The sequence below is a fragment of the Phocoena phocoena genome, chromosome 7, assembly GCF_963924675.1.
Source record: "Phocoena phocoena chromosome 7, mPhoPho1.1, whole genome shotgun sequence".
NCBI lineage: Eukaryota > Metazoa > Chordata > Mammalia > Artiodactyla > Phocoenidae > Phocoena > Phocoena phocoena.
The window spans coordinates 78,900,316-78,972,404 of NC_089225.1; the positions used below are offsets into that span (position 1 = coordinate 78,900,316).

The window sequence follows — 72,089 nt, forward strand, 5'->3', positions numbered from 1 at the left end:
CTGGATTGGAAAAAGTTGGTAAATGATAACACCCAGTGTCACTGCGGGTATGAAGAAACACACATGCTTCAGATGGGAGTGTAACTTGGAACTGACTTTTAGAGTATAATTTGGAGGTTTCTATTAAAATATATACAAAGGGTATACACATACATCTATCTACTCTTTGATTTAAGAATTCTATTCCTAGTTATCCATTTTACAGAAATACAACTAAATTCACCTCAATGATGTTCACTGCAATATTATAGATAGAAATAACCTATTATCAGAAAGAAATAATTAAAGTCCTATGAAACACCAGTACTATGGAATCCTCTACAAAAGTTAAAAATGAGATAATCTATAGATAATGACAGAAATATCTTTAAGATATTGTAAAGTTATAAAGGAAGGTGCAGAATAATAAATACATTATGAGCCTATTTAAAAAAAACCGATATGATAAGTACATAGAACACATAGATATACATAAATGCTTAGAGTAGGGTTAAGAAAGATACTCAGCAAACTGTTAAGACTGGTTATCTTGGGGAGGGGAGTTACACTGGAAGAAGATGGTGATTAAAGGGGAACTCATTATATATTTAAAAGTTTAACAATGATAACAACAAAAATATATTGAAGTAATACATAAATTTTTTAAAGAAAAAAATATATTTTATGTGAATCCTGTGACTGAGAAACATTGTTTGATGTGTGGAATGAGGTGCCCCAGCAAAACCCAGGACACTGTCTCTCACTTTTTTTGTTTTATTTTCAGCTTTATTAAAATATAATTGACATGAAATATTGTATAAATTAAAGGTATACAATGTGTTGAGTTGATACACATATATATTACAAAATTATTACCACCATAGCATTAACTAACACCTGTATCACATCATCATTTCCTTTTTCTAGTGAGAATATTTAAGATCTACTCTCTTAGCAACTTTCAAGTATAAAATACAGCATAATCACTCTGCTGTACATTAGAGCCCCTGAACGTATTCATCTTATAACTGGAAGTTTGTACTCTTTGACCACTATCACCCCTTTACCCCCACCCCCTAGACTCTGGTAACCACCATTCTAGTCTGTTTCTTTGAGTTTGGCATTCTTATATTCCACATTAAGTGATATCATATAGCATCTGTCTTTCTTTGTTTGACTTATTTCAATCAACATAATGCTTTCAAGACCCCCCACATGTTGTCACAAACAACATGATGTCCTTCTTTCTCATGGCTGTATAATATATAATATTATATATAATATTATGATTAATATTATAACATGTATATAACATAATATATATTATATATCTGTGTGTATATGTGTATGTATATATATATATATATATATATATACACACACACACACACACACACACACACACTAAATCTTCTTTACTCGTTCATCCATTGACAGATACTTAGGTTGTTTCCCTACCTTAGGTGCAAATATTATCTCTCATTTCATAGGTTCCCTTTTATTTTGTTGATTATTTTCTTTATCGTGCAGAAGCTTTTTAATTTTGATGTAGTCACATTTGTTTAGTTTTGCTTTTGTTGCTTTTGCTTTTTGGCGTCAAATAAAAAAAAATTGTCAAGACCGATGTCAAGGAGCTTAGCCCCTATGATTTCTTCTTGGAGTTTTATAGTTTTAGGTCTTATGTTCAAGTTTGAAATAAGGGAGCATGATGCCTCCAGCTTTGTTCTTCTTTCTCAAGATGGCTTTGGCTATATGGGGTCTTTTGTGATCCCAACAAATTTTAGGATTGTTTTTTCTATTTCCGTGAAAAATGCCATTGAGATTTTGATAGGGATTATATTGAAACTGTTGACTGCTTTACGTAGTATGGACAGTTTAACAATACTAATTCATGCAATCCATCAGCATGGAATATATTTCCATTTATTTTTGTCTTTTTTTTAATCCATTCAGCCACTCTATGTCTTTTGATTGGAGAACAGTTCAATTAATTTAATGTAATTATTGATAGGTATGGTCTTATTGCCATTTTGTTCATTGCTTTCTGGTTGTTTTTATAATTCCTTTGTTCCTTTCTTCCTCTTGTTCCCTTTTTTGTGACTTGATAATCTTCTGTAGTGGTATGCTTAGATTTCTTTACCTTTTTTTTTTTAATAGATCTTTATTGGAGTATAATTGCTTCACTATACCATGTTAGTTTCTGTTGCACCACAAAGTGAATCAGCCATATGTATACACGTCCCCATATCCCCTCCCTCTTAAGCCTCCCTCTCATTCCCTATCCCACCCCTCTAGTTCATCACAAAGCACCAAGCCAATCTCCCTGTGCTATGCTGCTGCTTCCCACCAGCCAACTATTTTATATTCCGTAGTGTGTATACGTCAATGCTACTCTCACTTTGCCCCAGCTTCGCCCTCCCACCCCATGTCATCAAGTCCATTCTCTATGTCTACCTCTTTATTCTTGCCCTGCAAATAGGTTCATCAGTACCATTTTTTCTTTTTTTTTTAGATTCCATATATATGCATTAGCATATGGTATTTGTTTTTCTCTTTCTGACTTACTTCACTCTGTATGACAGTCTCTAGGTCCATCCACCTCACTACAAATAACTCAACTCCATTTCTTTTTATGGCTGAGTAATATTCCATTGTATATATGTGCCACATCTTCATCCATTCATCTGTTGATGGACATCTAGGTTGGTTCCCTGTCCTGGCTATTTATACCCTGAGAAAACCATAATTCAAAAAGAGATTCTTTATCGTTTGTGTAGCTACTATAGGTTTTTGCGTTGTGGTTACCACGGGGCTTACAGAAAACATATTCCATTTATAACAGTTAATTTTAAGCTGATAACAACTTAACTTCTAACGTATACAGAAGCTCTACATTTATACATTCCCTCCCCCACATTTTATATTTTTTATGTTACAACTTCTTTTTACATTGGTATCTGCTAACAAATTATTATAATTACTGTTGTTTGTAATACTTTTGTATTTTAACCTTCATGCTACAATTATAAGTGATTTATCCAACACCATTACATCAGAGTATTCTGAATTTAATTATGCATTTACCTTTACCAGTGAGTTTTATACTTTAATATATTTTCTTATTACCAATTAGCATCTTTTTTGTTTCAGCTTGAAGAATTCCTTTTAGCATTTCTTGTAATGCCAATCTAGAGGTGGTAACTCTTTTAGCTTTTCCTTATCTGGAAAACTCTTTATCTCTCCTTTAATTCTGAATGACAACTTTGTCAGGTAGAGTACTATTGGTTGGCAGGTTTTTTGGGTTTTGTTTTGTTTTGTTTTGTTTTTGCAGCACTTTGAATATATCATGCCACTCACTTCTGGCCTGCAAATTTCTGCCGAAAAGTCTGCTGATAGTGTTATGGAGGTTGCCTTGCTAAGTAAACATGTTATCTTTCTCTTGCTGATTTTAAGATTCTCTCCTTGTCTTTAAACTTTAACCACTGAATTATAATGTGTCTCATTGTTGGTCTCTTTGGATTTGTCTTCATTGGAAGTCTCCTGGGTTCCTGGTTCTGGGTTTTTTCATTTTTTTCCCCAGGTTAGGGAAGTTTTCAGGCATTATTTCATTGAATGAGCTTTCTGTTCCTGTCTCTCTCTCTCCTTCTGGGACTTCCATAATAGGTATATTGGTCTGCTTGATAATGTCCTATAAATCCCTTAAGCTAGCTTCACTATTTTTCATTTTTTTCTTTTTGTTCCTTTGAATTCCACTGACCAGCTACTGTAGCCATTAAGATCTGCTTTTTTGTTTGATAGAGTCCTGTGAGGCTCATGAATGCAAGCCCTATTGGCTATTAGTGCCACATGATTTGGGGATCCAGCCCTCGGTTAGCAGTGCACAAACATACTAGATATGTGTACAAGCTTTTTCCATGGAGATATTGGTGAGTTGGAGCAGGCTAGAGGGAGAAGAGTGGGGACGCATCTACAAGCTTCCCTGTTCTCTGGGGAGGATCTCAGAGATCCTAGAGACCCCCTAGATGCATGCCAAATTAGAATCCTTACCCTCAGGCAGTAGCTTTTAAAATATGCAAATAAACCCTTTTCAGTGGAAGACTGAGAAATAGGCATTTTTTTGCCTGCTCACTCTGTGTTGAGGCCTGAGGGGATGGCTAGTTGAGAACTACTTCTTTGTTTGCTACAGTACTATGGGACTTGTGAATGCAAGCCCTCTTGGATATCAGAACCAGCAATCTGTGGACCTGTCCCTTAGGCAGCAACAACTAATGCTGGGGCACAGGCATATGGACAAGCTCCTACGAAGGAGATACTGGTGATTTAGTGTGGGTTAAAGGGAAAAGGAAGAGGAGGTATCTGCTAGCTTCCTCAGCCTTTAGGGAGGATGGCAGTCAGCCACTGGATGTGTGCTAAATTGGAAATTTAACCCTCAAACAGAAGCTTTTAATGTATGCAAACAAACCATATTCAGGGAGACTGAGAGTTGGGCATTTTTTGCCTGTTCCGTCTGCTCTCAACCTTGGGGGGATAGCCATGGTGAGTCCTCTAAATCCCATTAAGAGTTGTTTCTTTTCTATATGAACACAGGGCTTGTTGGCTTTCAAAGGTGTTTGGAAGTCCCACCCCTCAGGTGGGAGTCTTACAAGTGGTGCCCCAGGTGTGAGGTCCAAACCTTTCACTCCTCAGGGAAAAGTTGGAAGTTAAGAGTTACCTCCTGATTGTATAGCACTGTGCTGGGGGTGGAGTGTTTCCTACCCTTTTGACATGGGTATTTTCTTGTTTGACAGATATATAGCAGTTACTTAGCTAGTTTCTGCATTTCTTTCAAAGAGAATTGCCCTGACTGTCTCTTATACTGTATTCCAGCTAAAGAGAATAACAGGCCTATGCCCTATGAATATAGAGAGATTATTCCATATACCCCAAACCATTTCCAATTTAAAATTACAATGTTGTGACCAAACAATCTCACTTGGGACCCATGTGATTCTTTTTTAAGCTCTCCTCATGGATTTAAAATAAAAGCACAATATGTTTTAGAGATATTTCGTTATTTCTATTAATTCAGCTTTCCCAAGAGAAATACACTGACTTTGGCTTTCTATTGCCCCTTCTGTAAAGGCTGCTCTCAGGGAATTACCATCTTTCCTCTGGAAAGAACTGAATTTTAAAAGTTGCTTTCAATCTTAATCATTAACATGCCTTTCAATCCAGCTAATGCTGATTCAGAATTGATAGTGAGCACTAGGATGGTTTCTGGATTAAAGAAATCCACCTCAAGAAACAGAAAAAATCTCAAACAACCTAAGCTTACACCTAAAGCAATAAGAGAAAGAAGAACAAAAAAACCCCAAAGATAGCAGAAGGAAAGAAATCATAAAGATCAGATCAGAAATAAATGAAAAAGAAATGAACGAAACAACAGCAAAGATCAATAAAACTAAAAGCTTGTTCTTTGAGCAGATAAATTGATAAACCATTAGCCAGATACATCAGGAAAAAAAGGAGAAGACTCAAATCAACCAAATTAGAAATGAAAAAGGAGAAGTAACAACTGGCATGGCAGAAATACAAAGGATCATGAGAGATTACTACAAGCAACTATATGCCAATAAAATGGACAACCTGGAAGAAATGGACAAATTCTTAGAAAAGCACAACCTTCCGAGACTGAACCAGGAAGAAATTGAAAATATAAACAGACCAGGCACATGCACTGAAATTGAAACTGTGATTAAAAATCTTCCAACAAACAAAAGCCCAGGACCATATGGCTTCACAGGCAAATTCTATCAAACATTTAAAGAAGAGCTAACACATATCTTTCTCAAAGTCTTCCAAAATATACCAGAGGGAGGAACACTCCCAAACTCATTCTACGAGTCCACCATCATCCTGATACCAAAACCAGGCAAAGATGTCACAAAAAAAGAAAACTACAGGCCGATATCTCTGATGAACATCGATACAAAAATCCTCAACAAAATACTAGCAAACAGAATCCAACAGCACATTAAAAGGGTCACACACCATGATCAAGTGGGGTTTATCCCAGGGATGCAAGGATTTTTCAATATATGCAAATCAATCAATGTGATACACCATAATAACAAACTGAAGGATAAAAACCATATGATAATCTCAATTGATACAGAAAGAGCTTTCAACTAAATTCAACACCTATTTATGATAAAAAAACAATCCAGAAAGTAGGCACAAAGGGAACCTACCTCAACATGATAAATTACATATATGACAAACACACAGCCAACATCATTCTCAATGGTGAAAAACTGAAACCATCTCCACTAAGATCAGGAACAAGACAAGGATGCCCACTCTCACCACTATTATTCAACATAGTTTTGGAAGTTTTAGCCACAGCAATAAGAGAAGAAAAAGAAATAAAAGGAATCCAAATTGGAAAAGAAGAAGTAAAGCTGTCACTGTTTACAGATAACATGATACTATACATAGAGAATCCTAAAGATGCTACCAGAAAACTACTAGAGCTAATCAATAAATTTGTCAAAGTAGCAGGATACAAAATTAATGCACAGAAAACTCTTGCATTACTATACACTAATGATGAAAAATCTGAAAGAGAAATTAAGAAGACACTCCGATTTACCACTGCAACAAGAAGTATAAAATACCTAGGAATAAACCTACCTAAGGAGACAAAAGACCTGCATGCAGAAAACTATAAGACACCGCTGAAAGAAATCAAAGATGATACAAACATATGGAGAGATATACCATGTTCTTATTTCGGAAGAATCAATATTGTGAAAATGACTATACTACCCAAAGCAATCTACAAGTTCAATGCAATCCCTAACAAACTACAACTGGCATTTTTCACAGAACTAGAACAAAAAATTTCACAATTTGTATAGAAACACAAAAGACCCCGAATAAACAAAGCAATATTGAGAAAGAAAAACGGAGCTGGAGGAATCAGGCTCCCTCACTTCGGACTATAGTACAAAGCTACAGTAATCAAGACAGTATGGTACTGGCATAAAAACAGAAAGATAGATCAATGGAACAGGATGGAAACCCCAGAGATAAACCCACGCACCTATGGTCATCTTATCTTAGACAAAGGAGGAAAGAGTATACAATGGAGAAAAGACAGACTCTTCAATAAGTGGTGCTGGGAAAACTGGACAGCTACATGTAAAAGAATGAAATTAGAACACTCCCTAACACCATACACAAAAATAAACTCAAAATGGATTAAAGACCTAAATGTAAGGCCAGACACTATAAAGCTCTTAGAGGAAAACGTAGGCAGAACACTCTGTGACATAAATCACAGCAAGTTCCTTTTTGACCCACCTCCTAGAGTAATGTAAATAAAAACAAAAATAAACAAATGGGACCTAACGAAACTTAAAAGCTTTTGCACAGTAAAGGAAACCATAAACAAGATGAAAAGACAACCCCCTCAGAATGGGAGAAAATATTTGCAAATGAAGCAACTGAGAAAGGATTAATCTTCAAAATATACAAGCAGGTCATGCAGCTCAGTATCAAAAAAACGAACAATCCAATCCAAAATTGGGCAGAAGGCCTAAATAGACATTTCTCCAAAGAAGATATACAGCTTGCCAACAAACACATGAAAGTGCTCAACATCACTAATTATTAGAGAAATGCAAATCAAAACCACAATGAGGTATCACCTCACACTGGTCAAAATGGCCATCATCAAAAAAATCTACAAACAATAAATGCTGGAGAGGGTGTGGAGAAAAGGGAACCTCTTGCACTGTTGTTGGGAATGTAAATTGATACAGCCACTATGGAGAACAGTATGGAGGTTCCTTAAAAAACTAAAAATAGAACTACCATACGACCCAGCAATCCCACTACTGGGCACATACCCTGAGAAAACCATAATTCAAAAAGAGTCATGTACCACAATGTTCATAGCAGCACTATTTACAATAGCCAGGACACGGAAGCAATCTAAGTGTCCATCGACAGGTGAATGGATAAAGAAGATGTGGCACATATATACCATGGAATATTACTCAGTGATAAAAAGAAACGAAATTGAGTTATTTGTAGTGAAGTAGACGGCCCTAGAGTCTGTCATACGGAGTGAATTAAGTCAGAGAGAAAAATAAATACCATATGCTAACACATATATATGGAATCTAAAAAAAAATGGTTCTTTTGAATCTAGGGGCAGGACAGGAATAAAGAGGCTGATGTAGAGAATGGATTTGAGGACATGGGGAGGGGTAGGGTAAGCTGGGATGAAGTGAGAGAATAGCATTGACATATATACACTACAAAATGTAAAATAGATAGCTAGTGGGAAGCAGCTGCGTAGCACAGGGAGATCAGCTCGGTGCTTTGGGACCACCTAGAGGGATGGGATAGGGAGGGTGGGAGGGAGATGCAAGAGGGAGCGGATATGGGGATATATGTATACATATAGCTGATTCATTTTGTTATACAGCAGAAACTAACACAACATTGTAAAGCAATTATACTCCAATAAAAATGTTAATAAAAAAGAAATCCCAAATCACCCAGAAAACAGAGCAACAAAAGTATAAACGTCCCTTTAAATCTCTACCGTTGATTATATAAGGAGGAAAGGAAAGGGATGAGCTCTCAAGTCCATAATTGCTCTTTTAGACAATAAAAGATTTTCCTGACATTAGTACCATGTGCTGAAGATTGCATCTTCTTTTTTTCCCCCATAACTGGAAATCAGTAGTTACACAGAGGCATTGGAATCTACGTCTATTTATAGAAACCACCTTTTCATGGCTATTTTTTAAAACACAAAAATAAAAGTTTGCTGCTTTCACAGTTTTGATCAGTGGGCTCCAGACTTCCTTGTCTCTATTGCCTTTGCTATATGCAGAAATTCACTTTGCCCATTTAGAAAAAAAAAAAGTTTAAATTTTCTGGTGCAAGAATGCATATTTCCACAATATCAGTGCTCTCACTGAAACTGAAGGTAGTCATCAGTTAGATCCATTAAACTACAGCTTGCTTAATAAATAATAAACTATAACCTGCCTTCACTGATCAAGCTTGCTTTAATTGTTTTTACAAAAACTTGCATGTCTTCCAAGCATCATGTAGTCTAAAAAATAAAATGTTTGGCCAAATTGTTTGTCAGGAACTTGGAGTCTGCCATTATCCAGCTCGAGCTCAAGCTGGTTAAGACTGGTTGGGATCACAGACCAACAGAGCATGTGCAAGTGTCCGATCTGACCTTTTGATATCAGAGGACCAAAAACTCCACCCTCAGAACTTGCTAATGCCACCGTTCTCTGAACATGCGTCCCATGCAAAAGCCTGTAGCTTAGTTTTGCCCAAGCAGAATGACCATTACCTCACCTTTTTCTTACCTCCAGTTAACGTTCCACATGCTCCCCACACCTCAGACCACCCTGCTTCTTTATCCCATAAATATTCTGAGCCCCCTGAGTTCAAGGAGGTGGATTTGAGATTTTTTCTCCCATCTCTTCACTTGCCTGCTTCAAGAATAAACCCTTTCGCTGCTGCAATCCTTGGTGTTTCAACTTTTGGCTTGCTTCGCATAGGGCAAACAAACCTAGTTCAGTACATCACCATTTCTCCAGGTTAAGAATGGCTTTTCTACCACAGATAAACCTCATTAATGCATACACTGATTACTCAGAATTTTTAGTAACTCAGATACATTATGTACTCCTCTGTTAGAAATAAAAGTAAATTACATTCAAATGGATTAAGAACCAATGAGAATAGGTAAAGAACAATAGCTGAATATTATGTCTTTGAATTTTAAAACTCCTTTTTCCATTGACCAAAACCCATTTCTCAAATTGTAAAGAGAAATATATGGCTTCCACATCAACAATTAAAGTGCTAAATAGATGTAACTCATATTTCCTATAATACACCAGTAAGGAAATTAGAGGAATGAGGGCAATATAGAGAGTCCCATAGAATCAAGGAATATAATTATCTTTCCTCTGAGCCCATAAGTGAAATCCCTGTAACCCATCAGCCCCCAAATTCCTCCTTTTCTTATCTCTAGAATTTCAAAGGCAGTTAAGATCAGAGTCTGGAATAGGATACAGTATTAGAGTACTCAAGTCTTGCTTCTTCTTTAGGCAATTTACACAGCCTACCTAAGACTTAAGTACCTTATCTGCCAAATAACAATTACTTTGAGGATTAAAAGGAATAATGTACATGAAGCCTAAACACAGCATCTGGTATATAAATTCTCTTAGCTACTCCACTCTTTTCTCCCTTCCCTCACTCCAGTTCTCCTTTCTCTGTGTTCCTATCAGTTGTTGTTGCATTGCTATCACTCCTCCTGGCTGTGGCTGTGGTACCAGGGGCTTCCTGAGGATTCACATGTAGTAAAATGGTGGCATCAGAGTTCTTACCTGCTGCTACTATTTTACTACCAAGTGGATCCTGAATATAAAGGCAATGCAAGAAGATTTAGGCTTAGGAGGAGAGACCAAATGTTGGATTCCTGAGAGTCTCAGAAAATCTCCATGTATTTCACTGGTGCCAGCTTGGGTCCATGCCTATGTTTCTAATCAGTTGCTGTGGTCAGGGGACTGAAATTATTAATTGGCTCAGATCTAAATCCCACATTCCACACCTAGAGAAATTGGGAATGCTCTACCAAACCATATGGACCAAGTAAGGGAAGGAGTAGATCCCCAAATGACTGTTGCCAGAGTAGGGTGAATGGATGCAGAGGAGATAAATCCTCATATCTTATATCTCCCCATACTCACTTCTCTTTAGTGGCTATGTAATGCTCTTACTCAAAGTCTTCTAAAGATTCCACAATACAAGTATTTACATATATAATCCAAAGTGTCTGCTGCCTGGGTACTCTCAAGCCTTTTAGCTTTGGGGGAACTCATTGCTTTCAAAATTAAATAAAAAGGATTAAGTCCCCATCCCATGTCCTGGGGGAAGTCCAGAACTCTCCCAAAATATCTCACATATTCTGATGGGGAGATGGCATCTCCTCATCATCTCTCATTGGGGCAATACTCATTCCTTACTTTCTCACTTTCTGCAGCTACTATCTTCTTTCCATACCACTTGAGCTCTTGTCTTTTACTCCTCAAACTAGAATGTGGTTTGTAAATGTTATCAAAATTTTAGGTAGAATAAGAAAGGGTCTCGGAAATGTGTAGATCAAGGAATAATTCAAAACTGAATTTGAGAATTATTCTTAGAAGTTCCTTGGCCACATGCCAAAGTTGGATATTTCCCTCTATTCCACATTTTAATACTCACAAAACTCTATCTCCCCAACCCATCAAGAAAATTTTTAAATATTCCTTCCCACTATATGCAGAGAAGTTTATCTCCACATCCCCATTCAGTGGAGTGTGTCTTTAATTCATCTGATAATATAAACCTGATGTAGAATAATGGCAACTTTTTCAATATTTAATTTCCTTATGATGAATTTAATTCCTTAGGTCTAATACTCTACTAAAGCAGGAAACAAAGATATATTAAAACACATTTTATTGGCTCTTTGCAACTTCAAATTTTAAAATTAGAAGAACAATACAAAACACCTGCTACACAGTCCCATGATTCTGCAGCCCCAGAAGTTGTTAGTGGGTTTCTCCCACTGCTTTTATACATAAATTGTGTCTGCCAGTAAAGATTAATTCTCCATCTCAAGGCTTCACCAACTTAAAGAGTTAGAGTATATCCTTTGCCAATTCTGTCCCCATTAATCTCATAGCTGTTGTTCCATTCCTCTTCTTCTGAGCCACAAAATATTATCATATCCATGAAAGTTAGTATATTCTCTAAGAGGACACCTACTCCAGTGTCCTGCTTCCACACAGGAAGCTGTTAAATGTAATGCAATATTACTGTTCACATATATCGTAACTAAGATTCAGACATATAGTTGGCTTATAGTAAGTTGCAGGAGAAAGACAAGAACTTTATCTCCTGATTCCTGGCACTGTGCTTTGACTCAGTAGACTCAGTAGATTATAGCAAGCATGCCAATAGATGTGAGTTACGTCTTGGTGTTACTGCTTCCCTCCTACATCTTGGTGTTACTGCTTCCCTCCCAGGTTTTGGCAGTCCTTCATTAATCACAGATGTGTTTCTATCTAGTACTTTCCCTGCACTGTACTTTCTGAAAGTCACAGTGTTTTTTTTTTCTTTTGTTTCTGCACCCTGAGGCTGTGCTAAGGCTGCCATCATGGGTCCTAAAATAAATTTCAAGCCACCCTCCAGATGTCTTTCCGAAAAACTCTAAGCCAGTAAGAAAAGATAGTCAATGACTGATCCACAGTAAACTTCACTGGCTATTTACCAGAAAATCCATATGTTGCTGATCAATATATTGCTTCATATTTGAGGTTCTTTCAAGAGTCCAGCAAATGCATTTTCTTTTCTCTTTACACTGATATTGGGTTTGTGTGTCACAGTTTGTGTGTAACGGTTCTTGTATTCAACTGATTGCTATCCTTCTTATACTTTAAAAAAAAACAAAAAAAAAACCTAGAGGTTCTGGGCTGTACTAGGTGCTAAGCAGTAGCTTACATAGAAAAAAGCATGACTTACTACATGACTAGAAGCCCCTCCTATGGAGACAGCACAGTGGCTAAGCCAACTGACTTTCTAGTAGAGCTGCCTAAGTTCAAACCCCATTTCTACCACCTAGTAACTGTACAGCCCTGGCAACTCAATTTTCTCATCTTTCAGATTTGGGTTCACAGTACCTACCTCAAAAGAGTGTAGAATTAAATGAGTTAATATATGACTTAAATGAGCTAATATATGAAAAAAGACTTAGGAGAGTGCCTTGGATACATAAGTCATCTTTGAGTGCTTACCACCATTAATTCTTATTAACTGGATTGAAACAGCAACATAGGCTCAATACTACTTTTTAAAGTCTGAAATCATTTTCATTATAAAACACAAAACTTTGCCTCTTTTCTAGGGAAAAATATTCCCTCTCTATTTTTTTCAACCTTAATTCATTCATTTCACAAGTATATATTGAGCACCCAAGTACCGTGTATTAGAGGATGTACCAGGGGTATTGTACTGAACAAGAGAGCTAAGCTCCCATGAAGCATTAGTTCTACAGGAGAAAATATAAATACATACACAAATAAAATGACCAAAATAATATCTGAAGTAATAGATCTGTGTGGAAAATAAAATGGGGTGATTCAATAGGTGGGTGTAGGGGGCAGCGTCATGGTGAGGGAGCTGAGATCTGAATAAGAAGATTGCTCTGTGAAGACTAGGTTGAACACCCTGCAGCAGAGGGAAGAGCTAGTATCAAGGAGCGGAAAGGCGGCCAGTGTGGCTGGAGAGGAAAAAATGGGAGATGATGTCACAGATGCGGCAAACAGCCAGATTATTTAGAACTTTATAGACACTAGTCGAGTTTACACTTTACCCTAAATGAGATGAGAAGCCATTGGAAGGTTAGCATGAGGAAGGATGTGATCTAATTTATAATTCTAAATGGTCACCTTGGCACCTGGGCAGAAAACAGATCATAGAAGAAAGAAAGAGGAAGGTAGAGCTGCTGAGAGTCTGCTATAGTCAGGTGAGAGATGATTCTAACAGTGGGAATGGGCAGATTCTGGATGTATTTTAGAGTTAGAGCTGCCAGGCTTGGAATGGATGTGAAAGTGGGGATGAGAGACAGATGGAGATAAAGAATGACTCTGGGTTTTGACTTGAGAAACTATATGGGTGCTGATTTTTATTTTATTTTTATTTTTTTAACATCTTTATTGGAGTATAATTGCTTTACAATGGTATGTTAGTTTCTGCTGTTCTATATAACAAAATGAATCAGCTATACACATACATACATCCCTGCATCTCCTCCCGCTTGCGTCTCCCTCCCATCCTCTCTATCCCACTCCTCTAGGCGGACACAAAGCACTGAGCTGATCTCCCTGTGCTATGCGGCTGCTTCTGATGCTGATTTATTGAATTCAGAAGACTAAGGTATAAATATGGGGGAGAAAATCAAGTGTTCTTTTATGATATTTTATTTTGACCACATGTACTGAACAAGTGACATTTATATCTCTGTAGCTTGAAAATATACTTTAAAATTCTGTTTTTAGTATTCTGAAACTTAAACATTGACAAAACTAATTCTAACTGACCAAAGAGACAAATTCACCTTTCCTTTACTATCTAAATTATGTGTTCCATCTGTACATCTATAACACTAAAATTTAAAGAATGTCTGCAATCCATTTTCCCGAAGAGCTTTCTGTTGATTTTTAGGAAGCATGAACTCAAGAGAACTAAAAACCATACCTGCTTAACTTTCATGGTACCAAGCCCACAGCATGACTTAAAACAACATGGAATAAATGAATTTAATTGTGCTGATGACAATAGCAGACAAAACATGTACTACACAGGAGCTAATAAAGTCTAGAACAGCTTATGAGCTGTTTTATACCATTTCTTAAACATTAAATAGTTTCCATTTCAAATGAGTCTTTTTTCTTCTATTTTAGATCTTCAAAAAGAGTACAATCAGTTCTGCTATTGTCTGAAAAACGGGAATTTGTTCCAATGCATTTGATATAGTAGACGATGCAAATTTAATGTTTGCTAATGCACCATTTCATCCATGAACATTAGATGAATGCAGAAAATGCACCCAATTGACCCAAACCACATAGGAATACACAAAACACTCATACTCGAACATCTGCCAGCCACCTCAGTTGACCAGCCTGGGTTATGAGACACACCCATCCACATCTGCTATTAGAACTTCCCATCTGATTTCAGATAACACTCATTCTACCACTTCACAGTAACTCACAGGCTGCAACCTTTCTGATGCCCACAGGAAAACATCAGGTTTGGTTCAAGGTAAAGTGCCATATTTATTGAAGTATTTATATATTTCCTAACCACTTAATATGCATAAAACGGTGCTACCACTTTATTCGGTTTCTAATTTTTTTATGTGTCACTGACATAGTTTCTGAGTGTAGTACTGCTAAACGCTTTCTTCCATAAGCCCTGGAACACATATAGCAGAATTGGCTATATTGAAATATATATTTGAAATGTAAGTTCAGTCTTTCTGGGTTAAGTTCCTAAAACTAAGAAAACATCTAAGATCATCAGGATGATTAGAGAAATCTAATTATAGTTTCTCTGAATCATAAAGTGTGTTTAGTAACAATGCTTACAATGGAAAAGCTTTTGCAAGCTTAAGAAGCTCACAACCGTCTGACTGGATACTACATATCAGGTATTATTTCATTCACAAAAGTATGTTCATTTCTATATTATTTGAGTATTTAATTTTTGTACTATCTTTTTATCTTTTTTTTTACATGTCATACTTACTTATAAAAGAGTGAAGAAGTAACTAAAGAGTTCGTTTTAAAAGAGTCCATTTTGTGAAGTGTGTGTGTGTGTGTGTGTGTGTGTGTGTGTGTGTGTGTGTATTGGGGATAATGTTATAAGTGCAACCTAAATCTATCCTCATAGAAAAGTGTGAGTGTTGCCTAAATGTTGGATATTGATAGTGAATGGAAAAGAGAAAGGGAAGGGAAGGGAAGGGAAGGGAAGGGAAGGGAAGGGAAGGGAAGGGAAGGGAAGGGAAGGGAAGGGGAGAAATTTTACTCTTTCAATCCCTAAGAAACTAAGAAAACCACTGCTTGAAAAAAAATTTGAGAGTGGAGTAGAAAAGTCTTAGTGTTCATTAAAATACTATGAAGCTCTAATAAGCCAGACATACAAATGTGGCATATTTTTTGAAAAAAAGATAAAAGAATAAAATATTAACATCAAGAGTCTTGAAGACTATTTCATTCTGAAGCCCTTGAGCTTTAAGCAGGTGTCCCTTCAAGCTGTACCTAACTAGTTCGGTGTGTGGGTGTGTACCAGAGACTCCTGTCCACTAGGGGCTAGACTTTCACCAATAAACTGCATTTAATTACAGCACTTACATAAAGTCCTATTTAACCGGCATACAGATAGAAAGATTTTTTTAATACTGAAATGTATTTATGTTCTGAGGTAATTTTTTATTGAGTTACAATTAACATACAATATTATATTAGTTTCAGGTATACAACCTAGTGATGTGATATTTTTATACATTACGAGGAGATCATCATGAAAGGTCTAGTTACCATCTGTCACCATACAGAATTATTATAATATTATTGACTATATTCCCTGTGCTGTACATTACATTCCTGTGACTTATTTATTTTAGAGCTGGAAGTTTGTACCTCTTAATCTCACTTACCTATTTCATCCATCCCCTAACCCCCTTCTCTCTGGCAATCACCAGTTTGTTCCCTGTATCTATGAGTCTATTTGCTTTGTTTTTTAGATTCCACATATATATGAGATCATATGGTATTTGTCTTTCTCTATCTGACTTCTTTCACCTAGCATAATACCCTCTATGTCCATCCAAGCTGTTGTACATGGCAAGATTTCATTTTTTATGGCTAAGTAATATTTCAATGTGTGTGCATCTGTATATACAGCATGTCTTTATCCATTCATTTATTGATGTACCTCAGATCAGTTTAATAGTTCCAAATGAATTTACTCACATATGTATATTCTCAAATAAAACGCTACTTCAGGAAGTTTATATTGTGATATTAAAACACTTTCATCATTGAAGCATTTATTTTCCGTCTTTTTCATCTATCAGCTTTATGAGAACTAAAGACTATCATGTACCAATCATGCTTAATTAACATCAAACAATCAAGTACTCTTGGTGTATCACTGTTATGCAAATGTATTAGAAACAAAAGAAGACTATAAGTGTTTCTAATTTTTTTTGGAATTCACTCATTTATCAAATATTTATTCAGTTATTTCTGGATACTGTGATTTGGGAATGACTTATATTTTGTGGTTTTTCGGCCAGTTTTCTAAAATAGGGGGGTGAATTTTAAGTCACAAAGGTAATTTTTAAATTTAAGATTTATTTATTGAGTACCTATGGATCCTGCTCTAGCAATATAAAGATGAAGAAGATAAGACCCCTATCTCAAGCTAGTCAGTCTCATTAGAGAGACACACAGGTAAATAAACAAGGTCCTCCCAAAACAGTGACATTTCCTTTGCTATAAAAAGGGTGGGTAAAGGGCAGGAGTACCATATAACGCAAGGTGTGAAACAGTTAAGATCCATGGCTTTGGAGTCAGAGATACTGGCTCTTCTGCATGATTCTCAGTACACTTTTAGCCACCCTCAGTTTATCCACAGAGAATGAGGAATGGCAATTCCTACCTCACAGAGTTAACTGAAATAATGCATGTAGAACTTCAGTACAGCACTGGCACATACTAACTGTTGAAAAAATGGTATTTTTTTACAATCGAGCACTAGGGAAGCACAGAGTAGGGTACCAAGAAGAAACATACTTACTGATCAACATATGATGGACAAAGGAGGGTAGCTCCTCAGTGTACCAAGAGTCATCTACTTTGGATGTTCACCACATTAGAATTTTAGGGTTACACTGAGATAGATAAATATGTACATGTGTGTGTATGTATGTGTGTTTGTGTGTGTGTGTGTATATATATATATATACATATATATATATATATATATATGTATCTGTAAGAAGCATAACCACTTTATAGCATAGAGTCTATTTTGAAGCTATAAAAACAGTAATATCATAGAACACTCTCAAGAGGAATGAGTTGGTCAAGTTCTGCCAAGGAAGTTCTCACAAGAAGGCATTATGAAATGTCTTTATTCCTCAGAATTTGACTTTAAAATGTTCCCACTGGAGTCCAATGGAAGTTTTATGAGAGTAAAGGATAGAATTAGGTCTTGTATATTTTTAAAGGGTCATTCAAAAAGGCAAAGTCTAAATTTTTTACAGATGGCAGAATAAGGACTGATGCAGCTGGCCAAAACTGACCTTTTACGATTTTCAAAAGCAAATGTTTACTGAAAAAGAACTCTACTATACTACCAATTGGGAAAAAAAAATTGTTGGATGCTTATATTGGACAACTCAGTACACATTCACTGCCAAACACATTTATACAAAATCAATAATAATATTTTCCATAGTACCTGTTTTCAACCTCCTCTCAAAAATTTTGTGCTGTAGTTGCTTTCTCTTAAACACAAATATGTTTCTGAGGAAAAACAACATTTTCAATGAGAATAGGCTTGTGAAAGGACATGCATTTTAGGAACCTTACTGTTAGCTTCACAGTCTCTACCACAATGGTGCAAGGCAAGGGTGAGGATGATCAATTTTGCCAGGTCTTCTGGATAGTGAATTCAGAACTGATTTTAAGTTCTTCCAGAATGGAACTCCTTTTAAACTTCTTTCAAAATACAACTCCCTTTTTTCAAAGAGGTAGAGGGGTTTCAGAAATTTTTATGCGCTTTTGGATGTTAAATAAAACTCTTAAAAAATAAAATTTTGATGAGTTGAGTGAAAAAGAAATATTAAAATCCATCAAATGTGGATGGGAAAAATTAAAGTGGTTTGTCACAATATATTTTGGGTTTGATGAATTTTAAAAATTTAGTAGGCAGCACATATACTAAAACTGGAATAGTACAGAGAAGATTATCATGGCCCCATGCAAGGATGACAAGCAAATTAGAGAGGTGTTCCATATTTTAAGAAGTTTTTAAAAACACATGTAATAACAATGGTTTTAAGACTACTACTTGCATCCTACTTGAGAAGAGTTTTGTTTTGTTTTGAGAATGGACGTGATATCCATTCTGTAATGAATTTAGAGGAGTGTCTAGAAACACATGTAATAAAGATTGTTATATAGTGCTATGTGCGCCAAAGGAAAAAAAAAAAGTTGGGGGAAAAATTTAAACTGTGAACTCAAATTATAAGTAGGATTACTCATCCCCACAATAGCCATAGTTTAGAACTTTCTTATCTTCTTACTTATTAAGTGGGTTTCAAGTATTCTTTTGATATGCAGATTTTTAAAACATTTTGTTCCATGGCTGATCATCAGAAAATCAGAAACATTGTGATTTCCTTTCTTAGGAGAAAATAAATTTAATAGTTATTCAGACACCACTTAATGTATACAAAGTGACACTGGCACCTAATCTAAGTTCCCCCAAATGGCCTTCTTCTGTTAAGAATTGCACAAGTCTGTATGGTTTTAAAAACAATAATAAGTGGATAGTTTGAAGTGTAAAATAGTACCCCCACTTTGGAGAAAGGTTTGACACTTTCTTATAAAGTTAAATTGCCCTTGTTCTCTGGTCTAGCAATTCCACCCCTAGATCTTTACCAAAAAAATAAAAACACATATCCACAAAGCTTTAGTCGTAAGTGGCAAAAACTGGAAACCCAAATTCCATCAAGAGGAGAATGGACAAATTTTTTACATTCATACAGTGCAATACTATTCAGCAGTAAAAAATATAGTAATATACACAACAACATGAATAAGTCTAACAGATGTTATGCTGAGCAAAATAAGCTGAACATAAAAGGGTACACAGTTCCATTTATATGAAGGACAATATTAGACAAAACTAAGTCAACAGTTTTAAAAATCAGAAAAGTGTTTGCCTCTGGATAAAGGAGAGGATCAACTGGGAAAAGACGTGAAGGTACTTGCTGGAATGATGGCAATATCTGTTCTTCATAGGGGTGTAGGTTAATGGGAGCTACATGCATTGATCAAATTGTACACTTAAAATGTGTGCATTTTACTATAGATTAAGTTTAAGTTGAAAAACAATAAATGTATATATTTTTAAAGATTTTTTAATAAATGTCAGGCAAATAAATCAAAAGAAGTATGGCTTCTTTTATGTGCATTCCCATATCACTGTTTGTGAACTTAGGTGGTTCTAACAACAAAATGAACAGATTTAACTCTGCAACTGTGCAGCATTTTTCTAACTGGTCTATTTTCCAGAAGGCAAGAGCTTGTCTTTTTTTTTTTAATTTAAATTGTTTGTAATACAGCACATAAATTGCCATTAAACATGGCAATGCAATGAGAACCTCTAGAAGAAACAGGTGGGATCACTTCCCATTTTTTTTCCTTATGACTTTGAGAATAAATCTCCTCCAAATGACACCTTTCTCCTTCAAACACTTCAGTTGTATATTTTATAACTTTTACATATGTCATTTTTACATGACAGTCACAGCTCCCACCTGGAGTTTTGCAACACTGTCCGCATGTTACATTTTTTTTAGAATATGCATGTTTTATTCTGAATAATTTTGCATAATAAAAATGAAAGTACAAAATAATTAACACAAAATATTTTAAAAAGCTAAAATAAATCAAGAAAGGAAAAAGCAGAAATGCAATCCATGGCAGAGTCTCCAAAAGTCACATAAAAGTTCGAAAACATCCTTCCAGTTTCACTAATGGAAAGACTTAAAGGTCAAATTGAAATCCCAATGTCAAGGGTCTAAAATAATATATGTACTACATACTACCTAGGCAATTAATATTGATGTTGAGGTATACAGATTCAACAAACTTTTTAAAATTATGTAAATGGTTTAATAGCCACAGAGATTATAACTAACAAGCTGAGAAAAACTTAAAGAATACTGAGATCCCTATTAGACATTACAAAAAAAGATTGATCTTTTTCATTGACTTGCACATTCATTCATTCCTTGTTTGTTCATTCTATCAACAAATATTTATTGGGCATCTATTATGTACAGGAGGTTCTAAGGGTTTGGAATATGTAGGAGACAAACAGATAAAACTGTCAACTTTTCAATATAAGATAGAATGTTTGATATTATACTAAGGGTAAAAAGGCAGGGAAACGAGATATAAAGTTAAGGGAAGAGGACTGAAATTTTTAATAAAGTAACCAGTAAAAGCCTACTGGTAAAGGTGGATTTTGAGTAAGGACCCAAAAGAAATGAGAGAGCTAGATTTGCCAATACCTGGGAAAGAGCAGCCCAGATAGCAAGAAAACCAATGCAAAGGCCCTGAGATGGGACAACACCTGGCAAGTTTAAGAAGCTGAAAAGCAGCCCTTATAGCTGAAGCAAAGGGAAGAAGGAGAGAAAGGGAGAAGGTAAGAAAAGAAGCACTGTGAGCTAGATCAAACAGGGCTTTCCAGGCTGTTGTAAAGAGTGGTTTTTATAGTGCTTGGGATGGGGCCACTGAAGGTTGAAAGCAGAGGGATGACATGGTCTCACTTCCATTTTAAGTAGATCTTTCTGGCTTCTCTTTAGAGGATAGAATGGGGAGGGTCAAGGGTGAAAACAGGAAAATCATTTAAGAGGCTACTGCAATAATTCAGATAGAATGAGATATGATAGTAACTTGGAACAGGGTGGAAGCAGTGGAGAGTGGAGAGAAACGGTCGAGTTTTACATATATTTTGAAAGTAGAGTTAAGATCTGTTGGCAGGTCAAATGTGGGGTGTGAAAAAAGGACTCAAAGATGAATGTAAGGTTCTTGGACTAAGCAAATGAAAGAATATTGATTTCTCAATTTGGGTTAAGTCCTTGGCATATTAATGGAATTATACCCACTTGACAAGAGGGGATTACAGTAGGAAAAAACCTGCTACTAAGAATAAAACAAATAAAAACCCTTTCCCTATGTCTAGGGAACATAAAATACAATAATATTTATGCAGTAATCTTTATGCAATCAAATTGTGTTAAATATATCACTAATTTGTAGTGTTCATTATTCAATAAAATTGATATGGAGGTCAATCGTTAGCTCTGAGTCAGAGAGAACTAGGTTGAAATCCAAAGTCCACTACTTTAAGCTGTGGATATTGCACAAGTTATTTAACTTCTCTAGATCAGTTTCTTCACATCAAAACTAGATATACAAATACCAACTTAGGTTCTTGTTTGAATAATTTAAAATATCTGTCATCTTTTAGGTACCTAATAATAGTAGTTGTGATTATTATTTCCCATTGAGTCAAATTCTCTAATTTACTTTGGTAGTATTTGAATTATTTTAACTTGAGAATCCAGTATATTATTTAAAAAGGACAAATAATAAATATTTATTGTTGGATAAAAGGTTATTTTGAGTATTTATCTATATGAATGAAATTTAGAAGATTTGAATTTAGTTTCAAGAACATTTCTTCTTTAGCACATAACTGCTTACTATCAGTGGTAAAAGTTAATCTGTGGAAGTAGGCTCACTAAATATCATCCCAGTCATCTCTTCTCTTACCTTCTCTACCATAAAGGTTTCTGTTGCAGCTCAAGGTAAAACATGGCATAGTTCTAACCAATAAAATGTAAGGAAATCTCCTGGGTAAGGCTTCCAGAATGGTTTTTGTTTTCCCAGTAAAAAAAGGGACAGTCTCAGCTGATACATCTCTTTCTCTCTCTCTCTCTCTCTCTCTCTCTCTCTCTGTCCCCTTTACATCATTGTCTTTCCCCTTCATCCCTTCCTGAAATGTGGATAAAATGCCTTGACGTCTAGCAGCCATTTGGGGATTATTAGGTAATAACTATGAGAAGAAAATGCAACACTCTGTGCATGGCGATGAAATGAACACAGAGATGAAAATAATATGTACCTCTGAAAAGATCATTGAGATGTACTAATTGTGAACTATCAACCTCCAGACATCCTATTTTGTGAGAAAAAATTAAAACATACTTAAGCCACAGTAGTCAAGTTTACTTTTACTTGTGGCCAAATATATTTCTAACTGATTCACTACTTTTCCTTATATTAGGCAAGCAATATAGATGCCACTTTGTTCCTTTAAATTTTATCTTGACTTTTTTTTCTAGTAAGGTACACTGTTATTACTTTCCCATTCTCCTATTTAAATTATGTAAGCTATTTTTGGGAAAAAATTTTTTCTGAAAATACACCCATGTGTTTCTCACAGAATCTTTTAGCAAACTTATGTGAAATATATACATACATGTAACTAATGCTTCTAAATGAAGAAGAATTTTTAAACCAAATTAACATCACAATATAGGAATTTTTAAAATATTCATGTAATTTTTTAAAAAGCTAATAACTGCTCTCAGAGAATTGATAAATATTCCTTAAAGGTTGAAAACAGTTTTTCTCCATTTTAAAAAGGTGGTTTTTTTTAGTCTGTTTATCATAGAAGGAAATAAATGTAAAGTACACTTTTAACCTAGAGCTGTGTTTCTTCCTCTAAAGGAATAAATATGATGTCAATGGTAGCATTAAGGCATATCGAAATGGCTTCCTAAGAAAATCAAGCTTATGTCCCAAATGGCCACTCTCACTGGCTTTTTCTTTGCTTTCCTTCCTTCTTTTTCTTTCTTCTTTTCTTTTTGGCCCGCTACATGGCAATTGCAAAAAAAGGAATAAAAGCGGAGATAGAAAGTGACCTTAATTTGCCCACATCACGTAAGGCTAGCAACCTATAAGTCCCATTTGCAGTAGTTTTATTTAAAGATAAATACTACATAGGAAGTGCATTTTATAGTGATAATACTGATGATGCAAGAGTAATATAGGTTGACTAAGTGAAGAATCACTTTTCTGAAAAAAGAACACTTTAGGCAAAATCTTTAGATATTAAATTATTTACACATTTCTATTTATAGATGGTCAAAAATGGTTAAAATAGTTCATATGACAAGGAACTTCTGGAAAAGAATATTTCTGGCAGAAGCACCCAAAGTTAGTTATAATGATCAAGGTATTTGTTTATTTGTTCTCTCCATTTGCTATCATCCTCTCAGGCCAAACATTCAATGGTCAAGACTATTAAACTTCATTATAAGAACTCAAATGCATACATCTGAGATTTGATTGAGTACCACAGCAAATGTATTGCTTTCTCTCGCTCTCTCTCTCTCTCTCTCTCTCTCTCACACACACACACACACACACACACACACACACATACACACAGTACTCTTTGGCAGATTTCTATGTAGTCAAAAGGAATGGGAATGTGTGTGTATATGTGTGCGAGAGAGACAGAGAGACATAAAATGAAAACCTGATGTAAATAAAATGCTAGAAAAAAAAAACTCTTCCAAAAAGTTTAAGAGAACACTTCCAAACTCATTTCATGTGGCCAGCATTACCCTGATACCAAAGCCAGACAAAGACACCACAAGACAAGAAAACCACAGGCAAATATCCCTGATGAATATAAATGCAAAAATATACAACAAAATACTAGAAAACCAAATCCAAACATATTAAAAGGGTTATGTACCATGACTAAGTGGGATTTATCCTTGGGATGCAAGGATGGTTCAACATACAAAAAACAAGTAATGTGATACACCACATTAACAGAATAAAGGATAAATATCACATGATCATCTCAATAAATTCAGAAAAAGCATTTGGCAAAATTCAACACTCTTTCTCAACAAACTAGGTATAGAAGGAATGTACCTCTACATATAATAAAGGCCATTATGACAAAACCATGGCTAACATCTATCCCAATGGTAAAAACTTGGAAGCTTTCCTCTAAAACATGGAAACATGGCAAGGATATCTACTCTTGCCACTTCTCTCTAACATAGTTCTTGAAGTTCTACTCAGGGTAATTAGTCAATAAGAAAAAACAGGCATCTTAATCATGAAGGAAGAAGCAAAATTTTCCCAATTTTCAGATGACATGATCTTACATAGAGAAAACCCTAAAGACTCCATTAAAAAAAAAAAACTGTTAGAACTAATAAACAAATTCAGTAAACCTGCAGGATACAAAACCAACACACAAAAATCAGTTGAATTTCTATACACTAACAATGAACTATCTGAAAAGGAAATTAGGAAAACAATCCCATTTAAAAGAATACCAAAAAGAAAAAATACTTAGGAATAAACTTAACTATGTAGGTAAAGATTTGTATACTGCAAACTATAAAACACTGATGAAAGAAATTAAAGAAGAGAAAAATAAATGGTAAAACATCTCATGCTCATGGATTGGAAGACTTAGTTTTGTTAAAATGTCTATACTACTCAAAATGATACACAGATTCAATTCAATCCCTCTCAGAATCCCAAAGGCATTTTTCACAGAAATAGGAAAAAATTATAAAATTCACATGGAACCACAAAAGACCACAAACGGCCAAATCGATCATGAGAGAGAACAGAGCTGGAGGTATCACACTTCCTGATTTCAAAATACGTTACAAAACTACAGTAATCAAAAAAAAAAAAAGCATCGTACAGCTAAAGACAGACATATAGACCAACAAAACAGAATTGAGAACTCAGAAATAAATCCACACACATATGGTCATCCGATCTTCGACAAGGGTGCCAATATACAATAAAGAAAGGATAGTCTCTCTTTTCAACAAATGGTGCTGGGAAAACTGAATACCACACACAAAAGAATGAAACTGGACCCTTACACCATACACAAAAATCAACTCAAAATCAATTAAAGACTTAAGCATAAGACTCAAAGCTATAAAACTCCTAGAAGAAAACATACAGAAAGTTTCATGACACTGGTGTTGACAATGATTTCTTGCATGTGACACCAAAAGCACAGGCAACAAAAACAAAAATAAACAAGTGGGACTACATTAAACTAAAAAACCTCTGCATAGCAGACAATCAACAGAGTGAAAAGACTATGGAATGGGAGGAAATAGTTGGAAAACATATATCTTATAAAGAGTCAATCTCCAAAATATGTAAGGAACTCATATAACTCAATAGTAAAACAACAACAAAAACTAATAATAATCCCTTAAAAATGGGCTAAAGACTTGAATAGACATTTCTCCAGAGAAAACATACAAATGAGAAACAGGTATATTAAAAGGTGTTTAACATCACTAATAATCAGGGAAATGCATATCAAAACCACAATGAGATATCACCTCATACTTGTCAGGAAGGCTATTATCAGAAAAGAAAAAGACAAGTATTGGTAAGGAAGTGGAAAGATTGGAACCCTTGCACAATGTTGGTGGGAATGCAAAATGGTGCAGCTGCTATGGAAAACAGTATGGAGTTTACTCAAAAAATTAAAATTAGAAATGCCATATGGAGCTGGACCTTGAAGATGGCGGAAGAGTAAGACGCGGAGATCGCCTTCCTCCCCACGGATACACCAGAAATACATCCACACGTGGAACAACTCCTACAGAACTCCTACTGAAGGCTGGCAGAAGACCTCAGACCTCCCAAAAGGCAAGAAACTCCCCACGTAACTGGGTAGGGCAAAAGAAAAAACAGAGACAAAAGAATAAGGACGGCACCTGCACCAGTGGGAGGGAGCTGTGAAGGAGGAAAAGTTTCCACACACTAGGAAGCCCCTCCGCGGGCGGAGACTGCGGGAGGCGGAGGGGGGAGTTTCGGGACCGCGGAGTAGTGCACAGCGACGGGTGCGGAGGGCAAAGCGGGGAGATTCCTGCACAGACGATCGGTGCTGACCGGCCCTCACCAGCCCGAGAGGCTTGTCTGCTCACCCACCGGGGCGGGCGGGGCTGCGAGCTGAGGCTCGGGTTTTGGTTTTGGACGGAGCTCAGGGAGAGGACTGGGGTTGGCGGCTTGAACATAGCCTGAAGGGGTTAGTGCACCACGACTAGCCGGGAGGGAGTTCGGGGAAAAGCCTGCACCTGCCAAAGAGGCAAGAGACTTTTTCTTCCCTCTTTGTTTCCTGGTGCGCGAGGAGAGGGGTTTAAGAGCGCTGCTTAAAGGAACTCCAGAGACGGGCGCGAGCCGCGGCTAAAAGCGCGAACCCCAGAGACGGGCGCGAGCCGCGGCTGAGGGCGCGAGCCCCCGAGACGGGCGCGAGCCGCGGCTGAAAGCGCAAACCCCAGAGACGGGCGCGAGCCGCGGCTAAAACCGCGGACCCCAGAGACGGGCGGGAGACGCTAAGGCTGCTGCTGCCGCCACCAAGGGGCCTGTGTGCGAGCACAGGCCACTCTCCACACCCCTCTTCCGCGGAGCCTGTGCAGCCCGCCACTGCCAGGTTCCCGGGATCCAGGGACAACTTCCCCGGGACAGCGCACGGCGGGCCTCAGGCTGGAGCAACGTCACGCCGGCCTCTGCCGCAACGTCACGCTGCCTCTGCAGCCGCAGGCCCGCCCCGCACGCAGTGCCCCTCCTTCCCCCATCCCCCAACCCCCGGCCTGAGTGAGCCGGAGGCCCCGAATCAGCGGCTCCTTTAACCCCGTCCTGTCTGAGCGAAAAAACAGACGCCCTCCAGCGACCTACACGCAGAGGCAGGGCCAAATCCAAAGCTGAGCTCCTGTGAGCTGTGAAAACAAAGAAGAGAAAGGGAAATCTCTCGCAGCAGCCACAGAAGCAGCGGATTAAAGCTCCACAATCAACTTGATATACCCTGCATCTGTGGAATACCTGAATAGACAAGGAATGATCCCAAATTGAAGAGGTGGAATTTAGGAGCGAGATCTATGATTTTTTTCCCTTTTCCTCTTTTTGTGAATGTGTACGTGTATGCTTCTGTGTGAGATCCTGTCTGTATACTCTTGCTTCCACCATTTGTCCTAGGGCTCTATCCGTCCATGACTTTTTTTTAAAAATTCTTTTTCTTAATAATTAAGTTTAATTGTGATAACTTTATTATACTTTACCTTCGTTCCTTCTTTCTTTCCTTCCTTCCTTCCCTCCTTTAGACAACGAATCATCCCAAATTGAGGAGGTGGTCTCAGGGAGCAGGATTTATGATTTTTCCCCCTTTACCTCTTTTTGTGAAGGTGTATGTGTATGCTTCTGTGTAAGATTTTCTCTGTATAGCTTTGCTTCCAACATTTGTCCTAAGGTTCTATCCGTCCCTTTTTTTTTTTCTAAATATTTTTTAATTCAATAACTATATTATACTTTATTTTATTTTTACTGTATCATCTTTCTTTCTGTCTTTTTTCCTTCTTTCCCTCCTTCCTTCCTTCCTCCCTCCCTCCCTCCCTCCTTTCTTTCCTTCTTTGCTTCTTTCTTCCTTCCTTCCTTTCCTCCTTTCCTTCTTTCTTTACTCATACTTCTACTAATTCTCCCTACTTTTTCTCCCTTTTATTCTGAGCTGTGTGGGTGAAAGGCTCTTGGTGCTCCAGCCAGGAGTCAGGGCTCTGCCTCTGAGGTAGGAAAGCCAACTTCAGGACACTGGTCAACAAGAGACCTCCCAGCTCCACATAATATTAAACGGTGGAAATATCCCAGAGACCTCCATCTTAACACCAGCACCCAGCTTCACTCAACGACCAGCAAGCCACAGTGCTGGACAGCCTATGCCAAACAACTAGCAAAACAGGAACACAACCCCACCCATTAGCAGAGAGGCTGCCTAAAATCATAATAAGGCCACAGACACCCCAAAACACACCACCAGACGTGAACCTGCCCACTAGAGAGACAAGATCCAGCCTCATCCAGCACAACACAGGCACTAGTCCCCTCCACCAGGAAGCCTACACAACCCACTGAAACAACCTTAGCCACTGGAGACAGACATCAAAAACAACGGGAACTACGAACCTGCAGCCTGCAAAAAGGAGACCCCAAACACAGTAAGATAAGCAAAATGAGAAGACAGAAAAACACACAGCAGATGAAGGAGCAAGATAAAAACCCACCAGACCTAACAAATGAAGAGGAAATAGGCAATCTACCTGAAAAAGAATTCAGAATAATGATAGTAAGGATGATCCGAAATCTTGGAAGTAGAATGGACAAAATGCAAGAAACAGTTAACAAGGACCTACAAGAACTAAAGATGAAACAAGCAACGATGAACAATGCAATAAATGAAATTAAAATCACTCTAGATAGGATCAATAGCAGAATAACTGAGGCAGAAGAACGGATAAGTGACCTGGAAGAAAAAGTAGTGGAAATAACTACTGCAGAGCAGAATAAAGAAAAAAGAATGAAAAGAACTGAGGACAGTCTCAGAGACCTCTGGGACAACATGAAACGCACCAACATTCGAATTATAGGGGTTCCAGAAGAAGAAGAAAGAAAGAAAGGGACTGAGAAAATATTTGAAGAGATTATAGTTGAAAACTTCCCTAATATGGGAAAGGAAATAGTTAATCAAGTCCAGGAAGCACAGAGGGTCCCATACAGGATAAATACAAGGAGAAACACGCCAAGACACATATTAATCAAACTGTCAAAAATTAAATACAAAGAAAGCATATTAAAAGCAGCAAGGGAAAAACAACAAATAACACACAAGGGAATCCCCATAAGGTTAACAGCTGATCTCTCAGCAGAAACCCTACAAGCCAGAAGGGAGTGGCAGGACATACTGAAAGTGATGAAGGAGAATAGCCTGCAACCAAGACTACTCTACCCAGCAAGGATCTCATTCACATTTGATGGAGAAATTAAAACCTTTACAGACAAGCAAAAGCTGAGAGAGTTCAGCACCACCAAACCAGCTTTACAACAAATGCTAAAGGAACTTCTCTAGACACGAAACACAAGAGAAGGAAATGACCTATAGTAGCGAACCCAAAACAATATATAAAATGGAAATAGGAACATACATATCGATAATTACCTTAAATGTAAATGGACTAAATGCTCCCACCAAAAGACACAGATTGGCTGAATGGATACAAAAACAAGACCCTTATATATGCTGTCTACAAGAGACCCACCTCAGAACTAGAGACACATACAGACTGAAAGTAAGGGGATGGAAAAAGATATTCCATGCAAATGGAAACCAAAAGAAAGCTGGAGTAGCAATTCTCATATCAGACAAAATAGACTTTAAAATAAGGACTATTAAAAGGGACAAAGAAGGACACTACATAATGATCAAGGGATCGATCCAAGAAGAAGATATAACAATTGTAAATATTTATGCACCCAACATAGGAGCACCTCAATACATAAGGCAAATACTAACAACCATAAAAGGGGAGATCAACAGTAACACATTCATAGTAGGGGACTTTAACACCCCACTTTCACCCATGGACAGATCATCCAAAATGAAAATAAATAAGGAAACACAAGCTTTAAATGATACATTAAACAAGATGGACTTAATTGATATTTATAGGACACTCCATCCAAAAACAACAGAATACACATTTTTCTCAAGTGCTCATGGAACATTCTCCAGGATAGATCATATCTTGGGTCACAAATCAAGCCTTGGTAAATTTAAGAAAACTGAAATTGTATCAAGTATCTTTTCCGACCACAACGCCATGAGACTAGATATCAATTACAGGAAAAGATCTTTAAAAAATACAAACACATGGAGGCTAAACAATACACTACTTAATAATGAAGTGATCACTGAAGAAATCAAAGGGGAAATCAAAAAATACCTAGAAACAAATGACAATGGAGACACAACGACCCAGAACCTATGGGATGCAGCAAAAGCAGTTCTAAGGGGGAAGTTTATAGCAATACAAGCCCACCTTAAGAAGCAGGAAACATCTCGAATAAACAACCTAACCTTGCACCTCAAGCAATTAGAGAAAGAAGAACAAAAAAACCCCAAAGCTAGCAGAAGGAAAGAAATCATAAAAATCAGATCAGAAATAAATGAAAAAGAAATGAAGGAAACAATAGCAAAGATCAATAAAGCTGGTTCTTTGAGAAGATAAACAAAAAGATAAACCACTAGCCAGACTCATCAAGAAAAAAAGGGAGAAGACTCAAATCAATAGAATTAGAAATGAAAAAGGAGAAATAACAACTGACACTGCAGAAATAAAAAAAATCATGAGAGATTACTACAAGCAACTCTATGCCAATAAAATGGACAATCTGGAAGAAATGGACAAATTCTTAGAAATGCACAACCTGCCAAGACTGAATCAGGAAGAAATAGAAAATATGAACAGACCAATCACAAGCACTGAAATTGAAACTGTGATTAAAAACCTTCCAACAAACAAAAGCCCAGGACCAGATGGCTTCACAGGTGAATTCTATCAAACGTTTAGAGAAGAGCTAACACCTATCCTTCTCAAACTCTTCCAAAATATAGCAGAGGGAGGAACACTCCCAAATTCCTTCTACGAAGCCACCATCACCTTGATACCAAAACCAGACAAGGATGTCACAAAGAAAGAAAACTACAGGCCAATATCACTGATGAACATAGATGCAAAAATCCTCAACAAAATACTAGCAAACAGAATCCAACAGCACATTAAAAGGATCATACACCATGATCAAGTGGGGTTTATTCCAGGAATGCAAGGATTCTTCAATATACGCAAATCTATCAATGTGATAAACCATATTAACCAATTGAAGGAGAAAAACCATATGATCATCTCAATAGATGCAGAGAAAGCTTTCGACAAAATTCAACACCCATTTATGATAAAAACCCTCCAGAAAGTAGGCATAGAGGGAACTTTCCTAAACATAATAAAAGCCATATATGACAAGCCCACAGCAAACATCATCCTCAATGGTGAAAAACTGAAAGCATTTCCACTAAGATCAGGAACAAGACAAGGTTGCCCACTGTCACCACTCTTATTCAACATAGTTTTGGAAGTTTTAGCCACAGCAATCAGAGAAGAAAAGGAAATAAAAGGAATCCAAATCGGAAAAGAAGAAGTAAAGCTGTCACTGTTTGCAGATGACATGATACTATACATAGAGAATCCTAAAGATGCTACCAGAAAACTACTAGAGCTAATCAATGAATTTGGTAAAGTAGCAGGATACAAAATTAATGCACAGAAATCTCTGGCATTCCTATATACTAATGATGAAAAATCTGAAAGTGAAATCAAGAAAACACTCCCATTTACCATTGCAACAAAAAGAATAAAATATCTAGGAATAAACCTACCTAAGTATACGAAAGACCTGTATGCAGAAAATTATAAGACACTGATGAAAGAAATTAAAGATGATACAAATAGATGGAGAGATATACCATGTTCTTGGATGGGAAGAATCAACATTGTGAAAATGACTCTACTACCCAAAGCAATCTACAGATTCAATGCAATCCCTATCAAACTACCACTGGCATTTTTCACAGAACTAGAACAAAAAATTTCGCCATTTGTATGGAAACACAAAAGACCCCGAATAGCCAAAGCAATCTTGAGAACGAAAAAAGGAGCTGGAGGAATAAGGCTCCCTGACTTCAGACTATATTACAAAGCAACAGTAATCAAGACAGTATGGTACTGGCACAAAAACAGAAAGATAGATCAGTGGAACAGGATAGAAAGCCCAGAGATAAACCCACGCACATATGGACACCTCATCTTTGATAAAGGAGGCAGGAATGTACAGTGGAGAAAGGACAGCCTCTTCAATAAATGGTGCTGGGAAAACTGGACAGGTACATGTAAAAGTATGAGATTAGATCACTCCCTAACACCACACACAAAAATAAGCTCAAAATGGATTAAAGACCTAAATGTAAGGCCAGAAACTATCAAACTCTTAGAAGAAAACATAGGAAGAACACTCTATGACATAAATCACAGCAAGATCCTTTCTGACCCACCTCCTAGAGTAATGGAAATAAAAACAAAAATAAACAAATGGGACCTAATGAAACTTCAAAGCTTTTGCACAGCAAAGGAAACCATAACCAAGACCAAAAGACAACCCTCAGAATGGGAGAAAACATTTGCAAATGAAGCAACTGACAAAGGATTAATCTCCAAAATTTACAAGCAGCTCATGCAGCTCAATAACAAAAAAACAAACAACCCCATCCAAAAATGGGCAGAAGACCTAAATAGACATTTCTCCAAAGAAGATATACAGAATGCCAACAAACACATGAAAGAATGCTCAACTTCATTAATCATTAGAGAAATGCAAATCAAAACTACAATGAGATATCATCTCACACCAGTCAGAATGGCCATCATCAAAAAATCTAGAAACAATAAATGCTGGAGAGGGTGTGGAGAAAAGGGGACACTCTTGCACTGCTGGTGGGAATGTGAATTGGTTCAGCCACTGTGGAGAACAGTATGGAGGTTCCTTAAAAAACTGCAAATAGAATTACCATATGACCCAGCAATCCCACTACTTGGCATATACCCTGAGAAAACCAAAATTCAAAAAGAGTCATGTACCAAAATGTTCATTGCAGCTCTATTTACAATAGCCAGGACATGGAAACAACCTAAGCGCCCATCATCGGATGAATGGATAAAGAAGATGTGGCACATATACACAATGGAATATTACTCAGCCTTAAAAAGAAATGAAATTGAGCCATTTGTAATGAGATGGATAGACCTAGAGTCTGTCATACAGAGTGAAGTAAGTCAGAAAGAAAAAGACAAATACCGTATGCTAACACATATATATGGAATTTAAGGGAAAAAAATGTCATGAAGAACCTAGGGGTAAGATAGGAATAAAGACGCAGACCTACTGGAGAACGGACTTGAGGGTATGGGGAGGGGGAGGGGTGAGTTTTGACAGGGCGAGAGAGAGTCATGGACATATACACACTAACAAACGTAGTAAGGTAGATAGCTGGGGGGAAGCAGCCGCAAGGCACAGGGATATTAGCTCGGTGCTTTGTGACAGCCTGGAAGGGTGGGATGGGGAGAGTGGGAGGGAGGGAGACGCAAGAGGGAAGACATATGGGAACATATGTATATGAATAGCTGATTCACTTTGTTATAAAGCAGAAACTAACACACCATTGTAAAGCAATTATACCCCAATAAAGATGTTAAAAAAAAAAAAAAAAAAAAAGAAATGCCATATGAATCAGCAAACCCACTTCTGGATATTTATCCAAAAGAGTTACAATCAGGATCTTGAAGAGATATTTGCCCTCCTGTGTTCATTGCAGCAGTATTCACAATAGCCAAGATGGTGAAATAACCTAAATGTCCGTTGACAAATGAATGGACGAAGAAACTGTGGTATACACATACAATGGAATACTATTCAGCCTTAAAAAAAAAAAAGGAAATTCTGCAATATGCCACAACATGGATAAACCTTGAGGACATTATGCTAAGTGAAACAAGCCAATTACAGAAAGACAAATAAGTGTATGATTCCACTTATATGAGATTGCTAAAACAGTCAAATTCATAGAATCAAAGAATGAAATGGTAGCTGCCAGGGAGTAGGTGGAAGAGGAAATGGGAAATTACTAATCAATGGGGATAAAGTGTCAGTTAAGCACAATGAATAAGCTCTAGAATCTGTTGTACAACATAGTACCTATACTCAGTAATAATATACTGTACACTTATAAAATTGTTAAGTGGGCTTCCCTGGTGGCGCAGTGGTTAAGAGTCCGCCTGCCGATGCAGGGGACACGGGTTCGTGCCCCGGTCCGGGAAGATCCCACATGCCGCGGAGCGGCTGGGCCCGTGAGCCATGGCCGCTGAGCCTGTGCGTCCGGAGCCTGTGCTCCGCGGTGGGAGAGGCCACAACAGTGAGAGGCCCGCGTACCGCAAAAAAAAAAAAAAAAAAAAATTGTTAAGTGAGTAGATCTTATGCCAAATGTTCTTTCTAAAATAAACCCTTTTTAATGAGATGCTCATCACCATCAAATTTTAAGATACATGGTAATTTCACATATATTCTTTGGAAATGTAAACAATCAAAAAGGATTTTTGTGTAAAATTATAATTTAAGACGTAGGGGCTGAGGCAAGTGTCACTACTTACTGCTAATAAGACAGGAGTAATTCTTTCCACTATGAATTCCTGTTAGAATTTGAGACAAAATGAAAATAACGCAATCCTAATAGATGAAAGTTTCAGAAAGCATAGGAAGCTTTTTTCCTATGGAGCTCTATAAGCAATGTCAACTATTGTCAGACAAAAAGTAGAAAAGGTAAAAAACAAAAAAGTAGAAAAGGTCATGAAAAAGGATCTAAAACCCTCATGCACTGACTATTTAATTTATGTTAGAAACTACATTCTAAAGTTAGTAACAGAAAACCAGGCTTATTTCTCTCTTACATAAAAGAAGTCCAGAAGTTAATAGACAAAGCAGGTATGAAGACTCCACAGTCATGAGTCTAGGGTCCTTCAGTCTTTCTCCTCCACCATTTTTGAGGTTGCTTCAGGATCCAAGAGGATTACTGGAGCTCTAGTCATCACATCCATACCCCAGGAAACAGAAGAAAGGCAGATGGCTAGGGACAGAGAGTTTTCCCAGAAATCCCACCTAACAACTTCCACTAACATTCCATTGTTCATCCCTATCAACAAGGACAGCTGGGTAAGCAGTTTTTAAGTGTTGAAGATTAGTAAGGAAGGAAGAGTGGATGGATATTGAATAGTCCTTTATATGACACCAGTGTTGGAGGCAAAGATTAGTTATATATTTTTGCCTAATAGAATATAAAATTATAACTGTAGTTGTTTTTCCTCATATATGATAATATTAAAAGCAAAGACTAAGTGTTTAGAACATGTCGGGTGATATTCTAATAAGTTACCTGTATTATTTAATTACTTGTATTAATTCATGTACTCTTTATAATAACCCTATAAAATAGGTCTATTTTATCCCCGTTTACAGTCAAGAAACTAAAGCACAGAGTTTAAGAAACTTGTTCAAATTAATAGAGCTGGTAAATGTCAGGGTCAGGATTTAAACACAAGTAGTCTGCTTGATTCTACTGAACAAAAAAATGTATTATAAGAGAAATAGTGTTTCTAAACAAATACAAACATACAAAAAGTAATTCAGAAAGGTAAATCTGTCCTGAAAATTATAGTATTTCATAAATGTTAGCCATATTTTTTTCTGAGTGGTAAGAATCTGGTATTTTCTTCTTTGAACTTTTCTGAATTCTCCAAAATCCCCATGATAGATATGCATTGCTTTTGTAGTAAGAAAGAGAAAATATTTCATAAAATTACAGTATCACCAGTACCAAAAGGGGAAAAAGGTAATTGCTAAGCATGGCAACAAGTATGTACAATATGAGGTCGAGGGAGCACAGCATTTTACTCTTCATAAATGCTGACCACACCCAACCATCAATGTGTACAGAACTATGTCAACTAAGGCACTTAAATGTAATTCTCTCTAAAGGAAAATGCTATTATTGATCAACAAGCTTTCTGTAAATAGCCATCAACTTAAACGCACTATGTTTAAACAATGCACATTAAATTCATCTCAGCCAGGCACAAATTCTAATAACAATGTTTACTGGAAACACCACATTGTGGTTCAACAATCCTTAAAAGATATTTTAATCAAATTGACAAAGAATGATTGAAAAAAAGTCAAAAGATGTGTGAGGGGGAGGGGAGTCATCTGTGGTCAAAAAGACTAACTTAATGCTAACTTTGTATCACTCTCAATGTGATAATGTGATAAAGATAAAATCTTCATGCTAATGGAAAAGAAAAGAAAAGAAAAAAGGTCTCGTTAACTATGAACAGGGCAGCTGACTAAGCATTGTACAAGAATACACTTTGTTTTATAGGTCTTTTATGCAGAGCCATTACAATATAATCTGTGACAATTGAACCTAAATTTGGGGTTTGGGTCTTTTACATCAACAGCAAAACAAGAGCAATAAAACAAGTCATAAAAAAACCTTTCCAAGAATCGATTCTATTGCAAGACTTATTCAATTATAGGACATTTAAGAGCTGAGAATGTTTTTAGAAAAAACAAACAGTTCTACCTCACCCCCAAATTACAGACCTTCTAACAAGAGAATTACCAACAACTGGGGAAATGAATAGAAAATGTTTCAATGCTAGTGCAGCGTTCAAAATATGAGTTACAGCATTCTGTTAGGTTGGGTAGATGGAAGTAGATGGAGAATAAGACTTGAACTGGAGAATGGGAAGTCAACTTGGTCATGAAAAGGCCAATTTCCTTTTCCAAAGTACAGTGAAGGGACAAAGGGAGTTGAGAATGGGTAAATCTCAAAAAGTTCACAGTTCAGGCTCAGTAGGTCTAAGAAATAAAAGTACAGTTGCTTATCTGAATCTTCTATAGACCACTTGAGTTTACAAAACTGATCATGAGCATCTGCCAAAAATAATAGCTTTCTTAGGAGACTGCTGGTTCTTCCCACTCTCGTCCAGGCAGATCTACCAAATCTGAGCTTATCTGATGGTTTCTCTGCACTGTCCTCCTCATCAGAAACCAGAAATCAAAACTTACTTTGATACTTTTCACCTATAAGAGATACTTGTAAAATACTTTGTTTTCTTAAATTGAAAGGTTTTGAAGAGAACTCTCAGTTTATTGTATTTCACAATAAACTTATATAAAGCTTATGAAGACAGAAGAAACAATATTCCTTTTTTATTTTGATGAATGTCAAAGGGCCATACTTTCTAGGAAAATACTCAGTTGGCACCTAAAATTAATTCCATAGAATATTTTAAGCTAATTATGATATGTGGTTTCTATGCTCTTTTCATTTTCTTTCTTTAAAAGAAGATATAATGAGAACATAAAATTTTTCTCTTCACTTTATTCTAAACAAATCCATTTTTGATATATATAAAACAAAGCATCACTTACTTTAGAGATTTCTGTGAAGTAATTTTTCTATTTCTTTAGTTGACTGGTAGGGCAAAAATATTGTGTAGGAGGCATGAGGAGATGTCTCTCTCTGTGTCAGAAGAACTGAGCTAAGACCATAAATTTACAACATTCGTAAAAATCCACCTATATTTTCTACTTTTCATGTATTGTTCCATTTTCCTAACTTTTTTTGAGATAGTGATCTTATCCGTTATGCACACATGACTCAAATTTCCCAAAAGGCAAGAAACACCCCACGTACCTCGCTGTGTGGCTGACAGGGTCTTGGTGCTCCAGCTGGGTGTCAGGCCTGTGTCTCTGAGGTGGGAGAGCCAAGTTCAGGACATTGGTCCACCAGAAACCTCCCGGATCCATATAATAACAAACAGCGAAAGCTCTCCCAGAGATCTCCATCTCAACGCTAAGACCCAGCTACACTCAACGACCAGCAAGCTACAGTGCTGGACATCCTACACCAAACAACTAGAAGTACAGGAACACAGGCCCACCCATTAGCAGAGAGGCTGCCTAAAATCATAATAAGGTCAGAGACACCCCAAAACATACCACCAGACGTGGACCCGCCCACCAGAAAGACAAGATCCACTCTCATCCTCCAGAACACAGACACCAGTTGCCTCCACCAGGAAGCTACACAACCCACTGAACGAACCTTACCCACTGGGGGCATACACCAAAAACAATGGGAACTACGAACCTGCAGCCCGTGAAAAGGAGACCCCAAACACAGTAAGTTAAACAAAATGAGAAGACAGAGAAATACACAGCATATGAAGGAGCAAGGTAAAAACCCACCAGACCAAACAAATGAAAAGGAAATAGGGAATCTCCCTGAAAAAGAATTCAGAGTAATGATAGTAAAGATGATCCAAAATCTTCAAAATAGAATGGAGGAAATATAAGAAACATTTAAAAAGGACCTAGAAGAACTAAACAGCAAACAAATAATGATGAACAAAAAAATACATGAAATTAAAAATCCTCTAGAAGGAATCAATAGCAAAATAACTGAGGCAGAAGACCGGATAAGTGACCTGGAAGATAAAATAGTGGAAATAACTACCACAGAGCAGATAAAGAAAAAAGAATTAAAAGAATTGAGGACAGTCTCAGAGAACACTGGGATAACATTAAATGCACAAACATTCGAATTATAGGGGTCCCAGAAGAAGAAGAGAAAAAGAAAGGGACTCAGAAAATATTTGAAGAGATTATAGTTGAAAATTTCCCTAATATGGGAGAGGAAATACTCATTCAAGTCCAGAAAGTGCAGAGAGTCCCATACAGGATAAATCCAAGGAGAAACACACCAAGACACATATTACTCAAACTATCAAAAATTAAATACAAAGAAAAAATATTAAAAGCAGCAAGTGAAAAGCAACAAATAACATACAAGGGAATCCCTATAAGGTTAAGAGCTGATCTTTCAGCAGAAACTCTGCAAGCCAGAAGGGAATAGCAAGACATATTTAAAGTGATGAAAGGGAAAATGCTACAACCAAGATTACTATACCCAGCAAGGATCTCATTCAGATTTGATGGAGAAATTAAAACCTTTACAAACAAGAAAAACTAAGAGAATTCAGCACCACCAAACCAGCTTTACAACAAATGCTAGAGAAACTTCTGTAGGCAGGAAACAGAAGAGAAGGAAAAGACCTATAATAACAAACCTAAAACAATTTTAAAAATGGTAATAGGAACATACGTATTGATAACTACCTTAAATATAAATGGATTAAATGCTCCAACCAAAGACACAGACTGACTGAACGGATACCAAAAGAAGACCCGTGTATACGCTGTCTACAAGAGGCCCACTTCAGGCCTAGGGACACATACAATTTGAAAGTGAGGGGATGGAAAAGGATATCCCATGTAAATGGAAAACAAAAGAAAGCTGGAGTAGCAACTCTCATATCAGAAAAAATAGACTTTAAAATAAAGACTATTAAAAGAGACAATGAAGGATACTACATAATGATCAACTGATCAATCCAAGGAGAAGATATAACAATTGTAAATATTTATGCACCCAACATAGGAGCACTTTAATACATAAGGCAAATGGTAACAGCCATAAAAGGGGAAATCGACAGCAACAAATAGTAGGGGACTTTAACACCATACTTTCACCAATAGACAGATCATCCAAAATGAAAATAAATAAGGAAACAAAAGCTTTAAATAATACATTAAACAAGATGGACTTAACTGATATTTATAGGACATTCCATCCAAAAACAGCAGATTACACTTTCTTCTCAAGTGCTCCTGGAACATTCTCTAGGATAGATCATATCTTGGGCACAAATCAAGCCTTGGTAAATTTAAGAATATTGAAAGTGTATCAAGTATCTTTTCCAACCACAAGGGTATGAGACTGGATATCAATTACAGGAAAAAATCTGTAAACAATACAAACACATGGGCTGCCCTGGTGGCGCAGTGGTTGGGAGTCCATCTGCCGATGCGGGGGACGCAGGTTTGTGCCCTGGTCCGGGAGGATCCCGCATGCCATGGAGCGGCTGGGCCTCTGAGCTGTGGCCACTGGGCCTGTGCATCCGGAGCCTGTGCTCCGCAACAGGAGAGGCCGCAGCAGTGAGAGGCCCACGTACCACAAAAAAAAAAAAAAAAAAACACGTGGAGGCTAAACAATACACTACTAACTAACCAAGAGATCAATGAAGAAATCAAAGAAGAAATCAAGAAATACCTAGAAACAAATGAAAAGGAAAACACGACAACCCAAAACCTATGGGATGCATCAAAAGCACTTCTAAGAAGGAAATTTATAGCAATATAATCCGACCTCAAGAAACAAGAAACATCTCAAATAAACAACCTAACCTTACACCTAAAGCAATTAGAGAAAGAAGAACAAAAAAACACTAAAGTTAGCAGAAGGAAATAAATCATAAAGATCAGATCAGAAATAAATGAAAAACAATGAGGGAAACAACAGCAACGATCAATAAAACGAAAACGTGGTTCTTTCGAGAAGATAAACAAAATTGATAAACCATTAGCTAGACTCATCATGAAAAAAAGGGAGAAGACGCAAAACAATAGAATTAGAAATGTAATGGGAGAAGTAACAACCGACACTGCAGAAATACAAAGGATCATGAGAGATTACTATAAGCAGATATATGCCAATAAAATGAACAACCTTGAAGAAATGGACAAATTCTTAGAAAAGCACAACCTTCTGAGACTGAACCAGGAAGAAATAGAAAATATAAACAGGCCGATCACAAGCACTGAAATACAGATGGTGATTAAAAATCTTCCAAAAAGAAAGGCCAAGGACCAGACGGCTTAGAGGTGAATTCTATCAAACATTTAGAGAAGAGCTAACACCTATCCTTCTCAAACTCTTCCAAAATATAACAGAGGGAGGAACACTCCCAAACTCATTCAAAAAGGCCACCATCACCCTGATACCAAAACCAGACAAAGATGTCACAAAGAAAGAAAACTACAGGCCAATATCACTGATGAACATAGATGCAAATATCCTCAACAAAATACTAGCAAACAGAATCCAATAGCACATTAAAAGGATCATACACCATGTTCAAGTGGGGTTTATCCCAGGAATGCAAGGATTCTTCAATGAATGCGAATCAATCAATGTGATACACTATATTAACAAATAGAAGGATAAAAACCATGTGGTTATCTCAGTAGATGCAGAAAAAGCTTTTGACAAAATTCAATACCCATTTATGATAAATACCCTCCAGAAAGAAGGCATCAAGGGAATTTACCTCAACATAATAAAGGCCATATATGACAAACCCACAGCCAACATCATTCTCAATGGTGAAAAACTGAAACCATTTCTTCTAATATCAGGAACCAGACAAGGTTTTCCACTGTCACCACTATTATTCAACATAGATTTGCAAGTTTTAGCTATAGAAATCAGAGAAGGAAAAGAAATAAAAAGAATCCAAATCGGAAAAGAAGTAAAGCTGTCACTGTTTGCAGATGACATGATACTATACATTGAGAATCCTGAAGATGCTACCAGAAAACTACTAGAGCTAATCAATAAATTTGGTAAAGTAGCAGGATACAAAATTAATGCACAGAAATCTCTTCCATTCCTATACACTAATGATGAAAAATCTGAAAGAGAAATTAAGGAAACACTCCCATTTACCACTGCAACAAAAAGAATAAAATACCTAGGAATAAACCTACCTAAGGAGACAAAAGACCTGTATGCAGAAAACAATAAGACACTGATGAAAGAAATGAAAGATGATATGAACAGAGGGAGAGATATACCGTGTTCCTGGATTGGAAGAATCAACATGGTGAAAATGACTATACTACCCAAAACAATCTACAGATTCAATGCAATCCCTATCAGCTACCAATGGCATATTTCACAGAACTAAAACAAATAATTTCACAATTTGTATGGAAACACAAAAGACCCTGAATAGCCAAAGCAATCTTGAGAAAGAAAAATGGAGCTGGAGGAATCAGGCTCCCTGACTTCAGACTATACTACAAAGCTACAGTAATCAAGACAGTATGGTACTGGCTCAAAAACAGAAATACAGATCAATGGAACAGGATGGAAAGCCCAGAGATAAACCCACGCACATATGGTCACCTTATTTTTGATAAAGGAGACAAGAATATACAATGGAGAAAAGACAGTCTCTTCAATAAGTGGTGCTGGAAAAACTGGACAGCTACATGTAAAAGACTGAGATTAGAACACTCCCCAACACCATACACAAAAAGAAACTTAAAATGTCTTAAAGAACTAAATGCAAGGCCAGACTCTATAAAACTGCAGAGGAAAACATAGGCAGAACACTCTATGACATAAATCACAGCTAGATCCCTTTTGACCCAGCTCCTAGAAAAATGGAAATAAAAACAAAAATAAATAAATGGGACCTAATGAAACTTAAAAGCTTTTGCACAGCAAAGGAAACCATAAACAAGACAAGAAGACAACCCCCTAAATGCGAGAAAATATTTGCAAATGAAGCAACTGACAAAGGATTCATCTCCAAAATATACAAGCAGCTCATGCAGCTCAATATCAAAAAAACAAACAACCCAATCCAAAATTGGGCAGAGAACCTAAATAGACATTTCTCCAAAGAAGATAAAGCTTGTCAACAAACACATGAAAGGATGCTCAACATCTCTAATCATTAGAGAAACGCAACTCAAAACCACAATGAGGTATCACCTCACACTAGTTAGAATGAGCATCATCAGAAAATCTACAAACAGTAAATGGTGGAGAGGGTGCGGAGAAAACGGAACCCTCTTGCACTGTTGGTGGGAATGTAAATTGATACAGCCACTATTGAGAACAGTATGGAGGTTCCTTAAAAAGCTAAAAATAGAACTACCATACAACCTAGCAAACCCACTACTGGGCATATACCCTGAGAAAACCAAAATTCAAAAAGAGTCATGTACCACAAAGTTCACTGCAGCTCTATTTACAATAGCCAGGACATGGAAGCAACCTAAGTGTCCATCAACAGATGAATGGATAAAGAAGATGTAGCACATATATACAATGGAATATTACTCAGCCATAAACAGAAATGAAATTGAGTTATTTGTAGTGAGGTGTATGGACATGGAGACTGTCACAAAGGGTGAAGTAAGTCAGAAAGAGAAAAACAAATATCGTTTGTAACACATATATATGGAATCTAAAAAAAAAAAAAGTTTCTGAAGAACCTAGGGGCAGGACAGGAATAAAGACGCAGCCGTAGAGAATGGACTTGAGGACACAGGGAGGGGGAAGGGTAAGCTGGGACGAAGTGACAGAGTGGCATGGACATATATACACTACCAAATGTAAAATAGATAGCTAGTGGGAAGCAGCCACATAGCACAGGGAGATCCAGCTCGGTGCTTTGTGATCACCTAGAGTGGTGGGATGCGGGGGAAGGAGACGCAAGAGAGAGGAGATATGGCAATAAATGTACATGTATAGCTGATTCACTTTGTTATAAAGCAGAAACTAACACACTATTGTAAACCAATTATACTCCGATAAAGATGTTAAAAAATAATAATCCCTAAGGTGTCCACACCTAGGTCAGTTCACCAATAACTCAGCTGCAGTATACTCTGTCCTCAACCTAATTTGATCTATAAATGAGAGTGCACTGCTCTTTGTAGTTAAAAAAAGAAAGAAAGAAAGAAAACATCACAGGTGCCTTTTAAATTTCATCATCTTGCCCTTCGTTCATGAGGATGTTAGGTGAGGTGGACGGCAGCAGAGACTGCTAGTTGTCCCCCCAAATATTTTCCCCCTTCTTCCATAATGATTGAAGTCCTCACCATACAAATGGCTTCCCTGGAGGGAAGACTATATTTCCTAGCCTCCCTTGTAGTGAAGTGAGGCAGGTTACTAAGTTTCAGCCGATGGCATATAAGCAGCCATTTGCTTTGGCAGTCTCTCTGAATCCTCCCTAAGGTGCAGCTACTGAACATACTGTGCTTTTTTTGTTTGTTTTCCAGTAAGCCTGGGCTTTAGAATGTAATTAGGGCCATCTTGGACTCTGAGGATAATGGCTAGTACCTAGAAATAGAGATGAACTATAAGAAGGCTGGATCCCTGAGGATTTGTGAAGAAGATCCACCTGGTAAAACTTCCAGATTTTCTATGGATATAAAAACATTTCACAACACCTTCCATGCTGTTTTTATGAACTTGCTAAGAATTTTCCTGTCTCAGGTCTACTGCACTTGCCCTTCCCTATGCTTGTATCTCCTTCCCCAAACATATCTTTATGATTTGGTCCTTTATTCATATGTTCTTATTCAAATGTTCCTTCTCAGGGCAGTTTCCTGGCCAACCATTATATATCATAAACCTACTCCCATTATCTCCTCTCCTCTTTCCCTGCTCTATTTCCTTGCCAGAATTTACTATCTAACATACCATATGTTTTCCTAGTTATCTTATTTACTCTTTGTCTCTCCTACTAAAATGCATGATTCAGTGAGGGTGAAAAATTGTATCTGTTTTGTCCATTCATATCCCCAACACCTAAATCAATGACACACATTCCAGTAAATGTTTGTGGAATGAATGAAATCCGAGTCAGAAGTTCAGAGATATCAAAATGAACGAGTGATCGTGATGGTGTGAAATTAATCACAGGAGTTCTTCTGATTCATATTAATCACACTAATGCTTTTTGAGCACTTAATCTGTGTCAAGTATTACCATGCTATCTTCACATGTAACATCTCATATAGTCCCAACGAGAGCCTGCCTCAGTAGGTATTAATTAATGTCCCATCTTTACAGAGTAGGAACTTGAGGTACCAAGGAAGTTACCGAAGCAAGTAAGACAAGGATTTTCAGAAAGGACAATGACCAGATTAGGTTGTCTCTACTTCATAAAAAGGGATGAAGTAGGTGAGGTAGGGAAAGAGGCATCTCCACCAGTGTCTAAATAATAATTAAATGAACAATAAGACATAAATATTAAGGCAATTGCCTTGAAAGAGGGCCCTTCTTCCCTCTATACTCCAGCTAAATAGGTAACCTGACTAAAGAAAATGCATACAAGCAAAGTTCGCGTGATGATCCTAAGAAGACAGCAGACGCTAATAAAATATATAAACATATTATCTTAGTTTTAACAAGTGTGTCTAGGCTAGTCTTGAAAAATCACATAATAGCAGTTGTGCCCTCCATATCTGCACTGGTTAGTAATCTGCTAAACACGTATTTTCTAAGTGAAAATGAATCAAAGTGAGAAAACAAACAAATTAATTTTCAAATTACCCTTGTGTCTTCAGTTACAATAGAACTAAATCATTTACATTTATCCAAAATTTGTAAGCAGTATATTATAAAACAGACATTTGTTGCTCTCTTTACATGAGTTCTTTACAAGTGCCTGTGAGTAGACATATCCATATAAAAGGAACAAAATGCTGATAGCCCTCTCCAATCAAATAAATAAAGTAATAGCTGAAATACTCATATTATTATTAACATTATTTCAAAATTCTTCTCCAGTTTCTTTGGATAGGAGCAGAAGGTGTGAAAAGAGAAAAAAATGCAGTCCGAAGTGAATCCAAGTATCTGGTCCCTAATCTACTAGTGAAATAATCAGAGGTAAATTAGTCTCTACTGGTCAGTAGTTTCCCTACCAAAAACATAAAAAAAAAAGAATATTTACTTGCAAGGATTGTTACAAGGAATAGAAATAACAATATATGTGAAGTGTCTGTACATGCCTAGCACAGACTGGGCGTCAACAAATATTAATCATCATTATAATAGTTATGAAAAGTTAGCCCGGGAAACTTTATCTTATCCCTCTCCTTTCCTAGGAGTTCAATTATACTTTTCTTCCCCTTCAAATCCGTAGAAAAATAGAAAGAAAACAATATGTAACAGAGTCTCCTCATTCAGACAACAGGTCGGTTCTTAGAATTTACTCTTCACAGTGCTTTATTTGGTACATTATTCAAGTCCAGCCTCCAGAAATATTAGCCCTTTTTCTTTCGATCAAAGAATCTAATCAACAAATTGTAATTCTATCAAAAGTTCTATTAAAAAGTTGATGGGAAAGTGTATGGAACTTGGAATCTTTGAAAGTGCCTGATCACAGGAAATGTGAAGGCCTCCTTCATAAGCATATGTACTCCCTCACACTCTGAATAATGTTCCAGATGTTTTGGGGCAGCACTCCTCCAGTGCAGCTGGTCTCTGCAGCAGCCTACCTGAGATGTTCTGACACTTCAGTCTTCTAAGAGATGTGCTAGGTAAAATTTCACACAAGATGTTCATCTGGGCTATCAGCAGTTAGCTGATTAAAATGAAACGATTACTGGTAAATTTGAGATCTAGCCATTTGAATACGTGTTCATGGTATGTAAAACAGTAGCAGGTATTAGTAAGAAACTTGTTTTTAATCTGCCATTTGTTTTGAAAGTGCCACCATAGCAAAGAACTAAACTCCAAACAAATTTATTAGATTACGTTTGTAATTTGTTCTTTTGATAATATAATCATCCTAGACTTTGCCTCAAATTTTCCTTTAACTAATGAGTTCTCGGCCAAATGGCCCGAGATTTAATTCCAAAGAACTAAAGTAGTGAATTCAAGATGCAAATATTTTATACAATCTAAATAGAAAAGCTGTACTAATGAACATTACAGCATCTGTAAAATATTGATGTGAAGAGGCAGTTTCTAACTGCTAATTCCTCCACTTGTATACAAAATCCTTTTCTTTCCTATCCAAATATAATGATTCACTCTATCTCCTATATACTGTCAATGTTATTATATCTACTAGGTCTTCCTATCAGCAGTTCAACTGGTTCAAGTCTCTGCCAACTTATTAAAAATAAAAACTTTTCTCAAACTTGTGATCCCACATCCCATCCCCCAGCCCCTCTCTTTAGTTCTCTTTTCCTACCTAAATCTAACATCTCTAAAAGAAAGGCCTACACTCACTGTAACCATATATTCAGAACTCTATGGAAAATGTTATAACAAAGGTCATCAGAAACTTTTTGCTGTCACAAGCCAATGGACTCCTTCCACTCGACGTCTTATTTCTATTGTTTATTTGCTTAAACTCAGAAACGCACTCTTCACTTAGTTTCCATGACAACATACCCTCCTGATTTCCATGCTAGTTCCTTGGATCCTTCTTTTCAGTCTAATTTTCAAGTGTTTCATCCTCCACCTGTTCCTCAGAGGTTGAGCCTTAGTCCTCTTCTGTACAACCCTTCTTGACAAATCATCCACCATTCCCATGGCAACAGTTAGTAATCCCCAGTCATCATTATTTACCACTCCACACCTTCTGTTCTCCCTGCATTTCCTATTTCAGGTAACAGCTTCATCAACCAACTGAGCTGCTCAAGTTGGGAATATTAGTTGCTTTGATTCTTTGCTCTCCCTTGTTCCCCTATAATCCAAAAGATTCTACTGTTCCTGTCTCCTCAATGCCTCTTGAAAGCATTTCCTTCTTTTTTTATCTCTTTATCCAGAATACTATCCTCTCCCTCCTGAAAGACAGCAACAGACTAGTCTGTTTCTACTTCTGTTTTATCTCTATTCATTCTTCACACTGCAATGAGAGAAATCTTTCTAAAACACGCAGTATTTCCAAAATCAAGTTACCACCCTGTTTGAAATGCTTCAATGGAAGCCTTTTGCCCTCATAATAAATTCTAAATTACCTAGCATTTTATATTAGACACTCAATGATCCAAGCCAGGTTTAACTCTCCAACCTCATCTCCTCCTTTGCCTCCACAGTCCAGCCAGGCTGCGCTAAACTACTTGCAATTTCATCAGTATGACAGTCTCCTTTGTCTTTCAATGCAACACATGCTGTTCCTTCTGTTGGAATCTTCCCGCTTCCACTTTCTTCTCACCAGCATCTATTCTTTCTTTACTTAGATGCCACCTGTTCCCTTCTCTAACCACCTCCCTCCCAACCTAAGTTAGCTGTTCTTCCTGTGAACTTGCGTATCTCCCTAGGTCTATAGTATAATACCACTTACTTACTGTGTTTAATTATTTGTCACCTCCCTCCTCAACACCCCACCAGATCGTAAGCTGTTTTAGGGCCAGTTCTTTCTTGCATCCCCAGCACACTCTACAGTGCCTGACACAAAGCAGATCCTCGATAATATTCAGTGAGTGCATAAATCCTTAAATGACAGGACTGGACAGTTGGAAATTGGTCCCTAGCTTTATCATATTTCCCACTACTACTCTGTATCAACTCTCCCCCCAACCATAACCAACCAATCAAACAAGTGAACAATACCACTGTATAGTCATGACTTTCTCTGCCTTTTAATTATCTAAGATCTTTCAGCCCAATTCATATTCTATCTCCTTGAGTTCTAAAATGACCTCTCAAATCTAAAGTAGAATTTTGAGACTCCTTATAATGTTTATCAACCCTTTGCCACTTCCTTCAATCTACTTGGATATATAAACATGTTAGTGATTTATATTGACACATATTCTGCCCCCCTTACAGCTAGACCAGAAGCCTTTCAAGGGCAAGAACTCAGATTCATCAGAATTTAATAAAATTACACTGCATCTAACACCACAGCATACATGAGCACTAAATAAACATTTATGATTTTTTTCATTTAATCAGAAGATAATTATTGTGGCAGATGACAGATGGCCACATATTTTGGGATACTCCTCCAGTTGAATGGTGTAGTCTACCTTCCCTCCCCTCAAATCAGTAAGGCTCTATGAATGCTTTGACCAATGGAATATGGCAGAAGAGAAACTATACCAGTTTCTGGGCCCAGATCTTAAGAGGCTGGCATCTTTCACTTCCTTTATCCTGAAACACTCATTCTTAAAGCCTTGAGTCACCATATAAGAAGTCCAACCACCTGACAGTAGTATCCTATATACCCTAACATTACATGGAGAGGGAAACCAGCCCAACTCAGTCCAGCTTCTAGCCATCATCACCAAGGCACCAGGGAAGCCATTTTGGTCCCTCCACAGCTGGTCTATCCACCAGTCAACAAGTGACCCAGTCTATGCTATGTGGGCAGCACAATCACCACAACGTCACGCCCAAATTCCTGACTAATAGATCATGAGTATAATAAAATAATTGCTATATTAAGTCATCAAGTTTGGGGTGACTTGTTACATAATAACAGAAAACCAGAAACATTTATGGAGTGCCTACTCGCTTCTAAGCATTTCTTCTAGCACATTCTTCTACATTCTTCGACTTCCTTCACATCACTTTTAATTTTTGGCAGTCTGACTGCTGGGAAGTGGTACATGCATTCTTCTTACCATGAGGTTGATCTCCTTTTCACATGTTTGTTGCCGTTCAGGCTCACTCTTCAGTGAATTTCTTGTTCGTTATTTGTGCCCATTTTTCTATTTTGTTGTTTGCTTTGATCCTAATGGTTCATGGGAGTCTGTTATATAATATTATTGGACACAAGTCCTTTATAGGTTGCATATATTATAGAGACCTTTCCTCAATTTGTGCTTTGACCTTTCCCTTTCTTTATATTTTCTTTTGATGAAGTTTTATTGTAGTCAAATTTATCAATCTTTCTTTTAAAGTTCATCCTTCTTCTACTTCAAGGAATCCTTCCATAACCTGAGCTCATAAAAACAGTCTCCTATATTTTCTGCTCTGCATTCTGAAGTTTTGCCTTTGATATTTAACTCTTGATCCACCTCAAATTTACTTATTCATTCACTTATTTTGATATGGTTTGATGCAGGAATTCTTTTTTTCTTTAACCAAGAAGAAAACCATTTGTCCCAACACTATGTATTGATTAGACTGCCCTTTCCCCAATGATCTCAAGTGCCAGTTCTCCCAAGTATCAGGTATCCATAGATACATGGCTCTGTTTCTGGGTTCCCTATGCTATCTTACTGGTTGACTTGATTATTCCTGTGACAGTATCAATTTTTTTAATAACTTTAGTAGTAATTTTTGACATTAGGTAAGGAAAGCTGCCTCATCTGCAGGAGTGTCTTAGTATCTTGGTCCTTTGCTCTTTCCTGTGAATTTTAGAATCTGCTTGCCAAGTTTGAGGTAAAATCTTCTTGGAACTTGGGTTTGTTTATGTGTAGGAATGCAATTGATTTGCATAAATTTATTAAACTTATTAACATTAATAGATTGTCTGTCAATTCTTTAGGGTTTCCAATGTGGACAACTATCTCATCTGCAAATGAATGAATCAAAGTTTTGTTTCTGCCTTACCAATCTGTATGCTTTTTCTGTGTGTATCTTTTGTACAAACTAGAATCTCAAGGACAATGCTGACTTGACCTCAAGTACAATGTGATAGTAGTAATCTTGCCTTGTTCATTAAAAGAGAATGCTTTTAATGTTTCTTTATTGGTGTAATATTTATTCTAGGTTTTTTGGGGATGTCATTATCAGATTAAGAAATTCCCCTTTTATTTTTGATTTTCTATGAATTTTATCATAAAAGGTCATTGAACTTAATTGAATGCTGTGTCTATATAAAATGAAATGTTCATCTTTTCTTTGTTAATTTTGTTAATTTAGTAATAGATTTTCTAAAGTTGAACTAACATTTCTGAAATAAACTCAAAGTTTATGTTTTAATCATGTCTGGTTTCATTTTTTAAATATGTTCTTTAGAATTTTATCCTCTATGTTCAAGAGTGATATCAACCTGTAATTTTCTTTCTTCATACTATTCATTTCTGGTTCTGATATCAAGGTTATACTGGGCATATTAGTTTGTGTAAAATAAAAATAATCTGATTTTGAGCCCAAGAGCTCGCAGGTAAAATTATCCGGAACTGAGGTTTTCTCTATATTTGTTTTCCAATTAAAAATGTCAATGGTCATAAACTATTAAGTTTTCCACTTATCTTTGAATCAATTTTGTTAATTTTTTTACTATTCTAGAAATTTACTTATTTTACCTACGTTCCAAATGTATTATAAAGTTTTCCATAGTACTCTCTTCCTTTTTAATATCTTGTACATCTATAGTTGCATCTGCTTTATTATTCATAATATTGCTATTTCTTCTCTCTTTTTAAACTCCATTTTCCTGGAGAGAGTTAACTATATTTTCCTATCCAAATAAGCCTTGTTGATTTTGTATTTTATATCTTTTTTTCATTTCATAAATTTCTGCTCCTATCTTAACTCTCTCCTTTCATATATATTCTCTGAAATTATATTATTTTGTGTTTGGATGCTCAGTTTACTTTCAGATTGTCTTTGTTTTAATAGAATATTAAAAGCTATTAATTTCTTACAAAGTATTGCTTTAACTGCATCTCATGAGTTCTAATACGTAATATTTTTATTGTAGAATCCAAACATTTTTTCTAAATTCCATTCTGATTTTTTATACATGAGTCATGTAGAAATATATTTCTGAATTTCCAAAAATATTTTCAGAGGTATGCAATAGATTCCTAACTTTACTGAATAATGGTCAGTGAACATGACTGGTAAGAAATTGATTTTCTGTAATTTTTTGAGATTTGCCTTAGGGTGTATTATGTAATCAGTTTGTTTTTTAAAAAATCTCCATATGCTTGAAAATTATGTGTATTGCTTGTCAGGGAAACCTTCTAAATATAAATATTAAATTAAGCATTTATCATAATTTTTTATCAACATGATCTATCAACTTCTGACATGGATGTGTTAAAATCGCATCATGATGGCGTATTTGTCACTTCATCCTGGTTCTCTCAACTTTTCTTAATATGTTTGATACTATAATATTAATTGCATAATCTTACTCATGAACTCAAACTTTAATCAATATTTAATCAACATTAGCTCTAGCAATATTTCTCGCCCTTCAAAATGTAAATTGTTTGGTATTAATGTAACTATACCAGATATCTTTTGACCAGTATTTACCTAGTATAGTTTTCCTCCATCCTTTTACATTCTACATTCCTGTGCTGCTGCATTTTATGCATGTTTCTTATAGAATGTAGCTAAGTCTTGTTCTTTTTAATCAGTATGACAAACTTCGTTAACTAGAGTACTTAATCCCCTTACTTTGATGTGATTACTGTTCTGATTGAAATAATAGAATAATAGAAATAATAGAATAATAGAATTTCATTCTATTTGGCCTTTTTCTGGATTTTTTTAACTTCTTTTAGACTAAGATTTCTTCACCTTTCCTTTATTTCCCATTAATAGCTTGAGTGTTATATGCTCTTGTTTGTCTTCCTTTAATGGTTACCCTATAACTTTTAACATTTTCATTTGACATTTTTACTTTAATGAACTCTAAAGTTAATCATTTCTATTATTTTTCTGGTAAACAATAAAAACTTTAGAACACTAGAGGATCTCCCCTTCTTATTTTATATGCAATCAGCATTCAGCATTCTAGTTTTTAATCTTGATCTGTAACTCTACACAGTAGATATTATTTTTACTGTTCAATAAAGTCAATTATTTTTATTACATATCTACCATTTTCTTTACTCACCATTCCTTCTTGTGTCCAATTTTCATTGTGGGATTATTTTTCTCCTAAATCCACTGTTAAAATCTCCTAACTGAAGATCTTTTTAAAATAAATAGTCTTGATCTTATATTTTGCTTCCATTCCTGAAATGTTATTCCACTGGGTGTAGAACTCTAGTATAATATTTGTTTCTCTCAGTATTTGAAGATATTACTCCACTGATTTCTAACTTCCAATGAGGCTGTTGAAAAGTCAGTTGTCAATATCAACCTCACTCATTTGTTAATATTTATCTTTTCTCTCTGGCTGCTTAAGATCTTTTCTTTCTACTTGGTGTCATACGTATTTACTACAAAAAGATTAGGTGCAGATTTCTTTTCATGACACGGCTTAGGATTCATTTGGTTTCCTGAATCTAAGAACTTTAATAAAGTTCTGGATATTTTTCAGACATTATCTCTTTGAACATTGGTAACCAATATTCTCTTTCGAAGGGATGCTGGAGTATATATATGTTGGACCTTCTAACTCTGTCTTTCAAGTTCCCTAACCTTCTATATTTCTCAGGTTTTTTCCCCCTGAGTTGCAGTCTGAGTAATTCTGATCTATCATCTGATATACAAATTATCTATATTACTCCATTTTTATTGCCAAATAAAATACATACAATGAAGTGTGTAAAACATACAATGAAGTGTATAAAACATAATGAACAATTATAAAGCTTGAACCCCACATAGGACAAGATATAATATTGATAGCAGCCTCCCCACCATGTATTTCTCCCCAATCATAACCCACTCCCTATTCTCTAAAGACAACTGCCATCCTGACATTTTTGGTACTTTTTTTTTTTTCTAGAATCCTCTAAATATACATCCTTAAACACTGGATTAACTTTTGCCTACTACTGAACTTTAGGTAAATTGAATCATACAGCATGGATTATTTTGTATCTACCTCATTTACAATACTACTAATTGTGATATATCTACATCTTATCATGCATATTTTCATATTCATTTTCACTCTGTAATAAAAATGCCTTAGGCTAAGCCAGCCCCAAATATCCATCTCACTTTCTGGGTTTCATTTTCTTCTAATTTTTGACTCAGCAATCTTATTCTACCAGTTTGCTCTTCAATGCCTTCAAGCAGATGCATTATAAAAAATAGCCTGTCTAGTTTTTCTAGTTTTTCAAACTACATTGATTAGTCCAAATTATTTAATGAGCCACAACTAAATAAGAAGTCTCTTATTTCTCTCTTCTATTGTATCCCATCCACTGAGTTTATAAATTCAATCATTATATTCTTTATTTCTAGAAGTTAATTTTGTCCATTTTCAAGTCTTTATGGTCATTTTTCATAGGCTTTTGTTTCCTTAGTATACTTGCTTTTGCCTTTTGAAAATTATTTTAAATATATGATACATTTATTTAATACTCTGTATCTTTGATTCTTTTACTTGCTGTTTCTATTGACTCTCTGATAGAGGTTCATCTCTTTATATATGCAATTTTATTTTTAACATCTTTACTGGAGTATAATTGCTTTACAACAGTGTGTTAGTTTCTGCTGTATAACAAAGTGAATCAGCTATACATATACATACAACCCCATATCTCCTCTCTCTTGCGTTTCCCTGCAACCCTCCCTATCTGACCCCTCTAGGTGGACAAAAAGAACCGAGCTGATCTCCTTGGGCTATGTGGCTGATTCCCACTAGCTATCTATTTTACATTTGGTAGTGTATATATATCCATGCCACTCTCTCACTAGGTCCCAGCTTACCTTTCCCCCTCTCCAAGTCCTCAAGTCCATTCTCTATGTCTGCGTCTTTATTCCTGTCCTGCCCCTAGATTCTTCAGAAACTTTATTTTTTTAGATTCCATATAGATATGTTATCATATGGTATTTGTTTTTCTCTTCCTGACGGCCTTCACTCTGTAGGACAGTCTCTAGGTCCATCCACTTCACTACAAATAACTCAATTTCATTTCTTTTTATGGCTGAGTAATATTCCATTGTATATATGTGCCACATCTTCTTTATCCATTCATCTGTCAATGGACACTTAGGTTGCTTCCATGTCCTGGCTATTGTAAATAGAGCTGCAATGAACACTGTGGTACATGACTCTTTTTGAATGACGGTTTTCTCAGGGTATATGCCCAGTAGTGGGAGTGCTGAGTCATACGGTAGTTCTACTTTTAGATTTATGAGGAACCTCCATACTGTTCTCAATAGTAGCTGTATCAATTTACATTCTTACCAACAGTGCAAGAGGGTTCCCTTTTCTCCACACCCTCTCCAGCATTTACTGATTGCAGATTTTTTGATGATGGCCATACTGACCAGCGTGAGGTGATACCTCATTGTAGTTTTGATTTGCAGTTCTCTAATGATTACTGATGTTGAGCATCCTTTCATGTGTTTGTTAGCAATCTCTATATCTTCTCTGAAGAAATGTCTGTTTGGGTCTTCTGCCCATTTTTTGAATTGGGCTGTTGGTTTGTTTGATAATGAGCTGCATGAGCTGCTTGTATATTTTGGAGATCAATCCTTTGTCAGTTGTTTGGTTTGCAAATATTATCTCCCATTCTGAGGGTTGTCTATTCATCTTGCTTATGGTTTCCTTTGCTGTGCAAAATGTTTTAACTTTCATTAGGTCCCATATGCTTATTTTTGTTTTTATATCCATTTCTCAAGGAAGTGGGTCATAAAGGATCTTGCTGTGATTTCTGTTATAGAGTGTTCTGCCTATGTTTTCCTCTAAGAGTTTTAAAGTGTCTGGCCTTACATTTAGGTCCCTAATCCATTTTGAGCTTATTTTTATGTATGGTGTTAGGCAGTGCTCTAATTTCATTCTTTACATGTAGCTGTCCAGTTTTCCCAGCACCACTTATTGAAGAAGCTGTCTTCTCTCCACTGTATATTCTTGCCTCCTTTATCAAAGATAAGGTGACCATAGGTGTGTGGGTTTATCTCTGGGCTTTCTATCCTGTTCCATTGATCTAAGTTTCTGTTTTTGTGCAAGTACCATACTGTCTCGATTACTGTAGCTTTGTAGTATAGTCTGAAGTGAGGGAGCCTAATTCCTCCAACTCCATTTTTCTTTCTCAAGATTTCTTTGGCTATTCGGGGTCTTTTGTGTTTCCATTCAAATTGTGATTTTTTTGTTCTAGTTCTGTGAAAAATTCCATTGGTAGTTTGATAGGATTGCATTGAATCTGTAGATTGCATTGGGTAGTATAGTCATTTTCACAATATTGACTCTTCCAATCCAAGAACATGGTATATATCTCTCCGTCTCTTTGTATCATCTTTAAGTTCTTTCATCACTGTCTATAGTTATCTGTGTACAGGTCTTTTGTCTCCTTAAGTAGCTTTATACTTAGGTATTTTATTCTTTTTGTTGCAGTGATACATGGGAGTGTTACCTTAATTTTCTTTCAGATTTTTCATCATTAGTGTATAGGAAAGCAAGACATTTCTGTGCATTAATTTTGTTTCTTTGTAGTTAATTTTTGATAGTTTAATATCTGTCTTGGTGTGTTTCTCCTTGATTTATCCTGTATGGGAGTCTCTGTGCTTCCTGGACTTGTTGAATATTTCCTTACCCATATTAGGGAAGTTTTCTACTATAATCTCTTCAAATGTTTTCTCAGTCCCTTTCTTTTTCTCTTCTTCTTCTGGAACCCCTATAGTTCGAATGTTGGTGCATTTACTGTTGTCCCAGAGGTCTCTGAGGATGTCCTCGGTTCTATTAATTCTTTATTCTTTATTCTGCTCTGTGGTAGTTATTTCCACTATTTTATCTTCCACATCACTTATCCGTTTCTCTGCATTAATTATCTGCTATTGATTCCTTCTACAGAGTTTTAAATTTCATGTATTTTGTTGTTCATCATTGCTTGTTTGCTCTTTAGTTCTTCTAGTTCCTTGTTAAATGTTTCTTGTATTTTCTCCATTATATTTCCAAGATTTTGGATCATCTTTACTATCATTACTCTGAATTCTTTTTCAGAATTTCCTCTTCATTTGTTTGGTATGGTGGATTTTTACCTTGCTCCTTCATCTGCTGTGTGTTTCTCTGTCTTCTCATTTTGCTTATTAACTTGACGTGTTTGGGGTCTCTGTTTCACCGGCTGCAGGTTTGTAGTTCCCATTGTTTTTGGTGTCCGCTCCCAGTGAGTAAGGTTAGTCCAGTGGGTTGTGTAGGCTTTCTGGTGGAGGGGACTGGTGCCCGTGTTCTTGTGGATGAGACTGGATCTTGTCTTCTGGTGGGCAGGACCATGTCCGGTGGTGTGTTTTGGGGTGTCTGTGAACTTATTCTGATTTAGGCAGCCTCCCTGCTAATGGGTGGGTTTGCGTTCCTGTTTTGCTAGTTCTTTGTCATAGGGTGTCCAGCACTATAGCTTGCTGGTCGTTGAGTGGAGCTGGAGATATCTGGGAGAGCTTTTACCCTTTGATATTACATGGGGCTCAGAGGTATCTTGTGGACCAATGCCCTGAACTCGGCTCTCCCACCTCAGAGGCTGAGGCCTGACACCTGGCCAGAGTACCAAGACCCTGTCAGCAACAGGGTCTCAGAAGAAAAGGGAGAAAAGAAAGAAAGAAAGAAAGAAAGAAGATAAATTAATTAATTAAAGTATTAAAATAGAAAAATATTGGGTTTCCCTGGTGGCACAGTGGTTGAGAGTCCGCCTGCCAATGCAGGGGACACGGGTTCGTGCCCCAGTCCAGGAAGGTCCCACATGCCGTGGAGCGGCTAGGCCTGTGAGCCATGGCTGCTGAGCCTGCGCGTCTGGAGCCTGTGCTCCGCAACAGGAGAGGCCACAACAGTGAGACGCCCGTGTACCTCAAAAAAAAAAAACAACAACAAAAAAGAAAAATATTGTTGAAAATAAAAATATAAAAAATAGAAAGAAGAGCAACTAAACCAAAAAACGAATTCACCAATGATAACAAGCAGTAAAAACTATATTAAAAAAAAAAAGGACAGTCAGAACCCTAGGACAATTGGCAAAAGCTAAGCTATACAGACAAAATCACACAAAGAAGCATACACATACACACTCAGAAAAAGGGAAAAAAGAAAAAATATATATATAAAATTTTAAAAAGGAAGAGAGCAACCAAATCAATAAAGAAATCTACCAATGATTACATGCTCTAAATACTAAATTAAGATAAACATAAAACCAAAAACAAATTAGATGCAGAAAGCAAACCCCAAGTCTACAGCTGCTCCCAAAATCCACCGCCTCAATTTTGGGATGATTCGTTGTCTATTCAGGTATCCCACAGATGCAGGGCACATCAAGTTGATTGTGGAGATTTAATCCTCTGCTCCTGAGGCTGCTGGGAGAGATTTCCCTTCCTCTTCTTTGTTCGCATAGCTCCCAGAGTTCAGCTTTGGATTTGGCCCTGGCTCTGCATGTAGGTCACCTGAGGGCATCTGTTCCCCTCCAAGACAGGAAAGGGTTAAAGGAGAGGCTGACTAGCGGGCTCTGGCTCTCTCAGGCTCCGGTGAGGAAGGGGTATGCAATGCGGGTTGAGCCTGCAGCAGCAGAGGCCAGCATGACATTGCAACTGCCTGAGGCATGCTGTGTGTTCTCCCGGGGACGTTGTCTCAGGATCACGGGACCCTGGCAGTGGTGAGCTGCACAGGCTCCCAGGAGGGGAGGTGTGAACAGTGACCTGTGCTTTCACACAGGCTTCTTGTTGGCTGTAGCAGCAGCCTTAGCATTTCATGCCCGTCTCTGGCATCCAAGCTGAGCTCGCACCTGTCTCTGGAGTCATTTAGATGGCTCTACCTTCTGTGGGCACACTGGGAAGGTATTCCCCTCTCCTCACTCACCTGGAATCAAAGGTCTCTTGCTTCTCTGGCAGGTCCAGACTTTTTCTGGACTCTGTCCTGGCTACCTGTGGCGCACTAGCCCCCTTCAGGCTGTGTTCACGTAGCTAACCCCAGTCCTCTCCTGGGATCTGACCTCTGAAGCCTGAGCCTCAGCTCCCAGCCCCGACCCGCCCCAGCAGGTGAGCAGACAAGCCTCTCAGGCTGGTAAGTGCTGGTCAGCACTGATCCTCTGTGCAGGAATCTCTCTGCTTTGCCCTCTGCACCCCTATTCTTGCATTCTCCTCCATCACTCCGAAGCTTCCCCCCCACCGACCCCCCATCCCCACCAGTGAAGGGGTTTCATAGTGTGTGGAAACTTTTTCTCCTTCACAGCTCCGTTCCACAGGTGCAGGTCCCGTCCCTATTCTTTTGTCTCTGTTTTTCCTTTTTTCCTTTGCCCTACCCAGGCATGTGGGTAGCTTCCTGCCTTTTAGGAAGTCTGAGGTCTTCTGCCAGCTTTCAGTAGGTGTTCTGTAGGAGTTGTTCCACATGTAGATGTAGTTTTGATGCATTTGTGGGTGGAAGGTAATCTCCACGTCTTACTCCTCCGCCATCTTGAAGGCGCCCCTCTATATTTAATTTTTGCTGTATCTGTTTTAATAAATCCATGCTCTTGGCATTTTATCTGTGGAAAATATTTGAGTCCTGTGTTTAACATGTAGTGTTTCCTCCAACAGAAGATTTGAGTTTGCTTCTTCCAGGTCTCTGAGGGCATAACCAACCTGGGATATTTTAAATGTGAATTTTAGCTCCATGTTTTGGTTTTTCTCATTTTGTAATCACACAGCAATACAAATTTCTGCCCCAATTTGCATCAGTTCAAATTTGGAGCCAGAAAAGTCTCCTCTGAGCATTCTTCTCAGAGCCAAGGCTTAAACAGGTATGTTCTTCACTGTCTCTTTTCAAGGAATGTTTTCTTCCAAGTTCACTCTCTGAAAGTGTCATCCTTAGATGAGCCCAGCTTTATGAGAGGTGCCTGGTCTGACATCATAATCTACTGCTTGGTCCTCAGGTTAGATCACCTGACACCTTCATATGATCCAATTAAAGCCAATGTTATGCTATCAATGATAGCAGTTACCCCTGGGTCACTTGCCAGTCCAGGGCCCACTAATTCTATTGATTTATATTTATGTATCATTTCTGATCTCTGAAGATTTCCTCTTTTTTTTTGGCCAAGTTAGCTACTGTTGTAAAATATTATTTTGTATTTATTTCAGCATTTTAGTTTTGTTATACCTGACACAGTTTCTCTGAATGTTTAAATCATAATAATGCAGAAATAAGCATTTAAAAGGATATCTTTAGTATGGGCATGGATTTCTGCTGATTCAGTGACACTTCTTACCTGTAACACCTTTGCAAGATGACTGACCAGATGTTAAAAAGAAAATTTGTGACTGTGGAACAGAGCAGTTTTCTACAAGTCAATTTTCCCACAGATTATCAGGCCCATGGATTTTGAACCTCTACAATGCTGTTTTAACATATTCAATTAACCAGTTTGTGCTTTAAATGACAAATCAAAAATATTTCACATTATCATAATAGATTATTGCTTAATTTATTGCAGGAAACATTCCAAGGCCCTAAAACATAGCATTTATTTAGAATCCAAGCAATTAGAATATTTGCCGTAATGAGTATTAATTCTTTGTGGTTGATTAGAACTTCCCTCACAACCACAATGAAAGAAAAAGGAGAGACTGCGTTGCTAGGGCAGGTGAAGCAGAAACACAGAAGGTAAACATCTTGGGGACTATTTTCAGAAGGTGATACATTCTTGCAGTGACACCAAGACTGTGACGGAGTATACAACAACTGACTCCTTGGCATAATGTTTGAGATTTTTCAATGCATTCTAATTTTTGCTGCAAGCATATTAAGGAGATATATGACAATTTTTTAATTGCATGCTGAACTTTTCATGATGGCTCAGTTCAATAATTTTTTTTAAATTTTAGTTTAATTTAGTTTTAGTTGAAACTCATGTCTCTGAAAATAAATTTGTTTTAGTGAAAGAACTTAAGAGATTGGGATCACATATAATACATTCAAAGGATAGTGTTCTTGTAACTTTTCTCCATATAAATTTTGTTCAATATATGTATTCTTTGATCAAACCAATGTTAAACTCAAGTCATCAATTTTTTTATTATTCATAGTTTAGTTCAAGTGAAATCCTTTTTAAAAATCTCTTAGATGCTACATTTTTAATATTTGCATAAATTTTTCTTCTGCTTTTAGAAATATTTTTAGGAAAAGATATTTTAGCAATTATAATGCAGATACAATGTAAAAAACATACAGAGAAGTACAAAATCACAGTAAAAACCACCCAGATTTCTACCATCCATGTACAACATCTGTTCACATTTGCTTCATTTTCACATTTATTTATTTTAAAGTTGTTTTATAAAATTGGTCATTCTATATATAATGTTTTATGTCCAGTTATTTTCACATTAAATTCTACTCTTGTCATTAGATACTTTTCCCATGAAAAGTAAATATGTCACAGATGTGTTTAATTTTTAATTTACTCTTTATAATTTAGGTTTCACATTTTTTAGTATTATAAATTATGCTGTGATTAAATCCTTAAATTTAGTTCTTTGTCTTCATTCACTGTTATTTCCTAAGATAAATTCCTTGAAGTTTAATAATTAGATCAAAAATACTACTTCTCTTAAATGTTATTTAAATATTTTAATTCATATACATATATATGTGAATATAAATTTTAATATTGTGTGCAAGGATCATTTATTCCCTGATGCCTCATAATGTTAGAAGGAATTGTGGGTGAAATATTTCTTCTTCATGTTAAATATTAATAAGCTCCCTAAGACTTTTATCACCTTATTTTCCTTCTCCTCTTGTACATTTAGTTCATACACAAATTAAAATACCAACAGAGATCTCCCTGTGGGATAATTGAAATGGTATTTCTTTTATTCACCAGTCTCGAAACCAAAGCACTTTTCATGATCACTTTTCATTATTTTATGGCAGGAGGTATGCAGTGCAGGCTATTACCCAACAACCAGTCAATATTAATATACAAAAAGCTTGGCTGGCCAGCTCAAACCCTATGATAAGAATACTTGAATTACAAATTATGTGTATGTAAAATACAAACACAAGATATGAACACTGATGATAGTTTTGTCCAAAATAAATATATATTGCAGCTCTTTTTCTTTGAACTTCCCAAATTAATTAGAAAACTTGTGATAATTTTCCTCATTGCAAATCCCACAATGCCCTCTTCATTCACTATACCATTAAAGCCTTTTTGAGGGATTAGAGAGTGTGCATACTAACCAAGCACACACAATGCAGGTGCAAATTATCAGTAAATTAGCATTTCTCATATACAGAACTCATTTATCTACTTTATGGCATTGAACCAGAAAATAAGAAAAAAAAAGTCATACACACAATCATAATAGATTTTACCTAATCTCATCTAATCAAATGCACATATTTCATGCAAAGACCTCAGATCCTCACTCAGAGCATATTTAGTATTATTTTGGTTAAAATCTAACTAGGGTGGCAATCTTATTTTCCAGTGAGTCACAGATTAGATGAGGCAAATTAGAAGTGCCAGGAGAGTATCAGTACTGGCCTAGAGGTACCTGAGATCATTTAATGCATTTAGTGTTGGAGGAAACATCCCCCCACGTAGACCTCAGCACAGACCCACTGGTTACGTACAATGGAGTTCATACATTGACTCAAAGTCACCATGAAATGCTAAATTATACTCAGTAGTCTTTAAGAGGCACAGAAAATACGTAATCTGTTTCAGAAAGAATTTCGTCAAAACGGTTTGAAGTAATTTTAGGCATTTAAGGACTTGTATGGATCTTATTAACTCATGCTGTGTACGTTTTAATGTCTAACCTATAATATCTGTTTTTAAATCTTCAATGGCATGGTAAATATTAACATTTAGAAATTCTGGCTCTCTGTCTAGTCTTCATCTTAACTGTCTTTTCTAAATCAGAGCTGTTAGTGGTTAAAGTTCTGTAATAAAAAGTATCCAAATGACTTCAGGAGCTAAGTCCAATCACCCAAATAGGAAATAGGCATCATATTCCAGCTCAGAGGTTATTTTCCCAGAGAAACCTTACTGGGTTACACCAATTAACCTCATATCACAGGAGAAGGTATATTTAATGCTAGTCACTATATATTTGTTTAATATATAGTCAACAATATCTGTCCATGACAATGTAGTATCATTTTAGATTATTATTCTGTAGAGAATAACAATTATGAATTTTAAACTCAGTCTGTACATTGTTGTACACAGATGCTTAAGAATAAAATTTTTGACATGAATTGGTGGATGTATGACATTGAGTACAGTTGAAGATAAAGTCATATTTTTTGTCAGTATGGCCATGTCACAATAGTGACATGGTTATTATAAATTTGTGCTATCAAATTTCATCTGGGTCCTTACTGTTTCTCAGTTAGTGTTTTATTCATTCCTTGTTGATTCTCCAGGTTGGATTCCTAAAGACAAACCTTCATTTTCCTTAGGCTCACAGTGCCCCCAAACTGTCTTCTTTCTTCCTCAACCTCCTCTTAATTTACCTCCTGCTTTTATAAAAAAAAAGGATTACATCCTGAGGCCTTCTGAGTTCTAACAGATTTAGTTAACAACTCCTGATTTTACCAGGAAATTTTCCTCTGAAAATCCTATTCATTGTCAATTGTTATTCACAATGTTTCTACAAACTAAGACTAACCTGTTGTCAAATATAGGGGGAAAAGAGTCTACCGTAATTAGTAAGGCTATGCTGAAAAAAAAGAAAAACAGAATTTTTATTATTAACTCACCATGTGTACGTTTTCATTTCTGACCTATAATAATAATATCTATTTTTAAATCCTAAAAAAAATGGTAAATATTCATTAATATTTGGCATTTCTGGCTATTAACCTAGTCTTCACCTTAACTGTCTTTCATAGATCAAAGCTATTACTAGCTCTAATTAGGAGCTCTAGGATCTGTATTACCACTACCCCCCAAAATTAGAAATTCAGCACTCCACTTTGTGGACACTGGTTTTCTAGGCTGTCAGGGTCTTCTTAGACTTTTACCTCCCAAACCTCCACTATCACCAATGTCACATTCATAAATTAGGTGTTCTCTTTCTGTAGCTCTTCAATAACATATTGCTCATTCACAACCTTCAAGAAGGAAGCAAGATATATAGGTCCTGCATGATGCAGTTGCTATATGTAATTTGATTGAGTCAGCAGAAACAGGAGAGAGGCTGAGAGCAGCACAGGTCTGAGATAATAGCTTTTCATGTTCTTTACCTGGTCTAAGATTCAGAGAACCCAGCAGAGAGGACAGAAATATTCAGTTTAGTCCAGCAGAGCACAATGTGAAAGCCTATTAGACACTGGGAACTTGAGCTATGGTCCTCCACTTCTCATTGACAAAATTTCTCAAAAATATTGTTTATATTAATTAACTTTACTTCACCTTTTCCTTTAGCCCCATATAATCTGTCTTTAATCTGTACTGTCCTTTTCCAACAATACCCTCAAAAAACTCAACAATGACTTCTTAATAAACCCAATGGCCTATTTTGAAGTCTTTATTCTCCATGACTTCCTGGCAACATATCATTGTCGAAAATTCCTCCCCTGACATTCTTTCCACTCTTATTTTTAGTCTCTCTACACTGGCATTTTCTAAAGTGTTTTCTTCAAATCAGTGGTCCAAAAGATGAAATTCAAAAGAATATTTATGGGCAATTAATTTTGCCAAACACTGCTCTCTTGGAAGATCCACAATCCTTATTACCATATAAAGTCTCTGTGAAGTCTGATAGTAAAAGAAACTTGCACAACTGTGGTAATTACATGATTTCCAACTTTCTGGATTATGGGACCCATTTCATCAAAGTACATATCATTTCATCATGTCTAAGACATACATGTTTATCATATTTTAACATCTTTGATAGTAGCCTGTATCTAATAACCAATAGCATTTTTAAATCATTGCTGGCTGGTAACAGTCATGATGTAGTAGGTAATGGTCATTTCCTGAGCATATACAAACATGGTTAAACTGTTCATGTTTTCATCATAGCAATTGAGTTGTATGTTTTGTTGGTACTTCATAGCTGGTTTTTATTGCCTGGTAAAATGGCCCCAAAAAAACGGAGCTAGAGGAATCAGACTTCTGACTTCAGACTATACTACAAAGCTACAGTAATCAAGACAATATGGTACTGGCACAAAAACAGAAATATAGATCAATGGAATGGGATAGAAAGCCCAGAGGTAAACCCATGCACCTATGGTCAACTAATCTATGACAAAGGTGGCAAGAATATACAATGGACAAAAGACAGTCTCTTTGGGCTTCCCTGGTGGCGCAGTGGTTGAGAGTCCACCTGCCAATGCAGGGGACACAGGTTCGTGCCCCGGTCCATGAAGATCCCACATGCTGCAGAGCAGCTAGGCCCATGAGCCATGGCTGCTGAGCCTGCGCGTCCGGAGCCTGTGCTCCGCAACGGGAGAAGCCACAACAGTGAGAGGCCCACGTACCGCAAAAAAAAAAAAAAAAAGACAGTCTCTTCAATAAGTGGTGCTGGGAAAACTGGACAGCTACATGTAAAAGAATGAAATTAGAACACTCCCAAACACCATACACAAAAATAAACTCAAAATGGATTCGAGACCTAAATGTAAGACCGGGCACCATAAAACTCTTAGAGGAAAACATAGGAAGAACAATCTTTGACATAAATCACAGCAAGATCTTTTTTGATCCACCTCCTAGAGTAATGGAAATAAAAACAAAAATGGGACCTAATGAAACTTAAAATCTTTTGCTCAGCAAAGGAAACCATAAACAAGATGAAAAGACAACCCTCAGAATGGGAGAAAATATTTGCAATGAATCATTGGACAAAGGATTAATCTCCAAAATATATAAACAGCTCATGCAGCTCAGTATTAAAAAACAAACAACCCAATCCAAAAAATGGGCAGAAGACCTAAATAGAAATTTCTCCAATGAAGACATACAGATGGCCAAGAAGCACATGAAAAGCTGCTCAACATCACTAATTATTAGAGAAATACAAATCAAAACTACAATGAGGTATCACCTCACACTAGTTAGAATGAGCATCATCAGAAAATCTACAAACAACAAATGCTGGAGAGGGTGTAGAGAACAGGGAACCCTCTTGCACTGTTGGTGGGAATGTAAATTGATACAGCCACTATGGAGAACAGTATGGAGGTTCCTTAAAGAACTAAAAATAGAACTACCATATGACCCAGCAATCCCACTATGGGGCATATACCCAGAGAAAAACATAAATCAAAAAGACACATGCACCCCAATGTTTGTTGCAGCACTCTTTACAATAGCCAGGTCATAGAAGCAACCTAAATGCCCACTGATAGACGAATGGATAAAGAAGATGTGGCACATGTATACAATGGAATATTACTCAGCCATAAAAAGGAATTAAATTGGGTCATTTGTAGAGACGTGGATGCATTTAGAGACTGTCATACAGAGTGAAGTAAGTCAGAAAGAGAAAAACAAATATCATATATTAACTCATATATGTGGAACCTAGAAAATGGTACAAATAAACTGGTTTACAGAGCAGAAATTGAGACACAGAAGTAGAGAAAAAACGTATGAACACCAAGGGGGGAAAGCGGCAGGGGGTGGGGGTAGTGGGATGAATTGGGAGATTGGGATTGACAGTTATACACTGATGTGTATAAAATGGATGACTAATAAGAAAAAAAATACAACTCACATTCACCTAAAGACATGTAGAAAGATGAATGAAATACTACATATCAACGAATATGAACAAACCACACAGCAGCAAGGCTAAATCTCACTGACATAATGTTGAACAAAAGAACATGAAACAATATTACATATTGCATGATTCCTTTTATATGACATTTAAGACAAAGGCAGAGTTTGTCTATGGTGACAGAAGTCAGAATAGCGGCTACTTTTGAGTAAGGGTATTAATTTTGGAAATGTTCTGTACCTTTTTCTTGGTGGTGGTTTCACAGATGCACATGTATGTAAGAATTCTTTGAATAGTACAATTACGATTTGTATACTTTACTAGATGGGAGTTGTGTCACATAAAGGAAAAGTTTGTTAAATATAATCAACATTTTTTGAAATTTTTCTTTACATTGAATAAAATATGTTAATTTGTAGTTTCTATCTATTATTGATAATTTTACCCAGTAGGGCATCAGAAGACAAACATATTCTTTTTAAGTATTTAATATATGCAAAGTCTCCATCTACTTGTCCCCAAGGATGTGCTCCTCTAGCAGATTATCCCAGTTCCTTCAACCAAGATATCAAGCCCCTTCACTTGATTTATTGGTCGTAAATGTAGAGAATCCCAAATGTTTTTTGACAAAGAAATGACGTCCTGACCTCTTGGATAAAAGGGGCTGAACACGCTAGTCATGGCTCTAGGGAAAACTTTCTGGAGCATAATTTGCCCGCCACAACTTTATACCTCTCTCACACAGTCAATAAAGCAGCAGTGTTCTAGCTCACAATGACCATTCTAAGACACAGCTTTGAAAAACACAGTCCAGGCCTGTGAAGAAGACTCTTTTCTCACAAAGGGACACAATTTTTAAAACTGGTGTATTGCTTTTACACTCCTACATCTGTAGTCAATTCTGAGAGCTGTGAAAAGAAATATGGATCTAAGAATGGAGCAACTCATTTTTCAAACTCAACTCTTCTACTTCAGTTAAACTGTAAATCACTTATATTAGTTCTATAACTAGACTAATTTGGTCTGAGGTCTTGAAATAAAATTTAGCACATTGCTTTCCATTGGCCAGGGTTTCTCAACCCTAGCATTACTGACATTTGGATGGGATAATGCTTTGTTGTAGGGGATTTTCCTGTGCACTGAAGGACAGTATCTCTGGCTTCTACCCACTCAATGCCAGCAGCATCCCCTTCCCCAACCATGACAAAGGAAAATGTCTCCAGACATTGCCAAATGCCCTACAACCAACATTAAGAATCACTGTGTCAAGCCATTCATAAAAATAATATTTAAATTTTATGATATATGTATTTTTTAGCAAGCTGACTTTTAAGAAGTGTAGCATATTGCTCACCACTTATGTAAATTGAGAATTTCCTAAATAATACTATTATTTTGCCATTCCATGTATGAAAGCCCTAAAAATGAGTAGTTTTAATATCTATTATTGATTGTCTCGGTAGCCTCTCTTTGCTTGCTGAGATCCTGTGATAGTGAAATAAAGAAGCTTGGCTTTAATTATAATTATTCATGGAATTCTACCAGGTTCTTCTGTCACTACCAACACCAACACCTTCTGAAATCCCAACCCAGAAATGGTACACCCATCTGAGCAGCCCACTCTAGGTACAATAAGGTGGAAGGCATGTAGATTCAGTCAGTTTGGTGGAAAATAAAGCCATGCAGGGGGAATCTGTGAAGGTGGAGAAGGAGATTAGAAGGACTGACTCAGAGAAGGAATGGAATGTGAACAATGGTCAGTGAGTCAGAATTTCCCCTTTGTTCTCAAACTAAAAGACATGTACTTTCTACTAGAAACTGTGTTCAAATCAGTACCTCTAAAGAACACTTAGTTCTGTGGTACTTCTACTTTCTGGCTTAAATAGTGTGCTGGCTTATATAAGGGAGCTGAAACAACACTTCTCATGTTGCTTAACTGAAGAATGGAATTCCATGTACCAAGCAACTTATTTGCAAAAGATCTCATAGAACATAATTTGCTCCTAAATTCAGAGCCTTGCATGAATGTGAAACATGAAAAGATGGCATTCTTCTCCAGCACAGTTATTACACTCCATTTGCAGGTTCGATAACTCAGGGAAACCACAGCAGTACCTGCAATGTCAACGTCATATAGAGTTTGACTTTGTGATCCTTTAGGGAAAACAAGATCTCTTCATACATTTTAGCATCTGCATGGCAGGAAACAATATAATATTGTGTGTTTTGAACATCGTTTTTCACAGAAAATGGGGCTCCAAAATTTTTCTAAGCTAAATTGCTAACATCTTGACAGAACTGACTTCTAACTAAGATGATATACTTTGTGTGTGGTCATACTCAAAACTTGGAGAACTGAAGGAAAGGAAGTAAGTTCCATTTGCATCCCCTTCCCAACAAACTTCTCTTAGCCTCAGTTTCCTATGTGTAAAAGGGAGTATTTATAGTTACCAGAAGGAGTCAATCAAATCTCACAGTGACTAATGCACAGTAGGAATCCAATTAATTTTATTCCTTCCTCATTCCCATCCCAGCACCCATGAGATACCATGAGCTTTTGTTTTGCTGGAAAGAGAATGAAAGAGAGAGAGAGAACGTGAGTAGAGAAGCAGAAAGCACACAGCAGACAGAGTGTTCAGTCACTGAGAAACAAAATAAAGACAATTGATTCACTCTCTGGCACTTCAAGAAAGACTATAATAAATATTTTAATATGATACTGAAAATTTGAGGTTTTTCCCCTCTGTGATAAAGTCAAGTTATCTTAAGAATAACTTATTTTTTAATGTAGACAAGGATTTGTAAGAAATGAACCCTCCCTTCTATTGTAGCTAGAATATGTCTTGAAAACTCTAAACTTTGCAGTTGATTCTTCCTATAGCCCCCTCTAATCATGGAATTCAGAAGACACTGCAACCCAAATACTTGGAACCAGAAGTAAACATAAACTATGCCTTCATCATCAGTCCAATGACAAGGTTTCACACCCTTCTCACTTTTGCCTTTCACACTTGCCTTTCTGCCAAGGTTGCAAAGTTGTAGAGTGGTGAGCTTTCAAAATCTAAACTATAATAAACTCAAATAATATTAGACTTGATTCATTCACCAGATGAAGTAGAATTCAATCATTATTAATTAGTGTACTTATGATTATCAATTTATAATAGACATTATTCAAAGGCTAATCTCATATATACAGTTGAAATGTTAACCAAGACTGCTGATAACATAAAGGATATACTCAGTTGTAATCTTCACCTAGATTCCTGAGCTCATAAAGCTGGTAATATAAATTTATTTTCATCTTCATCATTATTTTAAAAAATTATACACAAATCCTTTAAAAAAATGGTTGTTTATATTTCCTGAAATACTAATATTTGCTATAATTATGAATAGTACCATTATTTGTCTCGTAAAGCTATTTTTGGATAGGTTTATTTTAAATAAAAACTCTATTTTTCTCAAGGACAACTTTATAGGCATTAAAATAGCTGGAGTTGATATCTTTAATAAGCCATGACCAGAAAATTAGGGGCTATAAAGGATTAATTTTTCTCTTACTTTATCGAAGAGCAGATGTAAAAGTACAAAATCCACTGTTAAACTTTTGTTTACAGTTCTAATGGCAGATTTATAAAGTAATGTGTTTAGCAACAGTTTCTCTATCATGCTTCTTTTTTCTTTTGACAGAATTGAAAACCCTCTTTCTTTTTCAAGCTTAATGTTGAAGATTCCATGGTAACTGCCTTTTATTTGGTTTCCTTTCTTAGCCTTTGTTGTTCTTTGTTTTTAAGTTGGAAAAATATTTTGCTTAAAAATATAGTACAAGAAAATCAACAAGCTACTTTTCAGTGTATAAGTAACTCCTAAGACTTTTCATTTAAAGAAAAAATAAACTTCTCTTAAAGTTTTGTATTAAGTCACAATACTGAAAAGCATTAAACTGGAATGGAACAGGATTTAGTGTCTGAAATACTAGATTGAAAAATTCAGTGTTCCAATTCCTTAAACTGTTGTACATTTTAAATTTTCCTAATGTTTGTAATCTACCATTAGTTTGTAAAAATTAATTGTAGAGAGGCACTGAAAGTTGTGAGAATTACCAATTCCTTTTAAATTGTAACAAAAGTCCACTTATATTCCACGGATCTAACTTATTCTATCAATAAAATGAAACCAAGAATGCTTCCCACCTCTTATCATTTCAACAAATAAAGTGATCATTAATAAGCCTGGGTCTGCAAGGCATTTGGAGCTGTTCTCCTCTGCATGAAATAGCATTATAAATAATCCATAAATAAAATTAACACTTTTCTATACATATTTTCTGTTTTCATTTTATATTTTAATGAATTTATTGATGACTTGGAACTGAAAAATTCAGGTTAAACACCTCCAACGACATTTCACTTTTTTCAAACTGCCAAAAGTTATAAAGAGCTACAAAAATGTAATTTTTTTTCCATCCTCAAAAGTTAAATGATTTAAAGGTGAGTTTTAATGTAACTATTTTATATAAACTTTTTAATTGAAATAATTTTTTAAATGACTTTTATTGATGATTTATCATACCTCTATGAGGAAGGTCAGAATTATAAACTTACTTTAAAAGTTAGTGAATGGGGGGGCGCCTTCAAGATGGCAGAGGAGTAAGACGTGAAGATCACCATCCTCCCCACAAATATATTAAAACTACATCTACATGTGGAACAACTCCTACAGAACACCTACTGAATGCTGGCAGAAGACCTCAGACTTCGCAAAAGGCAAAAAACTCCCCACGTACCTGAGTAGGGCAAAAGAAAAAACAGAGACAAAAGAATAGGGACGGGAACTGCACCTCTGGGAGGGAGCTGTGAAAGAGGAAAAGTTTCCACACACTAGGAAGCCCCCTCACTGGCGGAGGGTTGTCTGCTCACCTGCCGGGGCGGGCGGGGCTGGGAGCTGAGGCTCGGGATTCAGAGGTCAGATCCCAGGGAGAGGACTGGGGTTGGCTGCGTGAACACAGCCTGAAGGGGGCTAGTGTGCCACAGCTAGCTGGAGGGAGCCCACAAAAATGTCTGGAACTGCCTAAGAGGCAAGAGACCATTGTTACAGGGTGCACAAGGAGGGGGGATACAGAGCACTGCCTAAACGAGCTCCAGATATGGGCACGATACGCGGCTATCAGCGCAGACACCAGAGACAAGCATGAAATGCTAAGGCTGCTGCTGCAGCCACCAAGAAGCTGTGTGCAAGCACAGGTCACTATCCACACCTCTGCTCCCAGAAGCTGGTGCAGCCCGCCACTGCCAGGGTCCCGTGATCCAGGGCCAACTTCCCAAGGAGAACACACAGCATGCCTCAGGCTGTTGCAACATCACAATGGCCTCTGATGCTGCAGGCTTGTCCCACATTCCGTATCCCTCCCTCCCTTGTCCTGAGTGAGCCAGAGCCCCCTAATCAGCTGATATTTTAATCCTGCCCTGTCGGAGCAAAGAAGAGACGCCCTCAGGCGACCTACCTGCAGAGGCAGGGCCAAATCCAAAGCTGAATGCCAGGAGCTGTGTGAACAAAGAAGGAAGGGAAATTTCTCCCAGAAGCCTCAGGAGCAGCGGATTAAATCTCCACAATCAACTTGATGTACTCTGTATCTGTGGAATACCTGAAGAGACAACGAATCATCCCAAAATTGACGCGGGGGACTTCAGGAGCAACTGTAGATTGGGGTTTGCTTTGTGCATCTAATTTGTTTTTTTTTTTTTTTTTTTTTTTTTTGCGGTATACGGGCCTCTCACTGTTGTGGCCTCTCCCATTGTGGACGCGCAAGCTCAGCGGCCATGGCCCACGGGCCCAGCCGCTCCGCGGCATGTGGGATCTTCCCGGACCGGGGCACGAACCCACGTCCCCTGCATCGGCAGGCGGACTCTCAACCA

General features: G+C 36.8%; 1 pseudogene; it reads left to right on the plus strand.

Moving 5' to 3' along the window:
• Nucleotides 1-18,550: 18,550 nt before the first annotated feature.
• Nucleotides 18,551-18,648, plus strand: LOC136126232 (U6 spliceosomal RNA; annotated as a pseudogene).
• The last annotated feature ends 53,441 nt before the right edge of the window (nucleotides 18,649-72,089 follow it).